The sequence below is a fragment of the Mobula birostris genome, chromosome 5 (assembly GCF_030028105.1).
Source record: "Mobula birostris isolate sMobBir1 chromosome 5, sMobBir1.hap1, whole genome shotgun sequence".
Taxonomy (NCBI): Eukaryota; Metazoa; Chordata; class Chondrichthyes; order Myliobatiformes; family Myliobatidae; genus Mobula; species Mobula birostris.
In genome coordinates this window covers 181,229,852-181,301,940 of record NC_092374.1, presented here as the reverse complement: position 1 = coordinate 181,301,940, position 72,089 = coordinate 181,229,852, and the positions used below count along the sequence as shown (strand labels likewise).

General features: G+C 43.5%; 1 protein-coding gene across 2 annotated transcripts; it reads right to left on the bottom strand.

Moving 5' to 3' along the window:
- Nucleotides 1-19,516: 19,516 nt before the first annotated feature.
- On the bottom strand, nt 19,517-70,728 carry LOC140198099 (uncharacterized). Of its 2 annotated transcripts, XM_072258999.1 has the most exons (11): nt 70,452-70,728; nt 55,091-55,396; nt 48,811-49,068; nt 38,783-38,899; nt 35,220-35,300; nt 33,288-33,410; nt 33,117-33,200; nt 31,379-31,477; nt 27,753-27,790; nt 26,148-26,215; nt 19,517-20,318 (listed from the first exon to the last, which is right to left on the bottom strand). In XM_072258999.1, exons 1-11 carry the CDS (start codon nt 70,507-70,509, stop codon nt 20,279-20,281), a joined length of 1,272 nt encoding a protein of 423 aa, XP_072115100.1. In that variant the 5' UTR covers nt 70,510-70,728; the 3' UTR covers nt 19,517-20,278. The 2 variants fall into 2 exon arrangements, with proteins under 2 accessions (XP_072115100.1, XP_072115101.1); XM_072259000.1 differs by lacking the exon at nt 26,148-26,215.
- Between the last annotated feature and the right edge of the window lie 1,361 nt (nt 70,729-72,089).

Here is a 72,089-nt window from a genome sequence, read left to right as displayed (position 1 = left end):
CTCACTGATGCCCACAAATTATATACAATGTCCCAGAAATCAATTTGTTTTGAGAGCGCGAGAGACAGAGAGCGAGAGCGACTGCACGAGAGAGAGTGAGAGAGACCGCGAGAGAGCCCACAAGAAAGAGAGCGAGAGAGACCATGAGAAAGAGAGCAAGAGAGACCATGAGAGAGAGAGCGAGAGAGACCACAAGAGAGAGAGAGAGAGAGAGACCATGAGGGAGAGAATGAGAGTGCGCGCCATGGTTAAATGTTCCAAAAAAAGAAAATATAAAACGTACGTCACCCCAGACTACACTAAAGTGTATCCCTGCCTAATAGGGGTCAAAATAATGACAGTGTTGCTCGCTGCGCTGTTTGCAACAGTGACTTTTCTATTGCCCATTGTGGTTTAAGACTGTAAAAGACGTGTTGAGGTAAGTTTAACAGGTGTCATTTGTGTATTAGCATAGCTAACGTTATTTAAACTAGCTGACTAGCTGCTAAGGAACTACTCTATTGCAGATATCCCACCTCTCCCGGAAGTTCCGGGAGTCTCCCGCAAATCGATGGTGCTACCTCCCTGAAATGAGTTTTTGCAGGGTGGGATGTCTGTATTATGATCAATTTCCCCTAAGTGTTCTTTGAACTTAAAGCTCTTTAATGAATTCTGGTTCATTGCACAACACCCAATCCAGAATAGCTGATCCTCTAGCAGGCTCAGCCACAAGTTACATACTTCATGGATATCTCTTGACTGTCATGTGAGGATGATGTAAAGGTCTTGCGGAGGTCACATGATGTAACTTTCCTGCCGATGTGAGGTCATGTGATAACCTGTTCTCACCAGTTATATAAGGGTAGACCCCTGGTGACGCAGTTAGTTTTCAGTTAGATTGTCAGTCAGATACTCCGCTACGCTGCGTATTAGTCTCATGACGCAGTATAGTTTTAAAACGGAGTTTTACTTTCTATTGCAAGGTACAGAGGTGTTGGGCCGGCAGTTTCACCAATAGCTGCCAGATTTGTTGATGTATCTTTTCAGTAGTATTGGAGAGTGAAGACGGGAACCTGAAGGAGTCGTTCAGCGGTTTTGGTGCGCATCGGCCATTATTGAATTCGTTCAAGTAAGAGTGATCGGCATGAGATAACCTCTGCTAAAAGCAGCAGAAAAGGTTGTGCAGTATCTAGTCTACAGAGAAAAAAGGTCAGTTCCTTTTAAGCCGTTTTTTTTCCGTCCGACAAGGCAGGTTCTGGCTGTGATCAGCAGTAACTACACGTCTTCGAGGAATTCTTTACTTCAGGAAAGTCTCTCCTCATTGACTGCATAAATCTCTTGGACTTTCAAATTTACCATTCTAAGAACTGTGTTCTAATTTACCACTTTAATACTGTGTTCGCATTTACCACTTTAAGAACTAGTACTGAGTTTGGCAGTTTGTTAAATGACCACATAGCAGTTTACTTCCGGTTAAGGTTTTCGTTTGTTTATCTTTTTACTAATATTGAGCAGAGTTTCATAAATGTTTATTTGTTTATAAAACCTGACTCAATTCTATATTCATTGTTGCCGGTCACGTGACACACGAGCTGCTCTAAAAGGCATGCTAGAAATTCGCCCTCTTGGATCCAGCAGCAACCTGATTTTCACAATCTACCTGCATATTGATTGTGAAAGTTACAGAACAATCAGTCTTATGAGTCACATAATAAAGATTTTGTTGAGAGTTGTTCTCAGTCGAATTAAAAACAAGTTAAGTCCAGAAATTTCTCAACTACAATATGGGTTTATTGAGGATAGAGGAACTAGGAATGCAATTTTCATACTACAAATGCTTTCAGAAAGGGCAATTGAATATCAAGATGATGTCTTTTTATGTTTTATTGATTTCACTAAAGCATTGGACAAAGTGCAACATGAAAAATTATTTCAAATTCTCGCTGAACTAAACACTGACGGAAGGGACCAACAACTGCTTCAAAATTTATATTGGAACCAAACAGCGGCAGTAAAACTTGATGCTAATATAAGCAGTTGGACTAAAATTCAAAGAGGAGTCAGACAGGGATGTGTTGCCTCACCGGAATTATTTAATATCTATAGTGAAATGATTCTCAGAGAAATAGAAGGCCTAGATGGGATAAAAATTGGAGGTGTTAACATCAACAATATACGATATGCAGACAATACCACCCCAATAACAAGTGCGGCAGAAGACCTACAAATCCTCCTAGACAAAGTAGTACAAACAAGTGCAGATATTGGTCTAACCATCAACTGTAAAAACAACAAATGTATGGTAATATCAAAACATCAGGATACTCCCAACTGCCAATTGTACATCGGTAACCAAGAGATTGAACAAAAGACCAGCTTTAATTACCTCGGTAGCTTTATATCACAAGACGCTAGAAGTAAAGTAGAAATAAAAAGAAGAATTGCCATTGCCAAAACCAACTTCCAAAAAATGAAACCCATTTTTACCAACAGACACATTTCTATGACAACAAGGCTTAGGCTACTAAAATGTTACTTCTGGTCAATCTTGCTGTATGCTTTCGAAACATGGACTATAACACCAGAACTCCAAAGAAACTTAGAAGCAACAGAAATGTGGTTTCTTAGAAGAATGCGGAAAATATCATGTAGAGATAGGGTAACTAATGAGACAGTACTCCAACGCGTCCATACAAAAAGATGTTTAATGAGAACATTAAATGAGAGGAAACTTAAATCCCTGGGCCATGTCATCAAAAAGGGAGAAATAGAATGCCTTACATTACAAGGCCATATGCCTGGAAAAATGCGGAAGAGGAAGGCAAAGAAGAAAATATATGTACGCTGTGAAAGAACTAACAGATCTAAGTGTGCGAGGTATCATTCACACCGCATGGGATCGTTCGATGTGGAGAGCAATGATCGCCCAAGCGTGTAATGCACAAGGCACATGAAGAAGAAGATACAACTCCCATCAGGGACTTTTTACCCTAGCAGTTCCTTAGCTCTATCCACAATGAATCAACACCTTCTGATCCTCTGTCACCTCTGTCTAATGATTTGATTTCATTTTTTTTTAAACCAACAGATCAAAGCCACCCCCTCTGCCTTCCTGCTTGTCCTTTGAAAGCAATGTGTATCCTTGCTCCCAGCTATAATCTTGAAGCCATGATTCAGTGATGCTTTCAACATCATACCTGCCAATTTGTAACAGTGCAGCAAGTCCATCTACCTTATTCCGTATACTGTATGCATTCAAATACAACACCTTCAGTCCTGTATTCAACCATTTCGATTCTGTCCACCTTTTTTGTGGCAACTCATCCGGTTTACTGCAATTTTGCTCGGTCAGCAGCCTCTCCTCACTACACATTGCCTCTGTCTGTAAACATAGAAACATAGAAACATAGAAAATAGGTGCAGGAGTAGGCCATTCAGCCCTTCGAGCCTGCACTGCCATTTATTATGATCATGGCTGATCATCCAACTCAGAACCCTGCACCAGCCTTCCCTCCATACCCCCTGATCCCCGTAGCCACAAGGGCCATATCTAACTCCCTCTTAAATATAGCCAATGAACTGACCTCAACTGTTTCCTGTGGCAGAGAATTCCACAGATTCACCACTCTCTATGTGAAGAAGTTTTTCCTAATCTCAGTCCTAAAAGGCTTCCCCCTTATCCTCAAACTGTGACCCCTCATTCTGGACTTCCCCAGCATCGGGAACAATCTTCCTGCATCTAGCCTATCCAATCCCTTTAGGATTTTATACATTTCAATCAGATCCCCCCTCAATCTTCTAAATTCCAACGAGTACAAGCCTAGTTCATCCAGTCTTTCTTCATATGAAAGTCCTGCCATCCCAGGAATCAATCTGGTGAACCTTCTTTGTACTCCCTCTATGGCAAGGATGTCTTTCCTCAGATTAGGGGACCAAAACTGCACACAATACTCCAGGTGTGGTCTCACCAAGACCTTGTACAACTGCAGTAGTACCTCCCTGTTCCTGTACTCGAATCCTCTCGCTATAAATGCCAGCATACCATTGGCCTTTTTCACTGCCTGCTGTACCTGCATGCCCACTTTCAATGACTGGTGTATAATGACAGCCAGGTCTCGTTGCACCTCCCCTTTTCCTAATCGGCCACCATTCAGATAATAATCTGTTTTCCTATTTTTGCAACCAAAGTGGATAACTTCACATTTATCCACATTAAATTGCATCTGTCATGAATTTGCCCACTCACCCAACCTATCCAAGTCACCCTGCATCCTTTTAGCATCCTCCTTCCTCACAGCTAACACTGCCGCCCAGCTTCGTGTCATCCGCAAACGTGGAGATGCTGCATTTAATTCTCTCATTCAAGTCATTAATATATATTGTAAACAACTGGGGTTCCAGCACTGAGCCTTGCAGTACCCCACTAGTCACTGCCTGCCATTCTGAAAAGGTCCCGTTTATTCCCACTCTTTGCTTCCTGTCTGCTAACCAATTCTCTATCCACATCAATACCTTACCCCCAATACCGTGTGCTTTAAGTTTGCACACTAATCTCCTGTGTGGGACCTTGTCAAAAGCCTTTTGAAAATCCAAATATACCACATCCACTGCCTCACTTCAGCACCATTATCTGCCTTTCCTACAATACCGCTTGCATTAAAATATATGTAGCTCAGGACACTAGACATACCCTTCGCAACCTTGTGATTCCTAACTTTGTTTCAGGTCCTACCAACATCTGCCTCCACAACCTCTCCACTAACTGTTCTGGCACTCTGGTTCCCATCTCCCTGCAATGCTAGTTTAAACCCAACCATGCAGCAAACCTTCCCGCTAGGAAAATAGCCCCTCTCCAGTTCAGGTGCAAACCGACCCTGAAAGAGAGCCGAATGATCCAAAAATCTTATACCCTCCCTCCTACACTAACCCCTTAGCCACGTATTAAACTGTATAATCTTCCAGATTTGGCCTCATGAGCACGTGGCACGGGTAGCAATCCTGAGATCACAACCCTAGAGTTCTGCCCTTTAACTTAGCACCTAATTCCCTGAACTCCCTGTGTAGAACCTTGTCACTCATCCTACCCATGTCATTTGATACCTACATGGACCAAGACTGTTCACCCTCCCACCTAATGTGGTGGTGTTTTGTGCCCAGATTGGATCAGTCAATGTGCATGCCAACGAACTCTGTGCTCTTCACACTTTCCATGGCAGAGCCATTGATATCTAATGGAGAGTGGTCAACCTGCGCCTTCTTGAAATCCACAATCGTCTCTTCGTCTTGTCCATATTAAGACTCAGGTGTTGTTCTCACACCATTTGAAAAGCCTTTCTACTCCTATCTACTGCGAACTCATCATTGTTGCTGACGAGGCCAACCACTGTTATGTCATCAACAATCTTGATGATGTGCTTCGAGCTGGATATGGCAGTGCAGTCATGAGTCACATGATATTATAGTATTTTTTCTAGTAAATTCGGTCCGTTTAAAGCATGTATGTAAAAGCAGAACCAGGTGATCTTAAAGTGAATACAGGAACTGGAGCCCTAGAGTGTGAAAGGGGGCATTGAAATGGGCTCAGGTCAATGGATGGGGAGCATGGGAACTGGAGCCCATGAATGGGTGACAGCACAGGAATTGGAACCCCTCTGAATGGAAAGGGAGTTCTGACACTGGAGCCCTGGTGGGTGGATGGGAAAATCAGTAACCTTCACCTGGTGAGCTAATAGCCAAACCATTGGGATTTCTGAATTAGATAGGGATCATTGGAACTTTACTGCAATCAGGATGTTTTGCGTGTACTCAAAGACATAATCATTCTATCGACTTTCTAATGGCAAATAATGCATCGGTCAAAGGACCATTCACCTGTTATACATTAATACTTTTATGACTCTCACTACTTAAGCACTTGCATAATATACTGCCTATTTAGTATATATCTATATATATATATAATCTTTATTTATCTCCAATGTCTCTTCTTCTGTACTTGCTCAACCTTTCAGTATGTTTGCCGAGTGCTTCTACTAGCACCCATGATTCTGAGCATATCCGGTGAAGGGTTGTACAAACAGGATGCGTCTACTCTGTACTGTTTCTCAGTCTCCTGATTTACGATCTTGCAAAAGAAGATCACTTGTCACTCGTAACCATAGAAGCTTGTTGAAACCGCAGTTGAATTCATTTCCTTTCTTCTGACAGACTTTTATCTCTCTTGCTTGAAATAGGGTTGGTTTCCTTGCTATCACACTTGGAGGCTGTTTGCCTGTGGCCACAATTACTGTTGAGGCATTCGGGCAGAAGCAGCTCGTCAGCCATGGTTGGCAGCTCATCTAGGAGAAGGAAAATTCTGATCTCAAGCCTCTGCTGCCTTGCAGCTATACCCACTCACGGGGAATGCTTTGGGAGTAAACCCTGAGGGAAAAATCCAGAGCTGGAGTTCCTAAGGTGATCCCATGTTGAGTCCAACGCTGACTGGCAACTTCTACAATACTGTTGATACCAAACTGTATCGGTCTCTGCCATTCCTTGGGTTCATCAGATACATGGAGAGAGAGAGTTGCTACATTGGCAGCAGCTTGCTCTCCATATCACATTGCCCAGGCTTGCATATCTAGATAGCTAGACTGCAACATCTGTGGTCGATCTTGACCAACAGAGGCCTCACTCATTCCCTGTTGAAGCAAGATCCATTGATGTGCATGTCTCCTCACACTGGGCCTTCTACCGTGGGGATATGGGAGGAAACCAGAGTTCCTGAGGGGAAACCTATGCAGTTCCAGGGAGATTTACAATCAGAACTCAGGAAACACCAAAAGGTCAGGACTGAACCTGGGTTTCTGGAACTATGAGGTAGCAGTACTTATGTCAATCAGTGACCTTGTGGCTCTTTTTGAGCTGTGACCAAACCCTGAAGCAGACACTCTAGATTTCTCCTCCCTCGTGCCTTCAACACAAAACTCCACCTGAATAACTCATGAGCCAGTGAGATCAAAGACTGATTTCTACTTCAATTCTATTAGTTCACACAGGCTGCTCGTCCATAAATTTATTGTTCCCATTTATATATTATTTTCAATCTTTAAACTTAATTTGTATCAAACACATAATTTGAATTACAACCTCATTAACAGAAACTATGCAACAATTGGATGTGAGTAGTGCTGTCTCCTTTTCATTATATTGCCACTCTTACCAAGTTCTCACACTTAAAATAGAAAGAGTATTGTGAGCACTCGGATTGATTTCTTCCTGATCAATAGTGTCATAAAATACAGTAAGTTTATATGTAGATGGCTATGGGTTGTGGGGCGCACACACACACAAATGCTAGTGGCCAAACAGCTTTCACAATGTAAAGGCAGATATTATTTCTAAACATCCTAGACATAATGAAGTGATAGGGTTTACGATTTGTGGATTTACCTTTAATCCCAATCCATGAGGCAAGTGCAACAAAGGTAGCAGCAAGAAATAGAACTCTGCAAATCACCAAGCTCAAAGATGTTGTGGAGATACAAAACGAAAACAGTTCAAATCCACTGTCACGCAAGGAGGCCTACTTGTTTCCTGTCTACTCTTGCTTTTAAAACATCTATGAAAGGTTTTGGGAATTTCTTTGATCTATTGCTCAAAGGCCATTTAATGCCCATCCCCCCGCCTTTTCACTCATAATTTTTTTTCTTAATAGCTCTCGTAGTTCTTCTATAAACCTCAAAACTCATAATAACAATTTGATCACAATGTTTTTCTGTCTTTCATCCACTCATCAAGACTGCTTCCTGATATCAGATGTTGTTTCCCCCTCAGCAGCTGCTTCCAGTTGACCTTTACCAGGTTCTGTCTCATACTACTGAAATCAGCCCTCTACTGATTTAACTCTAATTCATCCTTCCCCATTTCCATGACTAAAGTTTATTCATTTGGGATCACTATTCACAAAAGGTTCCTTTATGGAAACTTAACTGAAGTAAGGTCAAGGACAATCCTGCCCCTGGTAGGAATTTCTCCAGACTACTTTTAAAACTCTTTCTGGACACATTTAATGAATTCAACCCCATCTAGGTCCCTTACACCAAAACAATCTCAGTCAAATTTGAGAAAATTGTTACCAGGAACAAATGTTCATCATACAGATGATGGTTACAATAAAGCTATTTTTGCTATATTAATCTACTATGTCTAAAATGTATATTGTTCTCCTAGTCCGAGAGCAATGATAATGGTAATCAGTCTCGGATGCAACATCCAATAACGTCCATTCGACAATGGAACAAGTTCCATTACCTCGAATTAGAACAGTATACGTGGATGCACACAGACATGGCACACTGCTCTGGTCAAAGGTATTTTCTCTGTTCTGTCCTCTGCAGATATGTCTGGATGAACATTCAGAATAGAAACACAGACACACATTTTCAATGAAGGTCAAGGATGCCAGGTAGTTCAATGAACTGAGTCCAAAGACCGTATTAGCAGCAGGTCCAAGGAAATCCACCACTTCACCAGGTCTTTAAAGTATTATTCATTCTTAAACACCACTGAGAAGGTATTCTTGAATGTCTTTTTTCTTTCACTATTTCCACCACCCTTCCTTCAAGCCTCCCTTGTTTCAGTAACACACCCAAAGAGCTGGAGGAACTCAGCAGGTCAGACTGAGACCCTTCTTCAGGACTGGAGAGGAAGGTGGAAGAAGCCAGAATAAGGTGGGTGGTCAGGGGAAGGAGTACAAGCTGGCAGGTGATAGGTGAAACTAGGTGAGGGGAAAGGTAGATGGGTGAGTGAGGTCGATGAAGTAAGAAACTGAGAGGTGATAGGAGAAAGAAGTAGAAGAAGAGGAATCAGATAGGAGAGGACAATGGACTATGGAAGGAGATAGGGCAGGAGAGGGAGGTGTCAGACACGAGAGAAGGGGTGAAAGGGGAAAAGAGGGAGAGGGGGAAAATTACCTGAAGTTAGAGAATGGATGTTCGTGCCATCAGGTTGGACGGTCATTACATCTTCCAGCCATCACCCCCAGCTTTTTACTTCCTCCCTCACCACCCCCCTCCACACACCCACCTTCTTTCTCACCTGGTTTCACCCATCACCTGCCAGTTTGTACTCCTTCCCCTCCCCCACTTTCTTGTTCTGCTTTCTTCCCCCTTTCTTTCCAGTACTGATGAAGGGTGGGCGATCAGGGTTTCTAAAGCAGAGCTTCGCAGCAGTTTCTCTGAGTTGGACAGCGACCAATCAGCAAGAGGAATTCATTAGCCAGGGTGATATAAGTAAAACAAGTGCAAACTCAGCGGCCATTCAGAGAGTGCCAGTTTCAGGGCGGCTTTGGCTCCTCGGGCTCGGGCAAGGTAAAGTTTCCGGTAAGTTTTTCTCCTTCTGTTCTTACTTGTTCATTCTTCATCTATTCAGACATAGTAGTGTAGTGAGAATGGCTCTGGGGGCAGTGTTTTGTACTGTGTGTGTGTGTGATGTGCGAAGTCTGGAATCCTCAAGTCTCCCAGATAACCACACCTGCACCAGGTGCACTGAGCTGCAGCTCCTCAGAAAATGTATTAAGAGGAACTGGAGCTGCGGCTCGATGACCTTCGACTCACAAGGGAGAATGAGGAAGTGTTGGATAGGAGCTACAGGGAGGTAGTCACTCCTAGACTGCAGGAGATATGTAACTGAGTGGCAGATGGAATATAGCGTTGGGAAATGTATGATAATGCATTATGGCAAAAGGAACAATAGTTCAGACTAGTATCTAAATGGGGAGAAGGTTCAAACATCAGAGATACAGAGGGACTTAGAGGTCCTCATGTAAGACTCCCAAGAAGGTTAATTTACAAGTTGAACCTGTGGTAAAGGCAGCAAATACAATGTTGGCATCTATTTCAAGGGGAATAGAATGAATATACAAGGAGATAATGCTGAGGTTTTTTAAGACACTAATCAGGCCGCACTTGGAGTATTGTCAACAGTTTCGGGCACCATATCTCAGAAATGATGTGTTGTCACTGGGGAGAGTCCAGAGGAGATTCACGACGATGATTTCAGTATTGAAGATGTTAACATATGAGGAGCGTTTGGCAGCTTTGGGACTGTACTCACTGGAATTTGGAAAAATGCGGGAGGATCTCACTGAAATCTACCGAATGTTCAAAGGGCTAGAGGGAGTGGATGTGGAGAGGGTGTTTCCTATGGTCAGGGTACTCAGAAATAGAAGACATTGCCTCAAAATTGAGAACAGAAGTAAGGAGGATTTTTTTTTTAGCCAGAGAGTAGCAAATCTGTGGAATGCTCTGCCACAGACTCCAATGGAGGTCAAGTCCGTGTGTATATTTAAACTGGAAGTACAAGCAGCTTCTTTCATGCAATATACAGCTAGTCATAGGTATCATGTACCTTTGATGTCCATAAACTTTATTTTTAGTTCATGTTTGGGATAAGGCTAATGATAAGACATGAAGTTGTACGTCCTAAAATGTGCAAAGCGAGTGGGAGAGAGAGAGAGTGTGCCATTGCAGAGTGCTCCAAAAAAAAAATAAAACTTACGTCACCCCAGACTACACTAAAGTGTACCCCTGCCTAACAGGGGTCAAAAATAATGACAGTGTTGCTCGCTGCACTGTTTGCAACAGTGACTTTTCTATTGCCCATGTTGGGTTAAGACTGTAAAAGACATGTTGAGGTGAGTTTAACAGGTGTCATTCGTTCATTAGCATAGCTAACATTATTTAAACTAGCTGGCCAGCTGCTAAGGAGCTACTCTATTGCAGACATCCCACCTCTCCCGGAAGTCTCCCGCAAATTGGTGGTGCTACCTCCCTGAAATGAGTTTTTGCAGGGTGGGATGTCTGGGATGTGCATCAGGTTATTTGATGCCTCTGGCGGTTTCCTTGTTCTCTGCTATGTTTTATTTCCAATCCACACCTCAACCCCCTCCCCCACCCCCGTCGATTTCCGCTTTGGGGGCCTAATTCCCACAGGCAACATTAAATCAGACATTTGCATTCTGACATGGCAGACCATGGCTTCCTCTACTCCCACCATGAGGCCACACTCAGGTTGGAGGAGAAACACCTTATCTTCCATCTGGGTAGTCTCCAACCTGATGGCATGAACATTGATTTCTCAAAATTCTGTTAATTGTCCCCCCTCCCCTTCACCATTTCCCATTCCCATTTCCCTCTCTCATCTTATCTCCTTACCTGCCCATCACCTCCCTCTGATGCCCCTTTCCCCTTCCCTTCCTTCCATGGCCTTTTGTCTTCTCCTATCGGATTCCCCCTTTTCTAGCCCTTCATCTCCTTGCCCATCCTCTGGGCTTCCTCCCCGCGCCCCCCCCCCAACCCTTTCTTTCTCCCTCGGCCTCCCGTCCCATGATCCTCTCCCTTCTGCAGCTTCGTAACCCTTTTGCCAATCAAATTTCCAGATCTTAGCTCCATCCCTCCCCCTCCTGTTTTCTCCTATCACTTCAGATCTCTCCCTCCCCCTCCCACTTTCAAATCTCTTACTACCTTTTCTTTCAGTTAATCCTGACGAAGGGTCTCGGCCTGAAACGTCGACTGTACCTCCTCCAATAGATGCTGCCTGGCTGGCTGCATTCACCAGTATTTTTTGTGTGTGTTGCTTAAATTTCCAGCATCTGCAGATTTCCTCGTGCTTGCGTTTTTAAACATAATCAGACTGAGTTAGGAGTGAACAAACCTTAGGTCCACAATCAAGATTTGAAAGCAGAGCTTCGCGCCAGTTTTCTCTTAATTGGACAATTCACGCCAGGCTGCATAAGAGTTACCTTTTAAACAAGACGATGAAGATTTCAAAGAAAGAGTTCGCTGCAGTTTATTTGAGTTGTCGAACGATCAATCAACAAGAGACAGTGTGTAAGAAGAGCTACCTTGCAGTCAGGTTCGCATTCTAGATTTAAAAGCAGAGCTTCGCGCCAGCTTTCTCTGGGTTGGACAATCCACAAAAGGGCTGCGTAAAAAGAGCTATATTTTAAGCGGAAGAAAAAGTATTTCAGGATGTATATTGTACACATTTCTCTGACATTAAATGGACCTTTGAATCGAGATTTTAAAGGCAGAGTTGAGGAGTGTCCAATCGTTCCAATGTGCAGAAGTCTTCTGTGTCTTGCCTCAACAACTACCATCCCGTTGCACTCACATCCGTCATCATGAAGTGTTTAGACAGGCTCGTCATGAGGCGCATAAAGACCCTGCTGCCCCCCTCACTGGACCCCCTGCAGTTCGCGTATCGTCCCAACTGCTCAACAGACGACACCATCGCCACTACCCTCCACCTGGCCCTCACCCACCTGGACAAAAAAGACACGTATGTTCGAATGCTGTTCATAGACTTCAGTTCAGCTTTCATGACAATCATTCCTCAGAAACTGATTGGAAAGCTGAAACTGCTGGGCCTGAACACCTCCCTCTGCAACTGGATCCTAGACTCACTGACTGGGAGAGCTCAGTCAGTCCGGATCGGGAGCAGTTTCTCTAACAGTATCACGCTGAGCACGGGAGCCCCCCCAGGGCTGTGTGCTCAGTCCACTGCTGTTCACTCTGCTGACCCACGACTGTGAAGCAACACACAGCTCGAATTACATCATTAAGTTCGCCGATGACACAACCGTGCTGGGTCTCATCTGCAAGAACGATGAGTCAGCATACAGAGAGGAGGTGCAGTGGCTAACGGACTGGTGCAGAGCCAACAACCTGTCTCTGAATGTGAAAAAAACAAAAGAGATGGTTGTTGACTTCAGGAGAGTACGGAGCGACCACGCTCCACTGCACATCGATGGCACCTCTGTAGAGATTGTTAAGGACTCCAAATTTCTTGGTGTTCACCTGGTGGAGAATCTCACCTGGTCCCTCAACACCAGCTCCATAGCCAAGAAAGCCCAGCAGTATCTCTACCTTCTGCGAAGGCTGAGAAAAGTCCATCTCCCACCCCACCCCCCCCGCCCCCCATCCTCACCACACTCTACAGAGATTGTATTGAGAGTATCCTGAGCAGCTGCATCACTGCCTGGTTCAGGAATTGCACCATCTCGGATCTCAAGACCCTGCAGTGGATAGTGAGGTTAGCTGAAGGGATCATCGCAGTCTCTCTTCTCGCCATTACAAACATTTACACCACACGCTGCATCCACAAAGCCAACAGCATTGTGAAGGACCCACGCACCCCTCACACAAACTCGTCTCCCTCCTGCCATCTGGCAAAGGGTACTGAAGCATTCGGGTTTTCACGACCAGACTGTGCAACAGTTTCTTCCCCCAAGCCACCAGACTCCTCAATTCCCAGAGTCTAGTCTGACACGTACACACACACACACACACACCCACTCACTCTCTCAACTGAACACTACTCCGCTCCCTTTGCAATTTTTGCTCATTTGTTTCTCAATTCTTGTTTACATTTACATTATTTATTATTATATTGTAATTTGTCCTTTACTGTGCCTATTGTCTTGTTTATTAATTATTGTACCATCTTGCACTGTTTTGTGCACTTTATGTAGTCCCGTGTAGGTCTGTAGTGTAGTTTTGTGTTGTTTCACATAGCATAGTGTCATTTTGTGTTGTTTCATGTAGCACCATGGTCCTGCAGGAACGTTGTCTTGTTTTTACTGTGTACTGTACCAGCAGTTATGGTTGAAATGACAATAAAAGTGACTTGACTTGATCAACAAGAGGGATTCAAAGGGCCCATAGGAATAATTCAAGTGCAAGCGAAGCAGCCATTCTATTGACTGTACCAGTGTATAGTGCGGCTTTTGCTCATCAGGTTTCGGTGAGATCAGATTTGGGTGAGGTATATTGTCCTATAGGTTACTCTCCCTCTGTCCTTCTTTGTTCATTACTCATCTCTTCAGGCAGAGTAGATTCGTCCTCCATAACTTGGATCAACATGTTGACGTCGTGTGGAGGTTTGCGTGCCTCAAAGACTCCTTCAGATGAAGCCATCTCGGGGCCACCCATGATGCAACGGCTGTGGACAAGATGCCGTATGAAGATTGATCGAACTGCGGCTCCCGAACAGATAGGCTCGCTTCTGCCCCTCCTGATCATCATCTTGACAAAGACCAATTACAAGTGCGAAGAGAAAAACACAAGCCATACAAAACAACAGGTAGATTAGTGAGAGGCAGTGTTTTGTACTCCATATGGGATGTTAGAAGTCTGGGAGACATCCAGTCTCTGAGATAAACACATCTGTGCCAGATGCACTGAGTTGCAGCTCCAGAGAGAACATATTAAGGAACTGGAGCTGCAGCTTGATGATCTTTGACTCACATGGGAGAATGAGGAGGTGATTGACAGGAGCTCCAGGGAGGTAGTCATGCTGAGGTTGCAGGAGACAGGTAACTGGGTGACTGTCAGGAGAAGGAGGGGAAATGCACAGCCAGTGCCGAGTACACCTGTGACCATTCCCCTCAACAATAAGTACACAACTTTAGATACTATGAAGGGGGACAAACTACCAGGGGAGTGGTGACACAGACAAAAGATCTCTGGCACTAAGTCTGGTGCTGTGACTCAGAAGGGTGGAGAGGTGAAGATAGATTCCTTAATCAGAGGAACAGAGATTAGGTTCTATGGTCGCAATAGAGACATCGGGTGGGATGTTGCCTCACTGGTGCCAGAGTCACAAATGTCTCAGATCAAGTCCATGGCATTCTCATGGGTGAGAGTGGGCAGCCTGAAGTCTTGGTGCAGATTGGCACTAATGACATAGGTAAACAAGGTGAGCAGGTCCTGAAGAGAGATTTTAGGGAGCTAGGTAGAAAGCTGAGAAACAGAACACCCAAAGTAGTAATCTCTGGTTTGCTGCCTGTGCCACACGCCAGTGAGGGTAAGAATAGAATGATTTGGCAGGTGAATTTGGCTGAGGAACTGGTACAGGGAACAGAGGTTCAGATTTATGGATTATTGGGAAGATATGACCTGTACAGAAGAGACTGCTTACAGCTGAACCGAAGGGGGACCAATGTCCTTGTGGGCAGGTTGGCTAGAGTTGTTCCGGTAGGGTTAAGCTAATTTGGAAGAGGGATGGGAACCAGAGTGATTGTGCTGAAGGTGAGGTTGGTGATTTACAGAGGCAATGTGGGTAGTGAGACTCTGAGCAAGAAGTTGATGATAGGGCAAAATTGCAGTCAACAGGATGAGTTGCAACGTAAAAGGTGGACACAATCGAATAGGGTGAATACAGGACTGAAGGTATTATACTTGAATGCGCACAGTATATGGCATAACATAGGTGAACATAGCACAGTTACAGATTGGCATGTATGATGTTGTAGGCATCACTGAATCATGGCTGAAAGAAGGTTATACTGTAGCTGGGAGCTTAATATCCAAGGATACACATTGTATTGAAAGGAGAGGCAGGAAGTCAAAGGGGGTAATGTTGCTCTGTTGGTAAAAATGAAATCAAATCATTAGAAAGAAGTGACATAGGGTCAAAGGTATTGAATCATTGTGGACAGAGCTAAGGAACTGTAAGGGTAAAAGACCCTGAAGTTATATATAGACCCCAAACAGGTAATAGGGATGTGGCCTACACATTACAATGCGAGATAGAAAATGCATATCAAAAGGGGCATTTTACAATAGTTATGGGGGATTTCAATATAGAAGTAGATTGCAAAAATCAGGATGGTGCTAGATTCCAACAGGGGGTATTTCTAAAATGCCTATGAAATTGCTTTTTAGAAAAGCTCACGGTTGAGCCCACTAGGGGATCAGCTATTCTGGATTGGGTGTTGTGCAATGAAATTAAATTGAGAAGAGAGCTTAAGGTACAAGAACCTTTAGGAGAAAGTGATCATTATACAATTGAATTTCCCCCAGAAATTTGAGAAGGAGAGGCTAAAGTCAGATGTATCAGTATTACAGTGGAGTAAAGGGCATTACAGAGGCACGAGAGAAGAATTGGCCAGAATTGATTGGAAAAGAACACTAGCAGGGATGACAGTAGAGCAACAATTGCTGGAATATATGAAAGCAGTTTGGAAGGCACAGGATATATTCATTCCAAAGAGGAAGACGCATTCCATAGGCAAGATAACACAACTGTGGCTAACAAGAGAAATAAAAGCCAATATTAAAGCCAAAGAGAGGCTATCTAATAGAGGAAAGGTTAGTGGTGGGAAGTTAGAGGATTGGGAAGCTTTCAAATACCAAGCGAAGACAATTTAAAAAGTCATCAAGGTAAAGATGGAATACAAAAGTAAGATGGCCAGTAATATTAAAAAGGGCTATCAAAAGTTTCTTCAAATACATAAATTGTCAGAGTGAGTATTATACCACTGGAAAACGATGCTGGAGAGATAGTAATGGGGAACAAGGAAGTGGCAGATGAAATTAATAAGTATTTTGCATCAGTCTTCACTGTGGAAGACATTAGCAGTATGGTGGAACTTCTACCATACTGCTAATGTGAGTAATTACCATTACTATGGAGAAAGTTCTTGGGAAAACCTTGAAAAGGTCTGAAGGTAGATAAGTCATCTGGACCAGAGGGTGTGGTCACCAGGGTTTTGAAAGAGGTGGCTGAAGAGATCATGGCAGCATTAGTAGTGATCTTTCAAGAATCACTAGATTCTGGAATGGTTCTGGAATGGTTCTGGAAGACTGGAAAATTGTAAATGTCATTCCACCCTTCAAGAAGGGAGAGAGGCTAAAGAAAAGAAATTATAGGCCAGTTACTCTGAGCTCAGTGGTTGGGAAGATGTTGGAGTCAATTATTAAGGATGTGATTTCAGGGAATTTGGAGGCACATGATAAAATAGGCTGTAGTCAGCAGAGTTTCTGCAAGAGAAACTCCTGCCTGACAAATCTGTTGAAATTCTTTGAAGAAATAACAAGCAGGAAAGACAAAGGGGAGTCAATGAATGTTTTGTATTTGGATTTTCAGAAAGCATATGACAAGGTGTTACACATGAGGCTGCTGAACAAGCTATGAGCCCATTGTATTACAGGAAAGATTCTAGTATGGATAGAGCAGTCGCCAACTGGCAAGAGGCAGAGTGAGAATAAATGGAGCTTCTTGTGGATTGGCTCCCAGTGACTAGTGTTCGAGAGGGATCCAATTCTTTTTTACGTTATGTGGAATTGATAGCTTTGTTGCAGATTTTGCAGACTCTACAAAGATAGGTGGAGGGGCAGGTAGAATTGCAGAAGTAGAGAGGCTAAAGAAGGACTCAGACCAATTAGCAGAACGGGTGAAGAAGTGGCAGATGGAATACAGTGTCAGGAAGTGTATGGTCATGCACTTTGGTAGAAGGGATGAAAGTGTCAACTAGTTTTTCTAAATGGAGAGAAACTACAAAAAAAAAACTGAGATGCAAATGGATTTGGAGTGCTTCTGCAGGATTTCCTGAAGGTTAATTTGCATATTGTGTCTGTGGGGAGGAAGGCAAATGTGATGTTAGCATTCATTTCAAGAGGACTAGAATATAAAAGCAGGGGTGTAATGTTGAGACTTTATAATGCACTGTTGAGGACTCACTTGGAGTATTGTAAGCAGTTTGAGACCCTTTATTAGAAAGGATGTGTTGAAACTGGAGAGGTTTCAAAGGAGGTTCATGAAAATGATTCCTATGCCCAGTTGTTCAATTTCCCACCATTTAGGACAACTTGGCTCTGTTAGAACATTGAGCTTGCATTTCTCAAATATGCTGTATGTCTGTATGTGCTAGAGTTCAAGTTTGTTCTCATCACTTTAGTTGATAGATTCACTTCATTTATTTCTTTTACTCCTTTCCATACTCTCCTTTCTGCTGCCTCATCCGCTGGTTCATTTCTACAGCTTTCAACTGTGACAATTTTGCAGTGGTTTTTACATTTCAGTACAGCCACTACTGATGCCAATTGCATGATCTGCATTAATTCTTGTACCAGCTGGCCATTTTTGTAAGAAATGCCCACTGCCCCATAGATTTCCAAAATTGTGAACTCCAAAAGCATATTGGGAGTCTGTGTAGATGTTAATGATTTTTTTTTTCCTTTTTCCATCTTAAGGACCTCAATCAGGACATTTAATTCTGCTTGTTGCAGAGGTGTACCAGGAGCCGTACTTCCTGATACGTGCACATCATTTTCAGAAATAATAACTCATCCAGACACTTAACATCTTCAAACATCCAGCTATCTTTCAATTTGCCACAGTTCTTTTTCTTTTCTCATTTGTTTATTTAATGCAGATAGACTCTATAGAGTTTTTACTAACTGTAACTTGTCACAGTTCTCCTTTTCCTTTCTCATTTGTTCAGTTAACACACATCTATTCTTTAGACCTCACAGTCTTTGTCATGCTGACATTGTTTCTAACCCATTCTCTCTTAGTTGTCATGAGACTATGAATGTCAATTTGGTTTTCTTCTTTCCCTCAGGAATTCTCTGGAAGTTGCCCAATGCTTTTTTAATATCATCCACCTGACATATTGCATTCGAGAGTCCTGGCGAATATTACATTAGAGTCAGCATTCACGGTATATTTTGTTCTGATTTCTTCAGCAGTCTTATCCAGCTGGATCATCAGAGTGCATATGGTCAGAAAGTGTCATCAAATAACAGAAAGTAAAATCAGGAAGATTCAAAAGAGTCAAGAAAATTCAAAGTATATCTATCATCAAAGTATGTATGCATACTTTCCAAAGAAAGCCAAAAAAACAAAGAAACACTATGGAGCTCGTTCACAGAAAACATCAAACGCCAAGCACGCCATAAAAAAGAACAAGTCACACAAATGGCACAAAAAATGAGCGAATAACACACAGAATATTGAACATCAAACCACAGAGTCCTTGAAACAGTTCAGTTCAATTTAGCACAGTGTCATTCACTGACCGCAGCTGCAGAGCCAGTCTGTGCCAAATAATTTCAATCAAAATCGGGCTAAAGAGCAATAAAAAAAAAGTAACCAGGAGCACATGTAACATCATCCATAGACCCTTGTTTTAAAAAGAGAGCCATCCACAATCTACACCAACCAAACCATGCAAAAGACGCAAGACTCCTGCAGTAATGAGTGAGAGGGAGAGGGAGACTGGTCAATGCAGGCAGAAAACACTGAACACCCGTTTGCCTTCTGCTTTCATCCGTGTTGATTTCAATCTTATTCAATGCTTAAATTGGTGAGATTGGTGATTAATGGAGCCGATCATGGGATCGCATTTCGCTGTTTTGCAGCACATTCCATTCTCAAACACAGCAAATTCCCCTGGAGACAGCAAAGGCACCAGATTGCTCAATTGTCCCAAAAACAAATTGTCAAACTGTAAATTATAGGCACACAGTTTAATATTAGAAGCAAATTTAAAAGAAGGAGAAGTAGTAATAATTTAATGAAATGTATCCAGGACATCACTGATGGTCACTGGTGTCATCTTGGAGCTTCAAGTAACCAGCAAGTAAAATCAAAACAATAAAGAACTTAAACTCATGCTCTTCCTTTATGCTGTAACACAGTCTGAAATATTACAAGTGGTCATACAAACAAATAGGTAAAGAAAGCTAAAACTATAGATAGAAAAACAAAGAGACACAAGAAAACACAAATCACTACTGTATTCCAATAAAAACATTTAATACCCACTTGGGTAACTTATCATGGTATAAGTATGGAATTTTTTAATTTCAGGTCATTTACACCCCACCAATACATCTGTTTTCTCTCTTCCCCTGTTACCTTTTCCATCCATTATTTGTCATCAACTATCATGCAGAAGCCTTCTGAAATGGCAACTATTTCTCGGTCAACACTCTCAGCCCTGATGCAGGATCTTAATCTGAAATTTCGACTGCTGCATTGCCTCCACAGATTCTGCTAGTTCCTCTGAGTTTCTCGGGCAATTTACGTCTTTTGCTCCAGATTCTGGTATCTATAGACTCTGTATCGACTTCAGTCCTCAGGTCTACCAAACGGCAGTCGTCAAGTGCAAGTCTTACAATTACTGTTCCATTGATTTTCTGTTCACATCAAACTCCAGCACAACGTGGAAAGACTGCCACACCATTTCAAGATTGATTCTCTGGTCAGAAACTCTTAGTTTGGTGAGGGTGCTTCTTATATCAGACTTACCAAGTAATGTATCCTAACAGTGCTTTGAAAGTAAACAATACTGAAATCATACAGAGGGCTGTTATAATATGTTTCAAATAACAGTGCCATTCCATAGGAATGAAGGCATGTATTTGCTCTATTGATGGACAAAGTTTTTCCACTGGTACCCAGTTTCAAAATTGATACCCGTCATATCCATTTTAAAGAGTCTGAAGTGAATCGGCTGCAGCATCCAGTTCTATGTCAATAATACTGAAATCTTATAAGTCTTCATTATCCTAAGAAGAACAAAGCATATTGGTTATATGTAGAAATCAAACATTTTCTCCAATTGCCAGCAGTAGTAAACAGCACTGAACAGAGAAATGGGCAAAATAGACAGTGGGGAGTTTACAACAACCCTTATACCAGATGCATTGTGGGGAATATTCTAATAAAGACAAGCATTTTAAGAAGGGAAATCAGATATCATCTACATGCATTTTCTTAAATAATGCATTAGTTAGCAAAATTAAGGCACATGAAATTAAAGGTTCATAACTGGCTGGGGTAGAAATTCACTTAAGGGCAGGAAACATGAGCAAGGGTTGACGTGGGTGCAGACACTCACAGCCCAGAGACACGCGGCAAGTTAATTTGATGACAAACAATTGGTTTATTGATCATTACAGAATGTCTCTTGCTGCTTCCCACTTCCTCCTCTCTCAGTTACCCTTTTCCCAACCATGATTCCCCTCTCCCTGCCCACTTTCCACTCTCAACCTGCAATAGAGACCCACATCAGAATCAGGTTTATCATCACTCACACATGTCATGAAAATTGTTTTTTTTTGCTGCAGCAGCAGAAGTACAGTGCACCACATAAAATTACTGCAGTACTGTCCAAAGGCCTTCAGCAGACTAGCTATACAGTATACATGCCCAAGGATATTGCACAATACTGTATGTGAAAATGTCAGAGCATGTTCAGATAGCAATTCACAATGGGTACGAAATCCAAGTTTCGTAACTAATACCATAGACTGCAAAGGCAGAGATATTATATTGATTCTGGCTATCTGATGGACGATGACTTCAGATACTTCAAAACCACATCTTTAACGGTGGACTTCAACAGCTCCGCCTCCCTCCCTTCTTAAAGTGTGGAGTGACATTGGCAATGTTCCAGCCCTCAGAAACCATTCCAGAATCTTGAAAGATCATTAGTAATGCCACCACAATCTCTTCAGCTACCTCTTTCAGAACCCTGGGTGTAGTCCATCTGGTCCAGACGACTTATCTACCTTCAGATCTTTCATCTTCTCAAGCACTTCTGTAACAGCAATGATATTCATGTCTTCCTCATGAATTTCTGGCATACTGCTGGTGTCTTCCCCAGTGAAGACTGATGCAAAATACTTATTAAGTTTATCTGCCATTTCTTTGTCCCCCATCACTACCTCCCTAGCATCATTTTCCAGCAGTCCAACATCCACTCTCGCCCCTCTTTTACTCGTTATATATCTGATAAAAACTTTTGATATCCTCTTTTATATGATTGGCTACCTTACCTTCTTATTTCATCTGTTCTATAAGTAAGCAAGCCAGAAACCCAAGAAATTCTGCAGATGATGGATATCCAGAGCAATGCACACAAAATGCTAGATGAACTCAGCAACTCAGACACCATCCATAGAAATGAATACACTGCCGATGTTTTGGTCTTTTTGTAAGGCATTTTAGTTGCCTTCTGTTGGGTTTTAAAAACATCCCAATCTTCTTACTTCACACTAATTTTTGCTGTACTATATGCCCTGCTTTGCTTTTATGCTGTCTTTGACTTCTCTGTCAGCCACAATTGCCTCACCTTCCCTTTAGAACACGTCTCTATTTTCTGAGGAGACTGAGGTCCTTTAACATCTGCTGGACAATGCTGAGGATGTTCTACAAGTCTGCGGTGGCCAGTGCTATCATGTTTGCAGTTATGTGCTGGGGCAGCAGGCTGAGGGTAGCAGACACCAACAGAATCAACAAACTCATTTGTAAGGCCAGTGATGTTGTGGGGATGGAACTGGACTCTCTGATGGTGGTGTCTGAAAAGAGGATGCTGTCCAAGTTGCATGCCATCTTGGACAATGTCTCCCATCCACTACATAATGTATTGGTTGGGCACAGGAGTTCATTCAGCCAGAGACTCATTCCACTGAGATGCAACACAGAGTGTCATAGGAAGTCATTCCTGCCTGTGGCCATCAAACTTTACAACTCCTCCCTTGGAGGGTCAGATACCCTGGGCCAATAGGCTGGTCCTGGACTTATTTCTTGGCACAATTTACATATTACCATTTAACTATTTATGGTTTTATTACTATTTATTATTTATGGTGCAACTGTAATGAAAACCAATTTCCCCCGGGATCAATAAAGTATGACTATGACTATGACTATTCATCTTTCGGAAGTATCTATCCTACACCTTCCAATAAGTACCCACAAACTCAGGCCATTGCTGCTCTGCCATAATCCCTGCTAGTGTCTGCTTCCAAAAACTTTCGGCTAGTTTTTCTATCATTCCTTTAATTCCCTTTCCTCCATTGTAATACTGTTACATCTGACTTTAGCTTCTCCCTCTCGAACTGCAAGATGAATTCTATCATATTAAGATCACTACCTCCCAAGGGCTTCTTTACATTAAGTTCCCTAATCAACTGTGGTTCATTACACAGCATCTAATTGACAACAGCTGATCCCCCAGTGGGTTTAATCACAAGCTGCTCCAAAAAGCCATCTCATAGGCATTCCACAAACTCCCCCTCTTGGGATCCAGCACCAACCTCATTCTCCCAATCTATCTGCACATTAAAATTTCCATGACTACTGTAATATTGCCCCATTGATATACGTTTACTATCTTCCATCGTAATTTCTCTCCTACAACCTGGCTACTGTTCAGAGGCCTATATCAGACTCTCATCAATTTCTTTTTGCCCTTGCAGCTTCTTAACTTTAACCACTAGGGTTCTACATCTTCCAGTCCCGTGTCACCATTTTCTCAGGATTTGATTTCATTTTTGTTAACCAACAGATCCATCCTCTGCCTACCAGCCTGTACTTTCGGCACAATATGGATGTTAGGCTCACAACTATGATGTTCTTTCAGCCATGACCTACAATGTCTACAATGTACCTACAATGTCTAACTGCATTACAAAACTATCTACCTCATTCTGTATATAGTGTGCATTCAAATATAACACCTTCAGTCCTGCATTCATCACTCTTATCAATTTTGCCACCAATTTGCACTTCATCTCAGCTAATTGATTGCAATTTTGGCCTATTATCTGCCTGCTCTTCCTCACAGACTCACTGCACAGTGTTTCACCTTGAATACCAACTGCCCCGTCCACAGCCCAATCACCTCAGTTCCCATCCCCTGCCAAATTAGTTTAAACGCTCACTAGCAGCCTTAGCAAACCTGCCCGAAGGATTTTGGCAGGTTTCATCTGTAACCTGCCATTTTCGTACAGGTCCTAGCTTCCCCAGAGAGGATCCTAATGATCCAGACATCTGAAATCCTGCCCCCTGCACCACTTCCTCAGCTACTCAGTCATCAGTACAATCATCCTATTACTGCTCTGACAAGCAAATGCCAGGAGTACTCCAAGTATTACTACCTTGGAGGTCCTGAGTTTCAGCCTTTTCCCTCACTCCCTACACTCACTTCACTGGACCTCTTCCCCCTTTCTACCCATGTCATTGGTGCCATTTATGCATCACAATGTCCGGCTGCTCACTCTCTCTCTTGAAAATCCTCTGCAGCTGCTTTCAAACATCCTGCACTCTAGCACCTGGGAGGTAACACACCATTCTGGTGTGTCTTTCATGGCCACAGAATCTCCTGGCCACCCCTGTAACTGTCGAGTCTCCAATGACATGACTGCATCCTTCCTGGCAGAGCATCGGAGCCGGACACAGTGCCATGGGCCTGGCTGCTGCTGCAGCACCCTGGTAGGCCATCCACCCTCCACTTGGCAGCATCCAAAGGGGCATACTTGTTGCTGAGGGGAATGGACTTCTGGAAGGGTAAGACGAAGGGACACATACCAATCCATATAGAGGGATCAGAAGTGGAGAAAGAGCAGAGTTTCAAGTTTCTGGGTGTCAAACTCTCTGAGGATCTAACCTGGTCCCAACATATCAATGCAGTTAGAAAAAAGGCAAGACAGCGACTCTACTTCATTAGGAGTTTGAGGAGATTTGGTATGTCAACAAATACACTTAAAAACTTCTATAGTTGTACTGTGGAGAGCATCCTGACAGGCTGCCTCACTGTCTGGTATGGGGGGGGGGGGCGCGCTACTACACAGGGCTGAAAGTAGCTGCAGAGGGTTACAAATTAAGTAGACTCCATCTTGGGTACTAGCCTACAAAGTACCCAGGACATCTTCAAGGAGCAGTGTCACAGAAAGGCAGCGTCCATTACTAAGGACCTCCAGCACCCAGGGCACACCCTTTTCTCACTGTTACCATCAGGTAGGAGGTACAGAAGCCTGTAGGCACACACTCAGCGATTCAGGAACAGCTTCTTCCCCGCTGCAATCTGATTCCTAAATGGACATTATACCCGTGAACACTAGCTCATTTTTTAAAATATATATTATTTCTGTTTTTTTGCACGATTTTCAATCTATTGAATATATGTATACTGTAATTGATTGATTTATTATTATTTTATTTTTTCTTTTATATTATGTATTGCATTGAACTGCTGCTGCTAAGTTAACAAGTTTCACAACACATGCCGGTGATAATAAACCTGATTCTGATTCTGAACCCTGCTCTAAAAGCTTACTCCCCTTACCCCTCCAGATCTTCATGATTATAATCTAGAACTCACTGATTGTAGCTGTGGTTAAAACTATAACATTCAAAGCTTTTAGAAATCAATTGTTCAGATAAATGAGAAAAAAGTAATTTGAAAGTCAGTGGGGGGTAGGGTGCAGAAAGCAATGGAATGAAACTAATGGGATATCTGTAACAAACCTGGCATAACATGTGAGTAGATTGGGAAAATCAGGTCAGCACAGGATCTCAAGAGAGAGAATTTGTAGAATGTCTGCAAGATGGCTTTTTAGAACAGCTTGTTGTTGAGCCCACTAGGGGATCGGCTGTACTGGATTGGGTATTGTGTAATGAACCGGAGGTAATTAGAGAGATTGAGGTGAAGGAACCCTTAGGAGACAGTGATCATAACATGATTGAGTTCACTGTGAAATTAGAAAAAGAGAAGCCGAAATCTGATGTGTCAGTATTTCAGTGGAGTAAAGGAAATTACAGTGGCATGAGAGAGGAACTGGCCAAAGTTGACTGGAAAGGGACACTGGTGGGAAAGACAGCAGAGCAGCAGTGGCTAGAGTTTATGCAAGAAATGAGGAATGTGCAAGACAGGTATATTCCAAAAAAGAAGAAATTTTCACGTGGAAAAAGGATGCAACCATGGTTGACAAGAGAAGTCAAAGCCAAAGTTAAAGCAAAGGAGAGGGCATACAAGGAAGCAAGAATTAGTTGGAAGACAGAGGATTGGGAAGTTTTTAAAACCTTACAAAAGGAAACCAAAAAGGTCATTAAGAGAGAAAAGATTAACTATGAAAGGAAGCTAGCAAATAATATCAAAGAGGATACTAAAAGCTTTTTCAAGTATATAAAGAGTAAAAGACAGGTGAGAGTGGATATAGGACCGATAGAAAATGATGCTGGAGAAATTGTAATGGGAGATAAGGAGATGGCGGAGGAACTGAATGAGTATTTTGCATCAGTCTTCACTGAGGAAGACATCAGCAGTATACGGGACACTCAAGGGTGGCAGGGAAGAGAAGTGTGCGCAGTCACAATTACGACAGAGAAAGTACTCAGGAAGCTGAATAGGCTAAAAGTAGATAAATCTCCTGGACCAGGTGGAATGCACCCTCGTGTTCTGAAGGAAGTAGCTGTGGAGATTGCGGAGGCATTAACGATGATCTTTCAAAAGTTGATAGATTCTGGTATGGTTCCGGAAGAATAGAAGATTGCAAATGTCACTCCGCTATTTAAGAAGGGGGCAAGGAAGCAAAAAGGAAATTATAGACCTGTTAGCTTGACATCCGTGGTTGGGAAGTTGTTGGAGTCGACTGTCAAGGATGAGGTTACAGAGTACCTGGAGGCATATGACAAGATAGGCAGAACTCAGCATGGATTCCTTAAAGGAAAATCCTGCCTGACAAGCCTATTACAATTTTTTGAGGAAATTACCAGTAGGCTAGACAAGGGAGATGCAGTGGATGTTGTATATTTGGATTTTCAGAGGGCGTTTGACAAGGTGCCACACATGATAAGAGCCCATGTAGTTACGGGAAAGTTACATACATGGATAGAGCATTGGCTGATTGGCAGGAAACAAAGAGTGGGAATAAAGGGATCCTATTCTGGTTGGCTGCCGGTTACCAGTGGTGTTCCACAGGGGTCCGTGTTGGGGCCGCTTCTTTTTACATTGTACATCAACGATTTGGATTATGGAATAGATGGCTTTGTGGCTAAGTTTGCTGACGATACAAAGATAGGTGGAGGGGCCAGTAGTGCTGAGGAAATGGAGAGTCTGCAGAGAGACTTGGATAGATTGGAAGAATGGGCAGAGAAGTGGCAAATGAAGTACAATGTTGGAAAGTGTATGGTTATGCACTTTGGCAGAAAAAATAAACGGGCAGATTATTATTTAAATGGAAAAGAATTCAAAGTTCTGAGATGCAACGGGACTTAGGAGTCCTCATACAGGATACCCTTAAAGTTAACCTCCAGGTTGAGTCAGTAGTGAAGAAGGCGAATGCAATGTTGACATTCATTTCTAGAGGAATAGAGTATAGGAGCAGGGATGTGATGTTGAGGCTGTATAAGGCGCTGGTGAGACCTCACTTGGAGTACTGTGGGCAATTTTGGTCTCCTTATTTAAGAAAGGATGTGCTGATGTTGGACAGAGTACAGAGAAGATTCACTAGAATGATTCCGGGAATGAGAGGGTTAACATATGAGGAACTTTTGTCCGCTCTTGGACTGTATTCCTTGGAGTTTAGAAGAATGAGAGGAGACCTCATAGAAACATTTCGAATGTTAAAAGGCATGGACAGAGTGGATGTAACAAAGTTGTTTCCCATGATGGGGGAGTCTAGTACAAGAGGACATGACTTAAGGATTGAAGGGCGCCCTTTCAGAACAGAAATGCGAAGAAATTTTTTTAGTCAGAGGGTGGTGAATCTATGGAATTTGTTGCCACGGGCAGCAGTGGAGGCCAAGTCATTGGGTGTATTTAAGGCAGAGATTGATAGGTATCTGAGTAGCCAGGGCATCAAAGGTTATGGTGAGAAGGCGGGGGAGTGGGACTAAATCGGAGAATGTATCAGCTCATGATAAAATGGCAGAGCAGACTCGATGGGCCGAATGGCCGACTACTGCTCCTTTGTCTTATGGTCTTATAAATCTGATGGGCCAATTGGCCTCCTTTTGCATTGTAACAATTCTATGGAACAACAGATTTTAAATTACTTTAAATTATCAAACATTTGGTACATGTTTAATGATATTGAGCCCCCAAATCCACTCTCTGCCCGAAGCCAGATTTACATCTCATTTTTATAAATACATATTAAATTAGCCTTATAACAGAGTTCCAGACAATTGCAGACATTTAGATAATAACATACCTGCTGTCTTACTTCAAGGCTTGCATGTTTGTTCCTGTCTATAAACAAATAAAATAAACCTTTATAAATTCCAGATAGTTAACAAAGAACATTGTTTCTTTCAATGTGGAAACTATACAAAGGGTGCAGAGGAGATTCACAAGGATGTTGCCTGGATTGGGAAGCATGCCTTATGAAAGTAGGTTGAGTGAACTCGGCCTTTTCTCCTTGGAGCGACAGAGGATGAGAGGTGACCTGATAGAGGTGTATAAGTTGATGAGAGGCATTGATTGTGTGGATACTCAGAGGCTATTTCCTAGGGCTGAAATGGCTAACACGAGAAGGCACAATTTTAAGGTGCTTGGAAGTAGGTACGGAGGAGATGTCAGGGATAAGTTTTTTTTTTAAGTGCAGAGAGTGGTGAGTGCGTGGACTGGGCTGCCAGTGTCGGCGGTGGAGGCAGATATGTTAGGGTCTTTTAAGAGACTCCTGCATAGATACATGGAGCTTAGAAAAATAGAGGGCTATGTGTAAACCAAGGTAATTTCTAAAGTAAGTACATGTTTGGCACAGCATTATGGGCCGAAGGGCCTGTATTGTGTTGTAGGTTTTCTATGTTTTTCATCACCATTTTTCTATGGAAAAGTCAGATTTGACTCAATCTCTCTTATATTTTGGTCCAGGTTAATGTGGTTTCCCTATAGTTGTAATTGAACACACCGTTGGGATTTTAAGGGCAACAGACATTAGAAGAAGCTAAATCATTAAAGGAAAAATCATTTTGCTCATTTTGTGGGGCTGATTTCATTGGGTGTACTGTGAAAGAATCTTTAAGTGGTCTGTGACTTTAAGACCTTAAGACCACAATGAGCAGAAATACGCCATTCAGCCCAACAAGTCTGCTCCACCATTCCATCATGGTAATCCCGGATCCCACTCAACGCCATACACCTGCCATCTCACCCTATCTTTTGATGCCCTGACCAATCTGGAAACTATCAACCTCCGCTTTAAATGTAGCCACAGACGTGGCCTCCACTGTGGTCTTGGCAGAGCATTCCACACTCTCTGGCTAAAATAAAATTGCTCCTTCCCTCTGCTCTAAAAGATCACCCCTCAATTTTGAGGCTATTGCCTCTAGATCTGGATAACCCCATCATAGGAAACATCCTCTCCACATCCACCTTATTTAGTCCTTTCAACATTCAGTAGGTTTCAGTGAGAACCCCCTGCATTTTTCTGAATTCCAGTAAGTACACGCCCAAAGCTGCCAAATGTTCCTTATACGTTAATCCATTCATTCCTGGAATCATCGTTGTGAACCTCCTCTAGACTCTCTCCAGTGAAAACATATCCTTTCTGAGATATGGGGCCCAAATACTGTTGACAGTACTCCAAGTGCGACCTGAGTAGTGTCCTATAAATCCTCAGCATCATCTCCTTACTTTCCACATACTCTATTCCCCTTAAAATAAAGGGCAACATTGCATATGCCTCCTTTACCACAGACTCAACCTGTATATTAACCTGCTGGGAGTCTTGCATGAGGACTCCTAATTCCCTCTGAACCTCTGATGTTTAAACTTTCTACCCATTTAGATAATAGTCACACTATTGTTCCTTTTACCAAAATGCATTATCATACATTTCACAACACTGTATTCCATCTGCCACTTCTTTGCCTATTCTTCCAATTTGTCTAAGTCCTGCTGCAATCGCATTGCTTCCTCAGCACTACCTACCCCTCTACCTATCAGTGCATCATCTGCAAGCTTTGCCACAAAGCCATCAATTCCATTATCTAAATCATTCACTAAGGATGTTAAAAGTATTTGTCCCAGTACTGACCCCTGAGGAATACTACTAGTCACTGGCAGCTGACCAGAAAATGCCCCCTTTATTCCCTCTCACTGCCTCTTGCCTGTCAGCCATTCCTCTATTCATGCCAGTATTTTTCCTGTAACACCACAGGATTTAATCTTGTTAAATAAATAATTTTATTTGGATATAAACTTCTGGACTCAACAAAGCACAGAACATGGATATACATAGTGCTAAAATGTTTGTGAACCCTGTAGAAATATCTCTATTTCTGCATAAATATGACCTAAATGTGATCAGATCTTCACTAGAACTAGGTAAAGAGAAGCTAATTAAATTAATAGCACAAAAACATTATATTTGTTCACTTATTTATTGAGAGAAATTATCCAATATTACATGTATTTCTTGGAAGATGTATGTGAGCCTCTGGGATAATGCCTTCTACAAAAGCTCTTTGGGGTCCGGAGTTCCAGTCAATGAGATGAGACTGGAGGAGTGGATTGCAGAGATGCCATACCCTATAGAACAGACGTAGAACGTCAGGTTATTGACAAAGCCTAACCCTTCTCAAGAAACATCCGTTCATGTGCACCATGCCTCGATCAAAACAACTTTCAGAGGACCTTACCAGTAGAATTGTAGAGATACATCAAACTGGAAAAGGCTACAAAAGCATTTCTAAAGACCTGAGTGTTCATCAGTCCACAGTAAGAGAAATTGTCTACAAATGGAGGAAAATTATTATTGTTGCTACTTCCCCTGGGAGAGGGCATCCAGTGAAGATCACACCAAGAGCAGAATGTGCAATGCTGGAGGAGGTGAAAAAGAACCGAAGGGTAACAGATAACACCTGCAGAAAACACTATAACTTGCTAAGTCTCTGTTCATGTGTCCAATACAAGAAAAACACTGAACAAGAATGGTGTTCATGGAAGGACACCATGAAGGAAACTACTGCTCTCCAAAAAACATTGCTGCACTTCTCAAGTTTGCAAAAGACTACCTGGATATTCTACAATGCTTCTGGGACAATGTTGTGAGGACAGGTGAGACAAAACTGGAACCTTTTGGCAGAAATGCACATTGCTATGTTTGGAGGAAAAAGGGCACTGCAGACCAACAGCAAAACCTCATCCCAACTGTGAAGCGTGGTGGAAGGAGCATCATGGATTGGGGCTGCTTTACTGCCTCCGGATCTGGACAGCTTGCAATTGTTGAGGGAACAATGAATTCAAAACTGTATCAAGACATTTTACAGGAGAATGTCAGAGTAGCAGTCCGTCACCTGAAGCTTAATAGAAGTTGGATAATGCAAGAAGACAATCATCCAAAAGACAAGAGTAAATCAACAACAGAATTGTTTCAAAAGAAGATTTGCTTTTTGAAATGGCCGAGTCAAAGTCCTGACCTTAATCCCATAGAAATGTTGTGAAAGGACCTGAAGCAAACAGTTCATGCAAGGAAGCCAGCAACATCCCAGAGTTGAAGCAGTTTTGTAAGGAGGAATGACCTAAAATTCCTCCAAGCCGAGGTGCAGAACTGATCAACGGTTACCGGAAACATTTGGTTGAGGTTATTGATGTACATGAGTAATTGAAAGCAAAGGTTCATATACTTTTTCCAACAAGTACATGTAATATTGGATCATTTTTCCTCAATAATTAAATGAACAAGTATAATGTTTTTTGTGTTATTTAATTAACTGGGTTATCTTTACCTAGTTTTACGACTTGCGTGATGGTCTGTTCACATTTTAGGTCAACAATTCTGAATTCTTCAGGAAGTGAAGATAATTATAGTATTTAATATGATTTGATACTTACAGCGATATGTTGCAAAGAGCACAGACATTATAATAACACAGCTGACCAGTAATGCAATCGGTATGCTCCATGTTAGGATGGTGGTGTGACAACTTTGATCTGAAAATGTGTGAGAAGGAAACACTGAGTAAGTTGAATGTCTCCCAATACAACACTTATTTAGCACTTTCACCATGGTAAAACAACCCAAAGAATTTTTAATCAGCATTAGCACACAAACTAGATACCATACCACAGAAAGAAACGCTATGACATACATAGGGAGACTTAAGGACTGGACAATTATGTGCACTCTTCTATCTAGAGTTTGTGCCAAACTGAGAAGGCTCAATCAAAAAGTAGTCAAGTAATGGACATAACCAATGGTCTGTATCCATAATCATGGTCTGTAACCAATGTCCCAGAGTATGTCACCATGCCTGGCTATATCTTTGCTCAAGATGACTCACCAAGAAAGCACAGCATGGTATGGAAGCAAAAGCCAGGGACTATTATTGATTATCCTCTTTACTGATTCTGAACTCCATAAATATCCTAAGCAAAGTCAAGTGCACTCAAAGGGGCCTCCTGTTTGCCACCAACTACCGTCCCTCAGCAAAATTAATTAGAACTCTCCACATTGAACACCTTTTAGAGGTGGCGTTGAGTAGAACAAGGAGACAGGATCTACTCTGGTCGGGGTCTTCAATGTCCAATTGTATAGCATCAGGACTGACCTCGCTGAAGGAGTTCTTAAGCAGACAGCTTGTACCAGGGTTGTGGCAAGAGAAAGGGAACCAAGCTGATGAAAAGCCTCTTCAGCCTCATCCACATAAATTAAGTTAGTAAATTGGTTTGCTATTTTCAAATTTACCGAGGTAGAGTGAAAAGATAATTTTGGTTGCCATCCATACTGATCATAGTATCAGTGCATTGAAAAGAAATGAAAATAAGAACAGAATGCAGAATATAGTGACCCAGTTACAGAGAAAGCGCAATGCAAGGAGACAAGGTACAAGACCAGGACAAGGTCGATTGTGAGGTCAAAAGGCCATTCAGTAGGATTATAACAGAGGGATACTAACTACCCTCGTTTTCAGGCTATAATATTTCCTGCCCGATGGAATGGTGGGGTGGCGGGGGGTGGGGGGGGGGTGGAATAAGAAAGAATGTCTGAAATCAGGAAGGTCTTTGATTATGTTGGCTGCTTTATCAAGGGAGCATGAAGTTTAGAGAGTCTATGAATTGAAGGCTGATTTTTGTGATATATGAAGCTGTTCCCAGCTCTCCCTGCAGTTTCTTATGGTCATGGGCAAAGCAATTTCCATACCAGACCGTGATACATCTTGATAGGATGTTTTGTACCGTGAATCTATAAAAATTGTGGAAGTGCCATATTTCTTTATCCTCCTAAGGAAGCAGAGCCATGGTGCACCTTCTTGGCCACGGCATCTACATGGTTAGACCAAGACAGGCTATTAGCGAGGTTCACTCCTAAGAACCTGAAGCTCTCAATCCTCTCGACATCAGCACTTTTGATGTAAACAGGAGCGTGTGCACCCCCTGAAGTCAACAACCAGCTCGATTGTTTAGCCAACATTGAAGTAAGGCTTGTATATCCACAGAAAATAACATGTACTGATTGCAGATTAATCTGGGTTTAACAGTGATGATGGGAGCGGCCAATTTGCACAGCACTTGTGACTTCAAAAACATGCTGAGTACACAGAAATGCCAACGTTTGCAACATTAGACTTACTGTTTTCCTGAATTTCTTCCTTTAGGACAGTGATTGAAATGGGGATTATAATGAAACCACTCAAGGCAATGAAATGTTGAGATCCTGTCAAAAGAAAATGATATAATTAGTTGCAAGTATAGTTTTACTGTTAAAGCAAGAAATTTTGTGCAATAATGAACTGTTCTTTACCTTTTTTCCCTTGGAATTTCCCATTAAAGGAGCAGCCAAATTTCAGAATGACAATTGGTGTAATTATGGCCAAAAGCAGGGCAGAGACAGTGCATAATGCAACAACTGGTATAAAGACAGCACCTGGAGGGAAGATTCAACAATACTGGTTAGTAATTCATAACACATTTAAATTTGTTTCTAATTCATATTTTGGGGGTCTGGGTAGACCTTGAGAGCACAGCTGGTGAAAATTCAAAGGATACAAAAGATTCAAAGTTCAAAGGATATAAGCAGTATACAACTTTGAGATTCGTCTTTTCCACAGACAGCCACCAAACAAAGAAAACCATGGTACCCATTCAAAGAAAAACATAAACCTCACCCCCCAAATGCAGAAAACAAATCACATAAATGGCAACAAGTACATCATACACCCCCCCTTCACGTGCAAATGGGAACAAGAAGGAATGATCAAAAGAACAGAAATATAAAATGCAAAATCAAAAGAGTCCATATTCAGTTCAGCTTAGTATTCATAACCTACAGGCTGCAAAGTTGCACAAAATAGTAACAGATAAAAGAGCAATTCGGAAATACATTCCAATCTATAAACCACAGACCCAGAACTTCGGTACCATCCTCTGTCAGCATCGAGGGAGAGCGAGGTCATTCAAGTGCAGGGAATTTTCCCTTGGGAGCAGTGAGCAAGGGGGCGGGGGGAGAGACTGTCACATGCAAACAACTTCCTCCGGCAGCAGCGAGCAAGAGGCTGGTATCAGGTGCTGAACACTCGCTCACATTCCACACTCGCCTCGCTGTTTCAATCCTCTTCAATGCATTCATTTTGAGATTGGTGAAAAATGGTGTTGATCTTGGGCTCGTGCCCATTTCTAAGCTTCTTCGGCGCGAGGCTTCCCATTCCATTCTTGTAGGCAGCAAAGCACCAGAAAATGCCACCATAGCGACACAAGACTCAGCAACCATGAACAGCAACATTTGCAAATCAGAATTGTTACGACTTGGAAGGGAATCAACTGGTGATTGTGATTTCATACACCCGCTGCCCTTTCCTTGGCAATTTGAGGTATGGATTTGGAAAGAAATGTCCTTCTAAGCTATCAATGTGAATACAGTGTGGGACAACCAAAAGAATTTTTGATGATAAGTTGAAGCATTATGAATAACATTTGGACTTGTACATTGGTTTGATCTTCTTGACAAAGATAGCTTTACCCTGATCTAGATACCCTTATTTTTGTCTGAGCCTAAGCCTTCTTACATGAGCAAATGAACTGCATACATTCTCCACAAGGATTTGGAGATGAACCCAGTAATTATTACTCTATTGCATTTTTCAGTTTCCTACTAATCATTCTATTCCTTACCAAATAGTTCTGTGTCCTTGAATGAAAATTGCAGAATAAGTTTTCAAATTTTGGATATTTCATTTCAATACATAGTTTCCATTGCATCAATTATGAATCGGTTCTTGATTAGCCAGGGCATCAAAGGGTATGTGGAAAAGTCAAGGGAGTTGGGATGACTGGAAGAATTGGGTCAGCCATGATTGAATGTCGCAGCAGACTCAATGGGGTGAATGGCCGACTCCTGTTCCTATATCTTATGGTCTTATGGTCCAATTTAATGTACTGAAGATTGTGTTATTCTTGCACTAACTGGAATTGATTCCCCTGAGGAGTGACCTTATACAGGTTATAAAGTCATGAGAACACATTGTCTTTTCCAGGTTAAGGAAATCTTGGTTGATGGTTTCAGAGATTCAAAGAGCATGTGAGGTGCCAGTTTTTCCACTGAGAGGGTGCTGGACATATGCAATAAGCTGCCAGAGGAAGTGGTAGAGGTAGGTACAATAACAACTCACAAAGGACATTTGGAGAGGGTCACTGAGCTTGAGAGGGATATGGACCAAACACATCTTTGTGCTCATACCTTTAATCGCAATCCAGGAGATGAGGGCAATGAAGCTACCAACAACAGACAAAATGTTGCAGTTAACGAGGCTCTGAAACACTACAGAGAAATGAACAATAACATTAGAATAGCTTAACTCCACTTCAACCTACTTGACAGCTATTTATAAATATGAATAAATTGTACACAACTATCATCTCAGGTAATATTGAAGGGACCTGGGTGGGTAAGATTGACAGTGACACTGGTGCTCATAGATTATTATGAAATACAAAGCTAACACTCGGTTTTACTCTCCCAAATTCACCTTTTTTGTCTCCTATTCTTCACTTTCAATAAAACACTAGGTGCACCTGGATTATTCATTGATTAAAACCATTAGTTTCTCTGCATCTTCCTTCATTTCCTTTTTCTTGTTGAACCAACCTCACCAAACATCTTCCACTGCCTAGTATGAAAACTTCTCTAAACACATGCTGATAATATCCAACTCCCAATCACAACACCATTTTAGAGTTCTGTTGGTGTATAATCCTAAAAGCGCCCCCTTCTCAAATACAGTTCCTACCATTTACAAATCAGACATCACCATTCTGTATCAAAACTCATTCATAAGTATTAACAGCCCATCCCCAAGCTCCACTACCTCTCCAAAGACATGTGACACGAGTAAACAGTTAATGTTTTGAGCCGAGACCCTTCAGCAGGACGGTGGACTGTTTACTCTTTTCCATAGATGCTGCCTGGCCTGCTGAGTTCCTCCACCATTTTCTGTGTGTTGCTTGGATTTCCAGCATCTGCAGAATTTCTGTTATAGGTGTTAGGTGAAACCAGGAGAGGGAGAGAGGTGAAGTAAAGAGCTGGGAAGTTGACTGGTGAAAGAGATAAAGGGCTGGAGAAGGGGAAATCTGATAGGAGAGGACAGAAAGGCATGGAAGAGAGGGAAGGGAGAGCAGCACCAAGGGGAGGTGATGGGCAGGTAAGGAGATAATGTGAGAGAGGGAAACGGGAGAAATGGGAATGGGGAATACTGAAGGGTGGGGCGGGGGGGCTTTACCAGAAGTTCGAGAAATTGATGTTCATGCCATCAGGTTGGAGGCTACCCGGAAGGAATATAAGGTGCTGCTCCTCCAACCTGAGTGTGGCCTAATCATGACAGTAGAGGAGGCCATGGACTGACATGTCAGAATGGGAACAGGCTGTAGAATTAAAATGTGTGGCCCCTGGGGACCCCGCTTTTTCCAGCAGATGGAGCAGACTCCCGATCTATGTTGTGCCTCACCAATATACAGGAAGCTATACTGGGAGCACTGGACACAGTAAATGACCCCCAACAGACTCACAGGTGAAGTGTTGCCTCACTTGGAAGGACTGTTTGGTGCCCTAAATGATAGTGGGGGAGGAGGTTTAGGGGGAAGATGTAGCACTTGTTCCGATTGCAAGGATAAGTGTCAGGAGGGAAATCGTTGGGGAGGAATGAATGGACAAGGGAGTCGCATAGGGAACAATCCCTGTGGTAATAGAAAGTAGGTGGAAGGGAAAGATGTGCTTGGAGGTGGGATCCCACTGAAAATGGCAGAAGTTATGGAGAGTTATGTGCTGGACACAGAAACTGGTGGGGAGGTAGGTAAGGAGAAGAAAACCATATCCCTGGAGGGGTGGCAGGAGATGGGGTGAGGGCAGACGTGTGCGAAATGGAAGAGATGCAGGTAAGAGCAGCATTGATGGTGGAGGAAAGGAAGCCCCTTTCTTTGAAGGAGGAGGACATCTCCGTAATTCTGGAATGAACTGTATATCTACATGCGTATTCTGCATTGTTGTATTTTTACTGATATTCCATATGGGTTTGTTGACGTATGTGCAGGAACTGAGTATCGTGTCGTGGGGGTGGGGTGGGAGGAGAGGTGGTGGGTGTCAGGACACTTATTACGTGATTGTTATTTTGTCTGTGCTTACTGTGTGTGGCTATAGTTAATGTGTCTTTGCACCTTGACTCCTAGTAACGCTGCCTCATTTGGCTGTATTCATTAGTATTCATATATAGTTAAATGACAATTAAACTTCAATTGAGTTCAAGTAAACTGAATTGAATTGAATTAAAAGCCTCATCCTGAGAGCAGATGCAGTGAGGATGGAGGAATTGAGAGAAAGGGGATGGCATTTCTACAACTAACAGGGTGGGAAGTATATTCCAGATAGCTATGAGAATTCACCCCTCCCCACTGATCTCCCTGCTGGCACTTACCTTGCAAGCTGAACAAGTGCTATACTTACCCCTATACCTCCTCCCTAACTACCATTCAGAGCCCCCAACAGTCCTTTCAGGTGAGGTGACACTTCATCTGTGTGTCTGTTGGGGTCATCAACTGTATTCAGTTCTCCCGGTGTTGCCTCCTGTAAATTGGTGAGACCCAACGTAGATTGGGAGCCTACTTCACAGAGCACCTATGCTCCATCCACCAGAAAAAGTGGGATCTCCCAGTGGCTAATCATTTTAATTCTACTTCCCATTCTGACATGTCAGTCCATGGTCTTCGCTACGGCTGTGATGAGGCCACACTCAGGTTGGAGGAGCAAAACCTTATGTTCCATCTGGGTAGCCTCCAACCTGATGGCATGAACATCAATTTCTCAAACTGCCGGTAATGCCACCGCTCCCCCTGCCCCCCACCATTCCTATTCCCTCTCTGATGCATCTCCTTACCCGCCCAGCAGCTCCCCCTGGTGCTCCTCTTCCTTCCCTTTCTTCCATGGCCTTCTATCCTTTCCTATCAGATTCGCCAATCCTAACTCTTTGCTTCACCCCTCCTCCCACTCCTGGTTTCACCTATCACTTGTGTTTCTTCCTCCACACCCCTCACCTTCTTACTCTAACTTCTCATCTTTTCTCCTCCAGTCCTGATGAAGAGACTCGGCCCAATCATTGACTGTACTCTGTCCCATAGATGCTGCCTGGCCTGCTGAGTTCCTTCAGCATTTCGTGTGTGTTGCTTGGATTTCCAGCATCTGCAGATTTTCTCTTGTTTCTGAGGTAAAATATTTTGAATGTATTTGCCTTAATGTATTGTCTTATTGCATTGGGTACAGAAAAGACTAAGAGACCCACAACATCTCACCTATAGTATTGATGAGACCCACAACATCTCACCTATAGTATTGATGGTTTGCACTCCAGAAAGGCTACGAACACCATGCTGTACACATATGCATTTCTGCCAATGAAAATGATCCATCATGTTTCACAGATGCCTAGTTTTAAAGCTGCCAAATCTGTTCTACTGCAAGTCAATCCTATTCAGCATGTTTGCAGAGAAACACAACATTGTGGAAGGTGCAAAGACTTGCCTTCACAAGGCCTGTCTGGCTCTCACTTCCACTAATACTATTGTCGGCAGAAGCATCCAGTACAGGCAGATTAGGAAGGACAAAGCCAAGTCAGTTTTTCCCTCCCATGCCTCAGACCCATTCTGACAGCGATATCATTCTGGCTAGCTGGTTGATTTATTGAGGTGATACCCAGCAAAACTCAGTGATGGATATTGAAGGCTCCCAACCTATTCAACATTGGACACATACAGTACCTTGGTTCGATTTCTTCTTCAACCATAACCGAGGCAAGAATCCATTATAAGATACCAAAGATGATACCAGTGCTGTGATTGACGCAATAATAATTATAGAGTCTTCACCAGAAATACCTGTTATTGAAATATTCACATAATAGAACAGAGTCAGAGAGTTATAAACAACAAAAACAGGTGCTTTGACTCAACTTGTCCATGTCAACCAAAGTATCTTTCTGAGATGGTCCCAGTTACCTGGGATTCCCAACCTGGGGTCAACAGAAATTCTATTGGCAAATTCTATTAGTCCATGGTGTAAAAAGATCCTGAACCCCTGCTCATAATCTTTTCTACACACATACCTCTCTGAATGTATTTTACATTTTGTAATAGCCTCTACTGCTTTATCTGACACCTTGATCCATATACCCACCCCCTCAAGTGTGAAACACCTTTCTCTCAGCTCCCCCAAGTCTTTCCCTTCTCACTGTAGTTTTAGACTCTCCCTACTTGGGAAAAGATTGCAACAATCCATCTTTCCTATGTTCCTCCTGATTGCTTTTAAAATTCTATTAAGGTCACCCACCTGATAGCCTCCTTTTTGCCAGTGAAAAGAGTCCAAGCCTATCTAATCACACAATTTAAAAAGGCATTTGAGAAAATGACCATTAGTACTCCCATATTTCAATACAGGCCATTTGGTAGACTCATCTGTCAGGAAATTGAAATTAAATTAGGGTTGATGTTGCTTCAAATCCATAATGATTGAAGGTTCTTGTCTACTGCATTACTGCAACTGAGTTATCATACCTCCAAGAATGCATGGTGAATGTGGTCTATTCAGCGATGCCTGCATTAATTTAGTTGGTTATTCAACTCATCACAGATCTTGATTAATTTATGTGTAGTTATAAAACAAAACCTTGATCTATCCAGTGTATTTTTAGAGAATGTGATGATTTATATGATTTCACTGTTGCAATTTGTAAGAGGAAGATTTAATCTGCTGAAACAGAAAATCTGATTTGTTAATAATGGTTGAGAAATAAATATTCTGGAGCACAAGAGTGAACTTAATCAGAATCAGGTTTAATATCACCAGCCTACATCGTGAAATTTGTTGACTTTACGACGGCAGTACAATGCAATACATTATAATGGGATAAAACACTGAATTGCAGTATGTACATATACATGCCTTCAGGCTTCTGTACCTCTCTCCTGATGGAAGCAATGGAAACAAGGAACGGCCTGAGTGATAGGGTTACTTAACGATGGAAGCCGTCTTTTTTGATGCATCGCTCCTTGAAGATGTCCTGGATACGACAGAGGTTAGTGCACATGGTGGAACTGGCTAACTTTACAACTCTCTGCAGCTTGCTTTGATCCTCTCCTTCTCTATTGAAAGAAGCACCACAACCAAAACAGGGCCATGGCCCAGAAAATACTTCTGGGATCTTGTGCTTACCTGCAGTACTTGCAGACTGTTATTCCCTACAGGGCGAAACCTAAAATCATGCCTTTTGTGGTTGGCTGCCAGTGACTAGTGGTTTTCCACAGAGGTCAGTGTTGGGACTACTTCTTTTTACACTGTGCATCAATGATTTAGATGATGGAATAGATGGCTTTGTAGCCAAGTCTGTAGATGATACAAAGATTGGTACAGGGGCAGGTAGTGTTGAGGAAACTGGTAGGCTGCAGAAGGACTGAGACAGATTAGGAGAATGGGCAAGTAAGTGACAAATAAAATGCAATGTTGGAAAATGCATGGTTGTGCATTTTAGTAGAAGAAATAAATGAGCAGACTATTTTCTAACTGGCAAGAAAATCGAAAATCTGAGATGCAAAGGGACTTCGGAGTCCCTATACAGAAACCCTAGAAGTTAACTTGCAGGTAGAGTCAGTGGTGAGGAAAGCAAATGCAATGTTAGTATCCATTTCAAGTGGTCTAGAGTGCAGAAACACGGTGTGATGCTGAGGCTTTGTGAAGCACTGGTGAGGACTTGCCTTGGATATTGTGAACTGTTTTGGGTTCCTCATCTAAGAAAAGATGAGGGAAGAGATGTACTGGCACTGGGGGGAGTGGTTCAGAGGAGGCTCGCACGGATGATTCTGTGAATGAAAAGATTATCGTACAAGGAACGTTTATTGGCTCGGTTTGTACTCACTGGAATTTAGAAGGATGAGGCAGGATCCCATTTAAACATTTCAAATGTTGAAAGGCTTAGACAGAGTAGATGTGGAAAGGATGTTTCCCATGAAGAGGAAGTCTAGGACAAGAGGGCACAACCTCAGGATAGAGAGGCACCCATTTAAAACAGAGAAGGGGAGAAAATTCTTTAGCCAGAAGGCGATGAATTTGTGGAATTTAATACCACATGTAGCTGTGGAGGCCTGGTCGTTGGGTGTACTTAAGGCAGAGTTTGATAGGTTCTTAATTAGACAGGTCATCAGATGTTATGGAGGGAAGGCTGGGGAATGGGGCTGACGAGGGGAAAATAGGATCAGCCATGATTGAATTGGGGAGCAGACTCAATGGAACAAATGGCCTAATTCTGCTCCTATGTTTTATGGTCTTATGAATGTCTCTGATGCTTCACTCCAGATGTGGTAAACACCTTTCATGAACACTTTGAAAGAGAGAATAAAACTACACCTGTGTGAATCGCTACAGCAAACATGAGGAAACCTGCAGATGCTGGAATTTCAAGCAACACACAAAAGTTGCTGGTGAACACAGCAGGCTAGGCAGCATGTATAGGAAGAGGTACAGTCGACGTTTCAAGCCGAGACCCTTCGTCAGGACTAACTGAAAGAAGAGCTAGTAAGAGATTTGAAAGTGGGAGGGGGACGGGGAGATCCAAAATGATAGGAGAAGACAGGAGGGGGAGGGATGGAGCCAAGAGCTGAACAGTTGATTGGCAAAAGGGATATGAGAGGATCATGGGACAGGAGGCCTAGGGAGAAAGAAAGGGGGAGAGGGGAAGCCCAGAGGATGGGCAATAACAGATGGGGTACGAGGGGGAGGTGCGGCATTAACGGAAGTTAAAGAAGTCAATGTTCATGCCATCAGGTTGGAGGCTACCCAGACGAAATATAAGGTGTTGTTCTTCCAACCTGAGCTCACCCTGAGCTCTGATGTACCTGGTAGGCCACTGAAAACCTGTGCCAACCAGCTGATGGGAATATTGAAGAACATCTTCAATCTCTCACTGCTGCTGTTGGAGATTCCCAGCTGCTTCAAAAGGGTGACCATTACACTGGTGCCCAAAAGGAGCTGGGTGAGCTGTCTCAACAACCATTGCCCAGTAGCACTCATGTCTACTGTGATGAAGTACTTTGAGAGGTTGGTCATGATGAGAATCAACTCCTGCCTAAGCAAGGAGCTGTACCACTGCAGTTTGCCTATCACCAATATCCATCTACAGTGGATGCAATCTCACTGGCTCTCCACTTAGCCATGCATCACCTGACAACAGTAATACCTGTGTTAGGCTGCTGTTTATTGATTACAACTCTACGTTTAACACCATCATGCCCTCAGTACCAATCAACAAGCTCCAAACTTGGGCCTCTTAACCCCCCTTTGAAACTGGATCCTTGACTTGCTCAACGGGGGATGACAGTCAGAATAGATTGGAAACAATGGTCTAGTCTCTCTACACCCATAACTGTGTGGTGAGGCCTAGTTCAAACGCCATCTACAAATTTGCCGATGACATAACTAACGTTGGCAGAATGTCAGATGGTGACGAGGAGCAAGACAGATCAGCTAGTTAAGTGATGTCGCCACAAGAACCCAGCGTTCAATGTCAGTAATTCCAAAGAACTGATTGGGGACTTCAGGGACAGGAAGTCGAGGGTACACTCATCAGTCCTCATCAAGGGATCAACAGTGGGAAGGGTGAGCAGTTTCAAGTTCCTGGGTGCAACATTTCTGAAGATCTATACTGGGCCCAGCACATTGACACAATTACAAAGAGGGCACAACAGAGGCTACATTTCATTAGGAGTTTGAAGACACTTAGTATGTCATAGAAACATAGAAAATAGGTGCAGGAGTAGGCCATTCGGCCCTTCGAGCCTGCACTGCCATTCAGTATGATCATGGCTGATCATCCAATTCAGAACCCTGTACCTGCCTTCTCTCCATACCCCCGATCCCTTTAGCCACAAGGGCCATATCTAACTCCCTCTTAAATATAGCCAATGATCTGGCCTCAACTGTTTCCTGTGGCAGAGAATTCCACAGATTCACCACTCTCTGTGTAAAGAAGTTTTTCCTAATCTCAGTCCTAAAAGGCTTCCCCTTTATCCTCAAACTGTGACTCCTCATTCTGCACTTCCCCAACATCAGGAACAATCTTCCTGCATCTAGCCTGTCCAATCCCTTTAGAATTTTATATGTTTCAATAAGATCCCCCGTCAATCTTCTAAATTCCAGTGAGTATAAGCCTAGTCGATGGATTCTTTCATCATATGAAAGTCCTGCCATTCCAGGAATCAATTTTGGTGAACCTTCTTTGTACTCCCTCTATGGCAAGAATGTCTTTCCTCAGATTAGGGGACCAAAACTGCACACAATACTCCAGGGTGTGGTCTCATCAAGGCCTTGTACAACTGCAGTAGTACCTCCCTGCTCCTGTACTCAAATCCTCTTGCTATGAATGCCAGCGTACCATTTGCCTTTTTCACTGTCTGCCATACCTGCATGGCCACTTTCAATGACTGGTGTATAATGACACCCAGGTCTCGTTGCACCTCCCCTTTTCCTAATCGTCCATCATTCACATAATAATCTGTTCTCCTGTTTTTGCCACCAAAGTGGATAACCCCACATTTATCCACATTAAATTGCATCTACCAAGTATTTGCCCACTCACCTAACCTATCCAAGTCACCCTGCGTCCTCTTTGCATCCTCCTCACAGCTAACACTGCTGTCCAGCTTCGTGGCATCCGCAAACTTGGAGATGCTGCATTTAATTCCCTCATCCAAGTCATTAATATATATTGTAAACAACTGGGGTCCCAGCACTGAGCCTTGCGGTACCCCACTAGTTACTGCCTGCCATTCTGAAAAGGTCCCGTTTATTCCCACGTTTTGCTTCCTGTCCGCTAAACAATTCTCTATCCACATCAATACCTTACCCCCAATACCGTGTGCTGCATGTTTGCACACTGATCTACGACCTTGTCAAAAGCCTTTTGAAAATCCAAATATACCACATCCACCTGTTCTCCCCTATCCACTCTACTAGTTACATCCTCAAAAAATTCTATGAGATTCATCAGACATGATTTTCCTTTCACAAATCCATGCTGACTTTGTCCGATGATTTCACCGCTTTCCAAACGTGCTGTTATCACATCTTTGATAACTGACTCTAGCAGTTTCCCCACCAAAGACGCTCACAGATTTCTACATATGTACTGTGGGGAGCACTCCAACTAATTGCATCACCGTCTGGCATGGAGGGGTCACTGCACAGGATCATAGACAACTGCAGAAAGTTACACACGAGCCAGCTCCATCATTGGAACTTGCATCCCCAGCATCGTGGATATCTTCAGATGGCAAATCTCAAAATGTGGTATCCAGCAATAAGAACCCCCATCACCCAGGACACGTTTTCTTCTCATTGCGACCATCAAGGAGGTCGTACATGAGCCTGAAGTCATATATAATGTTTTAGTAACAGCTTTTTGACAACAACCATAGAATTTTTGAATGGACAATGAAACCAGGTACACTAAATCGTTATTTTTGTCTATTTTGCTCTCTTTTGCACTTATTTAATATCGTTACTGGTTGTATTTTTAATTATGTATTCCAATAACCTACTGCTGCCCAAAGCAAATTTCATGACATGTGCCAGTGATATTAAACCTGGATCTGATTCTGATTAAGATATTAGAATGAGATCTGAACACACAATCTGGAATTCAGAGGTGAGAATACTGCCACATCAGGCAGAGCTGACACCAATGGAAAAGTTCACTGTGGGCAATAACGGAGGGAAAGACATTACATTGATTCTTAGGGAACTATCAAATAGAACTGTCAGTGCCTCACCTGCTGAGAGCCTATATTAGGGACTGTGAGCAAATTGTCAGCTGATGGAAAATTGCTGAGGGCATGTTTTCATTGGGTGATACTTCAGTGCAACCTCATGAAGTTAACCCAGTACTTAATCTACTTACAAGGGATACTGATACCATAAAGAGTTAAATGAAAGAGGTAAAAATGTTCTCCAAAAGAGATAAAGAGGCCTCTTGTGATTTTAAAGATGACATCCAAAACAACTACTGACATCATTTATCAACGAAAGGAGAAATCTTCTTAATGGTTTTAATTGAAGCATTGCTTGGAACATAGCAGATTGGAATCACCTTCTCCTGATCCAGTGAGTGTGCATAAGCACAGGAAGATGTAATGTAGGTATCAAAAGCTGAAAATATCAGGTAATTGTTCCAGCTCAGCAGGTGTCTAAATATTTTTGGTAAGAAGGAGGAAATAGTCAGGATTGGGAACAAATCAATGAAATTAGTCATATGTGGTACCAGAGTGTGTGCTGACTGAACAACAGCATGTTTTATACCACATGTTATTTTTGTACAAGTGTGTTAATGAAAGATAACTTATCTCTGTTCCCCACTGTAGGCTCAAGTTTTATTTTCTCTGCACAATCTCTACAGAAGGGTTTGCCCGAGTAGTCTCTCATCATATATAACACTGGGCAGCAGATGCTGGCAGATTACTTGATCTGACACACAGAGCTAATCAGCAATAGTCAGGATGTGATCGTTGTCCCACATACCACTAGTTAAAAGAAAGTAAAAATCAGTCAGTCTCCCCATTTGCAATCCCTGTAAAGTAAATTCCACACTCAGACTGATTATACATTCCTGCCAGGTGCAGTGCTGTCATATCCAAGAAGCCTGATATCCTACACTTACGGTCAAACCTGCCCGGTTTGTAAAGGCCAAATTTATACTTGTGCGTCAAATCGATGCCATATGTATGGCATAGCTGTGTACCCTACACTATAGCCTGACGTGCACCTCCCCAAAAATGTAACTACACATCGCAGTGAAACAGGCCGCAACAACTGTGATTTGTCTGCTTGGTAGCATCGCATTTCCTCCCACGCTGCACTAGCTTCCCATTGGGCGACTGAAGGGCAGGGAAGGAACTCTGGCTGCAATGCTTTCCATGAGGCTTTACAGACCTCGGAAATTATGGAGGACCCTGTGCTTGACGCCAGTTTGTAGCTAGCTGCTACAGCCTGTTGACTTCCACCTGAAGTTAAAAGTCGAATGGTGATTGCCGGTCTCTGAGTATACTGTGTGTACGCTGATGAAAAATAAATGGTTGGAGACGATGAACCAAATCATCAAATCTACCTGCCGTCATCCGAAAATATTCCAAATGCATTTCCTTGTTCATGTCTCTCAGTGGCCGGACAAGCGCAGAAAATTCACCCTCCTTCAGTTTCACTCACCATTGTTTGAAGTTTGAGTTTCTTCGTGTTGCGTTTCAACACAAAGAAACTCAACACAGTGGCATAGAAACCCCACCGCCAACTAGCATTTTGACGGTGAATTGCAGAGCAATGCAAACACACCAACGCACAAGTATAAATGCTCACAACGGCGTAGCCCACTTGCGTAGGCTACAGCGTAAGCTAGTACACACAAGTGTAAATCAGCGTTAAGTTGCTTGAGCCATGACCAAGAACTGAAGACCAAGAAAAATCTACTTCAGTATACTTATGTGAAAAAGGATACTAAACAAATCAATATGATAGTTGGTAACTGTGGGTGGCAAGAGAAAGGTTTGGATCTGAAATTCAGAAACTGCAATACACCCTATCCTCATTATATGCGAGGGATACGTTCCTTGAAGTTGACGCATAATGTGAAATTGCATAATGTGAATAATTATTTAAATAGAGAAAATAAGGATGCGTTCCAGAGGGCTTCCTAAATATATTTTATCTGTAATTTATTCACATTTTTATACCAATACAACACAAAAACAGTACTACAAGACAACATTTATATTATATTTAATCAATTTATGGTAATATTCAATGTAATAAATCATAGAAAGTTAACATCCTCTGGTGTACAGTACTCACCAACAGCAGCAGGTGTGATCGGTCTGGGAGATGAGTGGTTGTTGTGGGTCGGGTAGCTTTACATGGATAAGGTGGATGGCTGTGGTCGTCAGGATAATATCAAGCACAGCAAGGGGTGAAGGAGTGAAGGAAGACTCACAGAACTCTTAGAACTGCCGGCAGCGGAAGATTACAGCGATTTACATAAAGTGGTGAGGGTTGTTTGTTTGGCAGCATTTTGTTTTAAATTTGCTTGTAGGGAAGAAGGGTTGACAGCAGGGAATGACTGAAATGCTGACTCCGTTCTATACTTGGATCCATGTCCATCGCCATTTGTGCCAAGCGTTCCGACTTCCACCATTCCTTCACCGTTGGTAATCTCACGGGATTTTCAAAATCATCTGTTGCTTGCAGCATCTGAGAGACAGTTCACCGTAAAAAAATACTTATGCCTTGAATGTGGATCACACTGGTCGAGTGGTTGAATCAGCAATGTTGTGTTAGGCGGCAGGAAACGCACTGTTATGTTAGGATGAATGCTGTCCAAATGTTTAGGATGGGCTGGCGCATTGTCAAGCAACAAAAGAACTTTAAAGGCAAGATTCTATTCCCAGCAGTAGCATCCCAGAGCTGTGTTACCTTCAGCTGATGCCGCGCTGTTTATAATTTCCAACTTTTTTTCAAGTGTTAAAGCGATTCTCTGCCGCTTGGCTGATGGCCCAAGACATGACATTGGATGCTTAGGAGGCATAGTTAAATATTTCAAGCACAAAATCACTGCACTGTAGGTAAAACCAGCAAAAGTTTAAGATCGCACATCCACACTTTGCCAAGACCAATGCGAGAGTGGGGGGAGAGAGATTGTGAGGCGCGCGCGCTGGACTCGTATTGGCGGGAAAGTGGTGCTTCTCATCCAAACAGTGAGACTGTGAGGTGTGCGCACGTGACTTGTATTGGCAGGAAGGCAGTGCTCCTTGCATAACTGTGAGTTTAGGATGAATATAACGAGACGTTGGTAGAAATAGGTTCCTCACATAACTGTGAATCCTCATAGACCGAAGACTCATATAACGAGGACAGGTGTATTATAAAACCAAGACGCAACAGATTCTACAGATGCTGGAAATCTAGAGCAAGATACACAAAACATGATGGAATCAATTTCTCTAACTTCCTGTAACCACACACTGTTTCCCATCAACCTCCACCTCCACCACTGCCCTTTGTTTTCCCTTATTCCAATGGCCTCTCACTTCAGCTCTTCGCCAACACCGACCTCATGACTGTCCATCACCTCTCTCTGGTTCCCCACCTCCTTCCCTTTGTTTCATGGTTGACTATCCTGTCAGATTCCTCCTTCTTCAGCCCTTTACTGCTACCACCTCTCACCTCATAGCTTCTCACATCATTCCCTTTCATCCCTCTTCTCATATTTCCTGCCAGCTCGTTGTCCTTCCCCTCCCCCCAACCTTATATTCTGGATTCTGCCTCCTTCCTTTCCTGTCCTGATGAAGGATCTCTACATGAAACGTCAGCTGTTCATTTCCTCCAATAGATATAGTCTGACCCATTGAGTTGTCCAGCATTTTGTGTGTGTGTTGTTCATGTTGTTAAACTAATTAGATTTCCCCAAAGAATTCAAAAAGGCATCGTCTCACCCAATCCCCGTCACAGAACAGTTCAGAATCCACCAACTTCTCCTGATTACCCTTCCCCTCATCTTTTTCTGAGTGATTGGCAATCCTTTCACGCAGCCAGGAGTCACCCATCCTCACTCAGTCAAACACTTTGTAAATTGTAGCAAAATATCTATTAATTCCACTATTGGCAATCTTTGCTACTGTTTGATTAACACAGCCTGCATTCCAAAGTCCACAAAGATCATGACATATACCTTTAAGAAATCTCTATAAATGAAGCTTACCTGGGGGATTTATGGTGTAATTTGCCTGGACAGAGCTGACAGGATTGGTAGCAACACAGGTATACTTTCCACATTCATTTGTCAAGTCCGTCAAGATGATGAGGCTTCTGTTTTCATCAATTAACCAGTGACGCTGTGAGATTTTCCCTCCATTTTTCAGCCATTCATATTTATGAGGATTTCCATCAACCTCACAGGTGAGTTGCATGGTGTTGCCAGGGTTGCTATAGCTCCTTATGAAAGTTTTCAACAGCTTATCTAGAGGGAAAAATGTTGAATAATCAGCAGTAATATTTCATTCTTTTTTTCAAATTAGCCCTCATTGGTCGAGTTATGAACAAATAAATGCATTTTACTGAATGATTGTAGATCAACAGAATAAACCAAAAAACATCAGATGATAGGACAGTTTGAAATTGGAGCCAATGCTTTATGTGTGAAATTTGAACACTTTTCCACACAAAGGATATTTGAAATTTTCTTCCACAAAAGGCAAATGATACCAGTCCAAATGTTGTTTAAGTTTGTGAATGGATCTGAATGTGTCACTGAGGAGCTGGTGCAGGAAGCAAGGATTTACATTCTTGGACCACTGGGGTATGTTTCGGGGTAAGGATGAATTGTAGAAAAGGGACGGGTTGCACCTTAATAAGCGGGGCACCAGCATTCTGGCAGCCAGGTTTGCCTCTGCAACATGGGTGTGTTTAAACTAAGTAGTGGGGGGGGGGCGGGTGGACGAACTGGAAACATAAGGATGGAGATAAAGGGAAAGTGAGAATAAGGAAAGTTAAGAAAGACAACAGAATCAACAGAGCAGAAAGCTGAAGAAGGAATCATACAGTATGGCCAAGTGAAATAGGAATTGATATGGGAGGTGAGGGGAGTAATGAATTAAAAGTATTGTATATGAATGCACGGAGTATAAGAAATAAAGTGGATGGGCTTGAGGCAGAGTTGGAAATTGGTAAGTGTGATGTTGTGGGAATAACAGAGACATGGCTTCAAGTGGACAGGGCCTGGGAAATGAATATTCAACGGTATATGTGCTATCGAAAGGACAGACTGATGGGCAGAGGGGGTGGGGAGGCACTGTTGGTGAGGAATGATATTCAGTCCCTTGCGAGGGGGGACATAGAATCAGGAGATGTAGAGTCAGTATGGATAGAACTGAGAAATTCTAAGGATAGAAAGATCCTAATGGGAGTTATCTACAGGCCCCCAAACAGTAGTCTGGATGTAGGGTGTAAGTTGAATCAAGAGTGAAAATTGGCATGTTGAAAAGGTAATGCTACAGTTGTTATGGGGGACTTCAACATGCAGGTAGACTGGAGGAATCAGGTTAGTACGGATCCCAAGAAAGGGAGTTTGTGGAGTCCCTCCGAGATGGATTCTTAGAACAGCTTGTACTGGAGCCTACCAGAGAGAACGCAATTCTAGATTTAGTGTTGTGCAATGAACCGGATTTGATCAGGGACCTCGAGGTAAAGGAGCCATTAGGAAGTAGTGACCATAATATGATAAGTTTTAACCTACAATTTGAGAGGGAGAAGGGGAACTCGGAAGTGTCAGTACTACAGTTGAACAAAGGGAACTATGGTGCTATGAGGGAGGAGCTGGCCAAAGTTCAATGGAACAATACCCTAGCAGGGATGACAGTGGAACAGCAATGGCAAATGTTTCTGGGAATAATGCAGAAGGTGCAGGATCAGCTCGTTCCAAAGAGGAAGAAAGATCCTAAGGGGAGTAAGGGGAGGCCGTGCCTGACAAGGGAAGGAATGGACAGTATAAAAATAAAAGAGAAGAAGTATAACATAGCAAAGATGAGTGGGAAGCCGGAGGATTGGGAAACTTTTAAAGAGGAACAGAAGGTAACTAAAAAGGCAATATGCGGGAAAAAAATGAGGTATGAAGGTAAACTAGCCAAGAATATAAAGGAGGATAGTAAAAGCTTCTTTAGGTATGCGAAAAGGAAAAAAATAGTTAAGACCAAAATTAGGCCCTTGAAGACAGAAACAGGTAAATTTATTACGGGGAACAAGATAATAGCAGATGAGTTGAACAGGTACCTTGGATCGGTCTTCACTAGGGAAGACACAAACAATCTCCCAGATGTAATAGTGGTCAAAGGACCTAGGGTAATGGATGAATTGAAGGAAATTTATATTAGGCAGCAAGTGGCGTTGGATAGGCTGTTGGGTCTGAAGGCTGATATGTCCGCGGGACCTGATGGTCTGCATCCCAGGGTACTTAAGGAGGTGGTTTTAGAAATTGTGGACGCATTGGTACTCATTTTCCAATGTTCTATAGATCAGGATCAGTTCCTGTGGATTGGAGGGTGGCTAATATTGTCCCTCTCTTCAAGAAGGGAGGAAGAGAAAAAACAGGGAATTATAGACCGGTTAGCCTGACGTCGGTGATGGGAAAGAAGCTGGAGTCAATTATAAAAGATGAAATTACAACACATCTGGATAGTAGTAACAGGATTGGTCGGAGTCAGCATGGATTTACGAAGGGGAAATCATGCTTGACTAATCTTCTGGAATTTTTTGAGGATGCAACTACGAAAATGGACAAGGGAGAGCCAATGGATGTGGTGTACCTGGACTTTTAGAAAGCCTTTGATAAAGTCCCACATAGAAGATTAGTGGGCAAAATTAGGGCACATGGTATTGGGAGCAGAGTACTGACATGGATTGAAAATTGGCTGGCTGACAGAAAACAAAGAGTAGCGATTAACGGGTCCTTTTCAGAATGGCAGGCGGTGACCAGTGGGGTACCGCGGGGTTCAGTGCTGGGACTGCAGCTGTTTACAATATATATTAATGATTTAGATGAGGGATTTAAAAGTAATATTAGCAAATTTGCCGACGACACAAAGCTGGGTGGCAGTGTGAAATGTGAGGAGGATGTTATGAGAATGCAGGGTGACTTGGACAGTCTGGGTGATTGGGCAGATGCATGGCAGATGCAGTTTAATGTGGATAAATGTGAGGTTATCCACTTTGGTGGTAAGAACGGGAAGGCAGATTATTATCTAAATGGAATCAAGTTAGGAAAAGGGGAAACACAATGAGATCTAGGTGTTCTTGTACATCAGTCACTGAAAACAAGCATGTAAATACAGCAGGCAGTGAAGAAAGCTAATGGCATGCTGGCCTTCATAACAAGGGGAATTGAGTATAAGAGCAAAGAGGTCCTTCTGCAGCTGTACAGGGCCCTGGTGAGACCACACCTGGAGTACTGTGAACAACAGGAATTCTGCAGATGCTGGAAATTCAAGCAACACACATCAAAGTTGCTGGTGAACGCAACAGGCCAGGCAGCATCTGTAGGAAGAGGTCCAGTCGACGTTTCAGGCCGAGACCCTTCGTCAGGACTAACTTCCTTCAGTTAGTCCTGACGAAGGGTCTCAGCCTGAAACGTCGACTGCACCTCTTCCTACAGATGCTGCCTGGCCTGCTGCGTTCACCAGCAACTTTGATGTGTGTTGCTGGAGTACTGTGTGCAGTTTTGGTCTCCAAATTTGAGGAAAGACATTCTTGCTATTGAGGGAGTGCAGTGTAGGTTCACAAGGTTAATTCCCGAGATGGCGTGACTGTCATATGTCGAAAGATTGGACCGACTGGGCTTGTATACTCTGGTATTTAGAAGGCTGAGAGGGGATCTTATTGAAACATATAAGATCATTAAGGGATTGGACACGCTGCAGGCAGGAAGCATGTTCCTGTTGATGGGTGAGTCCAGAATCAGAGGCCACAGTTTAAGAATTAGGGGTAGGCCATTTAGAATGGAGTTGAGGAAAAACTTTTTCACCCAGAGAGTGGTGGATATATGGAATGCTCTTCCCCAGAAGGCTGTGGAGGCCAAGTCTCTGGATGCTTTCAAAAAGGAGATGGATAGAGCTCTTAAAGATAGCGGAATCAAAGGTTATGGGGATAGGGCAGGAACTGGATACTGATAGTAGATTATCAGCGATGATCACAGAGAATGGCAGTGCCGGCTCAAAGGGCCAAATGGCCTACTCCTGCACCTATTGTCTATTGTCCATTGAATTTACTTCTCGAATTTGCTGCTGACAACTGCACAACATTACCAGAAGAGGGCACTCCAGCAGGCAGAGAGACGAGACACCAGTAATTGTATTAATAAGCGCCTTTCATGAAATGACAGTCAAGGCTATTTTTCTGTGTGAGATCCTCAGTCCATGGGCTCCTTACTCCATAGAAATAATGACTGAGGAAATAAGAGACTGTTATCATGACAATCTTGGGTTTGGCTCTCAATGGCTTTGTGACTGAACACAACAGTCCAATGATAGACCTCACTTAACGGGTACACCTGAAAACCTGAGAAGCCTGCATGCGGGGAGATACTATCAGGTTCCAATGAAGGACAGGAGATTTCTACATACTAGTGACAAATCTTTGGTGAAGAAATTAATTCCTCATCTCCAAAAGGATTTTCTGCCTTAAATACCCTGTCAGTCCTAAAAGGTTAGAGAGAAATGGTAAAGAAAATTTAATAGGAGGGATCAGATGTTTGGCCATCGAACCTGTTTTGCCGTTCAATACAATTGTGGCTGAATTGCTATTTTAAACAGTGTTGTCCCTGGTGTTTTTTGAGTGTCTAGAAATCTGTTATTGCTTTCTGGAATCTATTCCAAGACAGCCTGCAGAGTGAAATTTCACAGGGAACCAGCATGGGCTGCGTCCCAGGGGTGTAAGAACTCACAACTTTTAATTTCTTACCCCATATCGCAAAACTATAGCATCTGATTCCAGACTCCCAACAATATCCCTGCGCCCAGTGTTTCTTGCTCTCAGAACTTTATATTTCAAGTTCAACTTCAAGTTTTGTGTCTTCTGACTGTACATATATACAACCAAACAAAACGACATTCCTCCAGACCACAGTGCACCCATAATACATAATGTATATCACACACACATAAAACATTACCATAAATAATAAACTATCATTCAAAAATACACACAGATAAACAGTACAGTAAAGCAGTTCGCTGTACTTGTGGCGAGACCTTGGTGGCAGCCACGTATTTGTTACATTTAGAGTTAGGGTTAATCTCACAGCCTGAGGGAAGAACCTGTTACCCTATCTGGCCATCCTAGCCCTGATACACCTCTAACCTCTAACTCCTTGCTGATGATAGTGGGTCAAAGAGATTGTGTGATGGGTGGTAGGGGTTCTCAACAATACTTCAGGCTGCCCAGTGTACAACGCTGCCAGTAAAAGTCACAAATAGGGGAGTGGGAGTCTCCAATTATCCTCTCAGTGGTTTTTTCCTATCCTCAGTAGGGTATCGCAGTCTGATGCCTTGCAGCTTCCGTACCATAAAATGATGCAGCCAGAACACTGGATGGTACTCCTGTACAACGTTCTTAGGATGGGGACAGAGAGCCTTGCACACCTCAGAAAGTATAGATGCTGTTGTGTCTTCTTGACAGTTACTCATTGGGGTTTACTCGTCTGCACTAAATGGAAGCTGTGGCCTGTGAATAATATTGTGATGAGGCCACGCTTAGGTTAGAGGAACAATGCCTTATATTCCTTTTAGGTAGCCTCCAATCTGATGGCAGAACATTCATTTCTCAGACTTCTGGTAATGCCCCCCAATTCTTCTCCCCCTTCTCCATGTTCCATCCCTTTTCCCTTCTCTCGCTCATCTCCTTGACAGCCCATTGCCTCCCTTTGGTGCTCCTTCCCCCTTTTCCTGTCTTCCATGGCCTTCTGTCTCTTTCACCAATCATCTTCCCAGCTCTTTACTTCATCCCTCCATCTCCAGGTTTTACCCGTCACCTGGTGTTTCTCTCTCCCCTTGCCAACTTTTCAAATCTACTCCTCAGCCTTTTTTTCCCTCCAGTCCTGACAAAGTGTTTTGGCCCGAAACAGTGACTGCTTTTTTTTCCATAGATGCTGCCTGGCCTGCTGAGTTCCTCCAGCATTTTGTGTGTGTTGCTTGTATTTACAACAACTGCAGATTTTCTTTTGTCTGGGTTTATCTCACCGGGACAGAAATATATGGTAGATCACAATTTCATAGCAACTCCTCAGAGGGAGAGTAAATATATATGCAAATACAACAGAGGCTGGCTGAACAGCTACATTTATTTTGCTAATGTTATATCTTCTGGGTGAAGAAACTAATTAATTTACAATGGTATCGATAATAACAAATCCTGTGTGTACAGCCCTTGAGCAAATGAGTAAATAATTCAACAGCCTCAGCATTTTCAAGGTACACAAGCAAGTGAATACTTACAGAACAGAAGCAATTCTATTGTAGTTGTTCTTCTCTCATCTACAACAAAATTATAAACACCTTGATCCTCAGGTTTTATCCTGTCTACCAGCAGACAGCCAGTAGAAGCATTAAACTGTAAACGGGATCTGAATTGTTCATATGGTTTCTCCACAGGTTCATCTGGAACGTAATCCAAAATAGTAACAAGGCTTTTGTTGCTGCCAGTGAAGGTCCATAAAATTTCACTCCTGCTGAGATCACCTTCATGTTCAGGATCCAGAAAAACCGATGAACCAATGGTCCCATTTACTACTTTCCATTTCTCTAATTTGGATTAAAAAAAGAAAAACATTCTTTGAACTCTAGGGGTAGAATTCTGATTATTCAGCAGCATAACTGAGGTACGATCACAAATCACAATATATTATATCAACAGATATTTATAGAATGCCATCCTAGAGTTTTGGAACTTGACAACGTGGAACCAGAATTTCCATCAATCATGTCAACCAAGTTAATGAGTTCATCCACGTCGCAGAACAGTAGAGCCAGGAACAGGCCCTTCGGCCCACGATGACAAATGAAACAAATCCCATCTGCCTGCATGTTCGATTCCCTTCATTTTCATGCACCTTTTTAAATTCCTCTTAAACACAGCAACCATCACCTGGCCTCTCCAAGCTCCCTGAAAAGGTCAGAGGGAAGATCATTGTACTTGAAAACAGCCTTTCTTTATATTTTGTAAAGCTCCAAATTGCAGCCAATTAGGTTACTCGGGTGTTACATTACTGAATGCTAATTTGACTCTAAATGCAACCATCTAAGATTTTCAGAACAAATATTTTTTTTTATATATTAAGTGCAATCGTGAACAATAGCCAGATCAGAAATGCTGATCAAGTCAACTAGTTCCCAAAGAGAACTCTGATAGACCAATCAGATGGTTCACAGCTGCTCAGCGATAGAACACAAAAAAAAATCATATGTACAATTAAGAAACATTAAAAAATAGTAGAAATACTGGAGTCATGATGATCATGATGAAGTCTGCTGGAGAGAGACATTTATACATATGTTGTCCTCCATAATTCAAAGAGATTGAAGGATAATGTTGCAGGGTGACAAAACATGGCAGGAACACTTGGAACTAAAACCTAATCCCGACCGGGAGAAAACAACACCTGTTCTTTCCTCACTGTTCTCCAGCAGTTTAAGGACTAAGTCCAGCTGGAACATAACTCACAAGTGCTCTTGAAGTCAGGTATTAACCCTACCTACCAACAACCAAGCATTGCCATCCTGGTCCCCTTCATGATAGCTTATGAAGAAGCATGTGACTTCCCTTCCAGAGATGATAGGTGTTTGTGCACTCGACTATTGAAGGCTTGGACCCATCATCGCAGATGTTTCCAACCACAGCATCTGGAAGGCTGTTCCAAATTCTGATAGCACAGTGAAGGAAGCTTCTATCCAGTGTGTGGGTTCTCGCATCAGGCATAGAAACAGCATGAGCAGGCATAGGTAAACTTGATCGTGTGGTGCACCGTCTCTCATAAGATGAAGGCAGCATGGTGCGAAGGTCTGCAGGGCTGTGGCTGGTGTGCATTTTGTTTAGCACAGTAGCTGCAGCAACCTGTCGCCTGTAGTGTAAGCTACTGATGAATAGCTTCTCATGAGTTGTGGCTCCATCTACACCTATAATCCTGAGAGCCTTTCTTTGAATGGAATCAAGCTGGCTGAGGACACTCTGTGAGGCATTCATCCATGATAAGCAGGAATACTCCATGATACTTCGTACCTGGGCTTTGCAAACTGTGGCTCTGCCCTCTTTGTCTAGTTTGGATGCTTCTGTCTGCAGAGCTCCAAGCCCTTGTTTGAAATAGTGGAAAGGTGTTTATCCCACACCAACTTGCTGTCAATATTAACACCAAGGATTACTAGCTCCTTTAAATCCAGCTTTCAGTTCCCAAAATACAGATCGGGGTTAGATGGATTTCTCCTCCTAGACATCACCATCGCCTTGCCCCATCGTAGGCTCAAAGGTGATATTCCAGTCATCTGTCCAGGCTTTCATCCTGTCAAGATCCCTACTCAGGCCTGCTGCCTGTTTAATATTGAAAGCTTTTTTCTACATTTTAACCTAAGTAATAAAACAATTCCTACATTCCTAAAGCTGGAATCTGAGATGTTTCACTCCCATTCACTCTCATCACAGAGCACAGCATCCACTTTTTTGAGAATCGGCTAAACCAATATCTGTGTGTTAACGGTGATCAACCCGATGTAATGAAACAAGTACCATCGTTGATTCTTATCCACCTCTATTAGTAGCAAATTATGAGAGAGAACCTTCCATCTGCACTCACAGAGAGTCAGCCACGGAAGGCTCTCTGTAATGATCACAGAGGTACAGAGTTTTTTATACTATCTTTGTCAGGAAAGCCTAGCAACAGTGATAGTCCGAGATAAAGACCACTTAATCACCTAAAACAGAGGTAAATGTACTTGACAAAGAATACTTAATCACAACAGGCAGAGAACAGGTAAACAGAGAACAGAGTATAATTAATTCTCACATCCTGCATGTCCTTCTCTGGACACTTAGCATTCACATGTTATCAGGACAGTTTGATCCTTTACTATCCCAGTACAAAAGAACAGTCAGATCAATGGATATTCCAGATACTCAAATAGAGCAGAATTTAATAAATCAGAAAAGAGACTCTATCGAAATTAGGAAAGGATTGTTAGAAATGCCCTGCCTTATCTCCTCCTTTTGTCGAAACCAAAAAGGAGTGAAATCTCAGGAGACATCCACTTGTGGGTCTGTGTGAGTTTTTAATCCTTACCTCACCCTAAAGAGCAGCTGCTCAGTCATTCTGCAGCTACTCTCAAACCAGAATACACAGGCACAGTCAGTATTCAACCTTAATCCATTATTTACAGGAATCTGAGAATCCCCCAATTCCCTTAAAACTGTGTGATTCCCTCCTTTTGTCATTCCATGATAACCTAAATTAGTGCTGAGAATGGATCAGAGAGCTTGTTCATAAAGACCTTTCAGCAGGTGTTAAAGCAACTCAGCAATACGCAGCACGTTATGATCATTACTATCAGTATTATTGCTCCGTATAGCAAAGAAGATGTCCAAGATCCTCCTAGTAACCAGCCTAACCACCCATCCCCTTCAGTGGGTCCTTGTCTGACACTGTCTGGTTGCTCCTGGAGATACATTATAGGACTCATCCCTAATATGGGTAAGACACTTGTCTCCCACAATCACACTTACTCCTCCCTGTTGTGCTGACTGGTAATCCACTGCATATTGAGTCTGCTGTGCAAAGAGTTGTAGTTCCGCCATCTCCTGTTTCATAGCCTCCAATCCTTTCATAGTGCTGTTTCCAGTGCCGTCAGCACACAAATGAGGTAGTTACGGTTCTTTGCGGCTATGGTTCCTGCCGAACCCCGTAGAGAGAGAGTACTGAGAAACCCATGGCCCAAAGAGCAGCTCAGAGTAGCAGGATCTTTCCAATCTGCACGAAATTCCTTACTCACAGACCAGGCTGTCAGTCGCTGTCAGATGTGGGCCTCCTGGGGGCAGGGAGCAGAAGGGAGACCGATTGTCCCGATAGTGAGGAGTGGAGGTAGGTTGGTGGTAGCCGTAGAACAGGTGCTGCTGAACAAGAATACGTATCCTTTTTTGGCTCGATAGCAAGTGTTATTACCAGTTAACACTTTGTCATACCATAAATGGTCCTTGGGGTACAGGGAAGAGTATTCAAAAGTCCCTGATCCAGCTGACACGAGTCCCATTACAATATCTACATACATACTGAATTCCCTTTGAAAGGGGTACGCATTGTTCTTGGGTACATTCGCAAGAGATTTTCCCTTAGTTATCTTATATCAGTGGTCCAAACAATGCTTGTTCAAACAAGGTATTTCTCGGGGTACCTGGGCTGTGACGCACCCCCATCCTTTCCCCATGAAACAGAAAGGGTAGTCCCTTGTGCTCTTGCAGCGTGGGCTAGTTACCCACTCTCCCCGTCCCTTACCCCATGCCACTCGCGGGTCCCCAGGCACCCAGGGTTATGTCTATCACTGGCATGATTATCTACAGTCGTATCATTTAGGGTCTCACTACATTGTCCCCATGTCCCTCTCCGAAACTTTCCCTGTCTCCCTCTACATTCTGCCCATGATCTATCCTTCACTATTAGGTCATGCTCCTTCCAGAATAGCCCTGATGGGTTAGCTACAAACAGTGCTTCTACACGTTGTGCCAAAGGATAGCATGCAGTACAGTTACCATGCAATCACTTATGTGTTTGATAAAACAGGTTATCTTCCAAAGCATTGAATTCAACATAAAGCAAAGAGATAAGTTCATAAATGATTAATCTTGGGCTGGGAGCCATCTCTTGCAGTCGCTGAGGTGTATCCAACATTCTTGGCCTTGGACCTTAACAGTTGTGGCCATTTGCAACAGCACCTGAAGGGGACCTTTCCACCTAGGTCCAAGTTTAGGTCATTCCCAGTCACGAATTAGCACTAGTTTTCCAATCCTTAGGTCTGGCCAGTCCGCCTCTTACTCCCTGGGTTCCTTAAAGTTGTTCTGCACCTGAGAAATAAGAAACTTTAGAGAGGATGTAAACTGGCGAAAATATTTCCGCAATTCCTCGCCCATGATGTGGAGATCAACCTGAGTTGGGGGTGTTAAATTGGCATCCCAGGGTGGTCTTCTTGGTCGACCATAGACGATCTCCACCGTGGATACCCCCATGGCAGATTGTGGGGTAATTCTCATGTGATATAGGGCCAAGGGAAGCATCTTTAACCAATTCAGCCCGTTTCTGAGGTCAATTTCATTTGCTTGCTTTTCAGCATGCTGTTTGCCCTTTCCACAATACCTGCTGCTTTGGGGTGATAGGAACAATGGAACTGCTGTTCAACGTGCAAGGCCTCACACAGCTCCTTGTTAACCTTTCCCACAAAGTGTGGGCCATTGTCTGAGCTGATCTGCCGAGGTACCCCGAACCTCGGTATGATCTCTGTCATTAGCAATTTTACCACAGTTGAGGCTTTATTATTGGTAGTTGGGAAGGCTTCTATCCACCTACTAAAATCATCTACTACAACAAGGCAATATTTACAACAGTGCACTCACGGTAACTCAATAAAATAAAGCTGAATGCATTCACATGGCCCACCTGGTAAGGGAGTTTTCCCTGTGGGGCATCTTATCCCCTTACCCACATTAGTCTTCTGGCAGATCAAACAGGATTGTATTTTTGCTTTGGCAGCTTCTTCCAATCTTGGGTGCCACCATGTGCGGAGTGAAATGTTACTCATTCCCTCCTTGCCAAGGTGGGTGTCTGCATGCAGGCAATCAAGCAACATCAGCAGTAATGTATTAGGAATATAGACTTGGCCAACTGCGGTATGCCAGAGGCCTGTGGACACTGAATGCGCACATCCGTGTGTTTTCCAGAGTTCTTTCTCAGAATCAGGGGCGTCCCCCTGTAGATTTTAGATTGTGGCCATGTCTGGAGTGCCCGGCGCTTGGGCTGACTTAGTTGTTGCGATGGCTAATTTCTCTGCAGTTAAAACTATAATAATTGCCTCTTGCACAGCCTGCTTGGCTGCTAAGTCCGCCCGAATATTTATACTTTATTCTTTATTGTCGCCAAACAATTGGTACTAGAACATACAATCATCACAGCGATATTTGATTCTGCGCTTCACACTCCCTGGATTACAAATATTAAATATTAAAGATAATAAAAATAGTTAAAATTAGAAAATATTAAAATTTTAAATTATAAATCGTAAATAAAAAAGAGAAAAATGGGAAGTAAGGTAGTGCAAAAAACCAAGAGGCAGGTCCGGATATTTGGAGGGTACGGCCCAGAGCCGGGTCAGGATCCATTCAGCAGTCTTATCGCAGTTGGAAGGAAGCTGTTCCCAACTCTGGCCATACGAGTCTTCAAGCTCCCGAACCTTCTCCCGGAGGGAAGAGGGACAAAAAGTCTGTTGGCTAAGTGGGTCGTGTCCTTGATTATCCTGGCAGCACTGCTCCGACAGCGTGCGGTGTAAACTGAGTCCAAGGACGGAAGATTGGTTTGTGTGATGTGCTGCGCCGTGTTCACGACCTTCTGCAGCTTCTTCCGGTCTTGGACAGGAAAACTTCCATACCAGGTTGTGATGCACCCTAGAAGAATGCTTTCTAGTCATAGTCATGGTTATAGTCATACTTTATTGATCCCAGGGGAAACTGGTTTTCGTTACAGTTGCACCATAAATAATAAATAGTAATAGAATAGTAATAGAAAATAGTAATAAATAGTTAAATAGTAATATGTAAATTATGCCAGTAAATTATGAAATAAGTCCAGGACCAGCCTATTGTCTCAGAGTGTCTGACCCTCCAAGGGAGGAGTCATAAAGTTTGATGGCCACAGGCAGGAATGACTTCCTATGACGCTCTGTGTTGCATCTCAGTGGAATGAGTCTCTGGCTGAATGTACTCCTGTGCCCAACCAGTACATGATGTAGTGGATGGGAGACATTGTCCAAGATGGCATGCAACTTGGACAGCATCTTCTTTTCAGACACCACGGTCAGAGAGTCCAGTTACATCCCCACAACATCACTGGCCTTACAAATGAGTTTGTTGATTCTGCTGGTGTCTGCTACCCTCAGCCTGCTGCCCCAGCACACAACAGCAAACATGATTGCACTGGCCACCACAGACTCGTAGAACATCCTCAGCATCGTCCGGCAGATGTTAAAGGACCTCAGTCTCCTCAGGAAATAGAGACGGCTCTGACCCTTCTTGTAGAGAGCCTCAGTGTTCTTTGACCAGTCCAGTTTATCGTCAATTCGTATCCCCAGGTATTTGTAATCCTCCACCATATCCACACTGACCCCCTGGATGGAAACAGGGGTCACCGGTACCTTAGCTCTCCTCAGGTCTACCACCAGCTCCTTAGTCTTTTTCACATTAAGCTGCAAATAATTCTGCTCACACCATGTGACAAAGTTTCCTACCGTCGCCCTGTACTCAGCCTCATCTCCCTTGCTGATGCATCCAACAATGGCAGAGTCATCCGAAAACTTCTGAAGATGACAAAACTCTGTGCAGTGGTTGAAGTCTGTGGTGTAAATGGTGAAGAGAAAGGGAGACAAGACAGTCCCCTGTGGAGCTCCAGTGCTGCTGATCACTCTGTTGGACACACAGTGTTGCAAGCACACGTACTGTGGTCTGCCAGTCAGGTAATCAAGAATCCATGATACCAGGGAAGCATCCAGCTGCATCGCTGTCAGCTTCTCCCCCAGCAGAGCAGGGCAGATGGTGTTGAACGCACTGGAGAAGTCAAAAAACATGAACCTCACAGTGCTCGCTGGCTTGTCCAGGTGGGCGTAGACACGGTTCAGCAGGTAGACGATGGCATCCTCAACTCCTAGTCGGGGCTGGTAGGCGAACTGGAGGGGATCTAAGTGTGGCCTGACGATAGGCCGGAGCAGCTCTGGAACAAGTCACTCCAGGGTCTTCATGATGTGGGAGGTCAATGTCACCAGTCTGTAGTCAATGAGGCCGCTGGGGCACGGCGTCTTCGGCACAGGGTCTTCTACGGTGCATCTATTAAAATTAGTGAGGGTTTTAGGGGACAGGCCAAATTTCTTTAGTTTTCTCAGGAAGTAAAGGTGCTGGTGGGCCTTCTTGGCATTGAACTCTGCTTGGTTGGATTAAGTCAGGTCATTTGTGATATTGACCCCGAGGAACTTAGAGCTTTTGACCTGTTCCACTTGCACGCCACCGATGTAAATTGGGTCGTGCGGTCCACTACTCCTTCTGAAGTCAACAACCAATTCCTTCGTCTTGCTGACGTTGAGGGATAGGTTATTGTCTTCGCACCATGCCACCAGGTTCTTAATTTCCTCTCTGTACTCAAACTCATCATTACCCGAGATACGGCCTACAATTGTTGTGTCATCAACAAACTTATATATTGAGTTTGATGGAAACTTAGCTACACAATCGTGGGTGTACAGTGAGTCACTGCAGAATCATCGTGCAGGTGAGCTGAGCATTTATAACTGCCAATTTTTCGGGGAGGAGGATAGCCTTGGAGAAGGTTCTTTACATAGGTAGCATTCTGAATCGGTCCACCAGAGCAGATCAGGAACCCTCTTTGAGCCCACAATTGTCCAAAGTCATGGGCTACCCCAAAAGCATAGCGGGAATCCATGTAAACGTTGGTGTTTTTACCCTTGGACAGAATGCAGGCTTGAGTGAGTGCTAATAGCTCTACCTTCTGGACGGAGACAGGGGGCTGAAGGAAGCCCCTCTCTAAGGTCTGAGCGTCGGCGTATCCATGGAGGCGTTCCCCAATCTCAGAGACTGTCAAGCTGCCGTCAACGTAAAGGGTGAGTTGTGGCTCAGGTATGGGCGTATCTGAGAGGTCAGGTCAGGGCAAGGTGAGAAAATGTTTCCGCAGCAGGCAGTCATGGGGAGGCTCTCCTAACTCGGCTGTGGGTGCTTCTAGGAAGGTTGCTGGGTTGACAGTGTTACAATAGGCGAAGGTAAGGAGTGGGTTATTAAGGAGTGCTATTTCATATCGGCTTAGTCTTGCCTGGGTAAGGTGCTGTGTCTGGTGAGAGGTAAGTAGAGCTGTAATGGTGTGGGATGAATAAACAGTCATCGGCTGTTGGAGAGTGACGCTTGACGCTGCCGTAAGTAGGGAGTAAATGGCTGGGAGCATCTGTGAGCAAGGGGGCAGTCCCTGGGCTACGGGACCTAGTTTAGTAGAGTAATAAGCGACAGGTCTGTGCCTGTCGCCGTGGGTCTGGGTAAGAACTGCGGTGGTTTTACTCTGGTTGGCTTAGAATCCCTGTCGTGGTTCCAGAAATGGGTGATTGCCCTTTTCATTGCTTGCTTATTCTTACCGGGCCAATTCGTATCATTAATTCTGATTGCCTTAGAGACGTCCTCAGGCAGGCACAGCAAAATCAGTGTGTTAAACTGGGGGGAGGCATTACCGGCATTATAGGCGGTATCCCTGGCGTAGAGGGAGCAGAATCATTCCCAAAAGAAACTACCGTTCCCCTCCCCACCCCCTGCCTTTGGACAGCACTCGTGGACCTTAGTAATGTCTACTGGGCATTGTAGAGCCCTCCGGAGGGCATTCTTTATGGCATTTACCTGGTTTGCAGGTTCGACTGCTTGGGAAAAGGCTTGCCAGTTGGCATGATTTCCCAGATGTTCTCTCCAGCTTTCCTGTTCGCCAGTGGTAAGAGACATACAACACAAACTATAGAGGTCCTGTGGGGTTGCTTGGAACATCTGGATCATGCTGATCACATAATCAATAAAACCTTCAGGGTCATTCTTTCTCTTTGGGGCCTGACTCATGATCATACACATTTCTTGGGGCTTCCAAGAGGCATAAACAAATATGGTAGGGTTATTAGCAACCTGGGCTGGATCGGGATTGGGAACTGTTCGGTTTGGGAGCTGTCGCCTGGTGGCCCCATGTGCTGCGTCCTCCCATCCCTCAATAGCCCTACCTAGCATGGATGGGGGTTCGGAGCCCTCGAGGCCATCATCACTGGTACCAAAATCTGAATCAGTATTGGTATCTGATTGGGGGTCTACCAAGTGTCCATCTCCCACCAAAAAATTCCGCTGTCTGTTGGTCCTCTTTGCAGGCCTCTTATGCCTCTGCTTGAGCTGGCTGATCTTTCAAGAGGCTATGGGATCGTGGGATTGGCTCGGGGAGGCACTTTGTGTAGGTCGGTTGTTGATTGTACTTGCATTATACGGTGGTGGTGGTGGAGGGGTAGATGGGGGCTGTGGGTTGATCTCTCCAGTCCTCCTCCTGCTTGATCTTGTTATCATCAAATAGCATGGGCAGTCCAGACAGGTCAAGAGGTACCTCAGTTTTACCTTTGCCAGCTTTAAAGTATAGGCATCCGTTAGTCTTGCGAGACCATGGATCTGTGCCTGGAAAGTCTTCACTCTCCAGGGCGCAGGCCTGGGCAAGGTTGTATTGAAGACCGGCAGTTGCCCATGCTGCAAGTCTCCCCTCTCCACGACACTGATGTTGTCTAAGGGAAGGGCATTAGGACCCATACAGCTTGGCACCAGTGTCGTCGCAGAGCAATGTGTGATTAAGTGCCTTGCTCAAGGACACAACACGTTGTCTCGGCTGGGGCTCGAACTCATGACCTTCTGGTTGCTAGTCCAATGCCTTAATCACTTGGCCGCGTGCCAGCTTTAACTTTCCTTTTATCCTTCTCTTTCTCATTAGTTTTGTCCTTACTACCTTGCCTATAATTCTTATGCTCTTGATTATCATAATCCTCGCATTGACCCTTCAATGTCTCCCAAGACTTCAGATTCCCTTCAGCATCACATACACTAATCCCCCTCCGACGTGCGTTGTACTCCCAGCTAGTTTGTTTAGATCTATTGGTTAATTCTTCGGCCGTTTTTCTCCAATTAGACATTAAGCCTTTCCATTTCTACCCGGTGTTGCATTTCCAAATCGCCTCTGGCTTTAAGGCCTTTATCAACATCCCATGTTCCACCCAAAGGCCAAATATGGTTACCCAATTTCTTATTCTAGCATGCTGATAATCTACGATAGTCATTTTCTTTTTCTGGGTCATCTTTACATAATTTAAGTAATGGTGTGTTATTTCCCGATTTATCTAGGGTCTGACCCATTGTTCCATACAATTTTACATTTTCATCTCTACCAACGGAGGACCCTAACCTCCTTTTTAGTTCCTGGAGGACCTCCAAATTCCAGGGGGACTTGAACCTCACTTAAAATGCTCTCAAACACTAATTAGCTACTCTTTTTCTCTCATGCACTTCAGGTTCCTGACCTTCGCATGGGGGATTTCCCCTCTTAACAACCAGTCTAAGGCAGGGTGTAGATACTCAAGATATGGCCTCAAACTGGGACCTGAACCCAACTCTTTTTGTTTAGCAGAGGACTCGAACCCCACTGTTTCCCTTTTACTTAGCAGAGGACTTGAACCTCACTTTTACCGTTTTACTCAGCAGAGGACTCGAACCCCACCCTTACTCTTTTACTTAGCAGAGGACTCGAACCCCACTCGTACCGTGGCACTTGGGTGGTCCTTAATTAGGTTCTTTAGAAGTCCGTTAGAGAGTCGCCCATCAGATGAATGGTTTTTCTATGCGACTGGCTGGTGGGAGAGATCAAGGTGAATCTTACCTTGTGGGCCCATCCGTCTCAGGTCGCAGCTGCACAAATTATCGCTGACACCGTCTCACTGGGATCACTCGTTTGGACTCCTGGCTGGCTCGCCAAATTGTCAACGGTGATCAACCCAATGTAATGAAACAAGCACCACAATTGATTCTCTTCCACCTTTATTAGTAGCAAGCTACCAGAGAGAACCTTCCATCTGCACTCACAGAGAGTCAGTCTCTCTGTCTAAGCACAGAGATAGTTTTTTATATAGTATCTTTGTCACGAAAACCTAGCAACAGTGATAGTCCTAGACAAAGGCCCTTAATCACCTAAAACAGAGGTAAATGTACTTGACAAAGAATACTTAATCACATCAGGCAGAGAACAGGTAAACAGAGAACAGAGTATAATTAATTCTCACATCCTGCATGTCCTTTTCTGGACACTCAACATTTACATGTTAGCAGGAGAGATTGACCCTTTAATATCTCAATACAAAAGAACAGTCAGATCAATGGATATTCCAGATAATCAAATAGAGCAGAACTTAATAATTCAGAAAAGAGACTCTATCGAATTTAGGAAAGGATTGTAAGAAATGCCCTGCCTTATCTCCTCCTTTTGTCACAACCAAATAGGTGTGAAAAGTCAGGAGGCATGCACTTGTGGATGTGAGCTTTTAATCTTTACCTCACCCTAAAGAGCAGCTGCTCAGACATTCTGCAGCTTTTCTCAAACCAGAATACACAGGCACAGTCAGTATTCAACCTTAACCCATTATTTACAGGAATCTGAGAATCCCCCAATTCCCTTAAAACTTTATCATATGTACCATATCATCTGGGGAGATGCTGGGCCAGGGCTGGTAATTCACAGAATCCTTCAGCAGCTAATAGATATGGAAGAACCATTGGTAACTTATGCAGCCCCAATAATCCTGTGATTTCAGTCCCTGAGGCCGACGTGTGTGTGTATCCTTCAGGAAGGTGAACCCATGAAATACATCCAACCCAGATGGGGTACCTGGCCAAATACTAAATATCTGTGCTGACCAACTGGCTGGAGTGTGCACTCAGATCTTCAACCTCTCGTGTTGGCAGTCCATCTTCTTCAAGCAGGTTTCACTTATACCGGAGTCTGAGAAGAACGGGGACCTGCCTGGATGACCAGCATCCAATAGCACTTACATCCACAGTGATGAAGTGTTTTAAGAGGTTGGTGATGAAACACAACAGCTCCTCCCTGAGAGGTGACTTGTAGCCACTCCAACTTCCCTGCTGGCACTACAGGTTCACAAAAAATGTCATCTCATTGACTCTTCACTCAACCCTGGAACAAATGGACAGCATAGTTGCCTACATCAGGTTGTTCTTAAGGAACTATGGAGATGGTGCGTACTGGAAGAATAGAAATATTGGAGATTGTAAGCAGGGGAAGGAAACATTTGAGGGCAAGGTGTTAAGTAAGCAAAAAGTAATGGCAGAGAGCTCCGTCATGGTTTGAGTTTGCCAGTTGTACAGAGGATAGGATCGGAGGATTTCTCAAAGCCTTATTTAAAAAGTATAACATCAGCTAAACTAATGGGAACTCTGAGGTGTTTAACATAAGGAGCATTTCAGATAGCTTTGAGAGCATTATATCCACATTGGGAATACATAGCTAACTCCTAATGTAAACTCAAAATAATCTGCAGATGCTGGGGTCAAAGCAACACTCACAACAAGCTGGAGGAACTCAGCAGTTCGGGCAGCAACCGTAGAAAAGATTGGTCGATGTTTCGGGCCGGAACCCTTTGTCCTGACCGATCTTTTCCACGTATGCTGCCCGAACTGCTGAGTTCCTCCAGCTTGTTGTGAGTGTTCCTAATGTAAACTTCCAGGGCCCTCTCTGCATCAAATAGCTCTAAACCCACCAGTGTAGATGGTGTGTGCATCATATGGCTTCAAAGTATGAAATACCAACAGATCTGATAACATGCATTGGAATATATTGTGGTGAGCATTCAGTCCATGATAACAGACGAGAAGAACTCATTTAACTCAACAGCCATTTTATTGTAACAACTACAAAAAAACAGATAGGGAACTATGATTCAGAGAGAAAACACACTCACACCCAGTCACATGGGGGGGGATGATTATTACACACCCCAATTACAGTCAGCGTGACCCACAAACATACAGCTGAATAACTGCATAACCCAAGCTGAATTGTAGCAGTAAATGAACTTGAACATTCCACCATAATCACATGAACCTATTTGAAAACAAGAATAATAAATACCGCTGGCCATTAGGAATGCTGGAGCAGGCTGATGAACCCCAGAGTGCCACACTGTTCCTATCCGAAGGGTCAGTATTCCCCAGCAACTCCAGAGTCCGTAATAAAGTCCGGCTGGTGGTCGACGCCGCCGCCTGGGGCGCGGTGGACTCCGAAGTCGGCTAGCCACACCTCGTGCTCTACTGTCTTTTCCCCCACTGCAACGCGCAGCGAACACTTCTCTCTCATCGCCACATAGTCGCCAGAGACTATAGCCAGCTGGACCGTCGTCATTGTCCACCTAGACAAGGACGGCTGGTCCGTGTTAGGGAGGACACTTGGATGTTTGGTGGTGATGGTTGACCCTGTATCAACCAACGCAAGGCATCTGATGCCCTCCACCACACAATCCTCGCATAAGGCTTTCTCTTCACCCAAATGGACCACCTGGACAGGCGATAACGGAGGGAATTCTGCTGGAGGTCTCAGGTGGCGCTGCCCACTCAACGTTTCCCGATGGCTGCGCTGGGCTGTAGCGTGGTGCAGCGAGACAGTCACCACACCGGTAGCAGAGATCGCTCTCTGCCACGTGTCGGGTTCAGCGCAGCGCAGGGCGGACCTGTCTCACGGGCTCCTCCATATCAGTTTCCTCCTCTGACTCGGTGACACAAGCATAGAAACATAGAAAGTAGGTGCAGGAGTAGGCCATTCGGCCCTTCGAGCCTGCACCACCATTCAGTATGATCATGGCTGATCATCCAACTCAGAACCCTGTACCTTCTCTCCATACCCCCAATCCCTTTAGCCACAAGGGCCATATCTAACTCCCTCTTAAATATAGCTAATGAACTGGCCTCAATTGTTTCCTGTGGCAGAGAATTCCACAGATTCACCACCCTCTGTGTGAAGAAGATTTTCCTGATCTTGGTCCTAAAAGGCTTCTCCTTTATCCTCAAACTGTGACCCCTCGTTCTGGACTTCCCCAACATCGGGAACAATCTTCCAGCATCTAGCCTGTCCAATCCCTTTAGGATTTTATACGTTTCAATAAGATCCCCCCCCCCAATCTTCTAAATTCCAGAGTATAAGCCTAGCCGATCTAGTCTTTCATCATATGAAAGTCCTGCCATCCCAGGAATCAATCCAGTGAACCTTCTTAGTACGGGCTAGCGGCATGCGGGGCGACGTTGGAACAGCTTGGTAGGCTAAAATTGCTTCTGCCCTCTCCGCCTCTGCCAGTGCCTCGACCCGCAATGATGGTGCTGTCAGGTGAACATGCTGTCGAAGGGGCTCCTGCGTCACCTCCTTTACCAAAGCGTGTAGGGTAAGCTCTTCCGGCACCGCGGGGGGAACTGGAGGTAGCCATGCCGAGCACAGTGGCGGAGATCTGCTACAATCGCCCCAATGCTTTCTCCCGCACGGCGCTGTGTACAGCCCAGTTGTTCGTTCACTGCTTACTCTAATAGACCCTCGCCGTAACGCCGCTCCAGTGCTGCCACAAGGTCCCCGTTTTATTGCGATAAGCAAATAAAAACACAATGCAGGCGCTAAGACCGAGGAGAGAACCCACTCAGTCACATACAGAGGGGAGTTGATTATTACACATCCCGGTTACAATTCGGGTGACCTACAAGCGCATAACTTTATAACCCCGGCTAAAATGTAACTATAAATGAATTTGAACGTCCCACCATAATCCCATGAACGCATTTTAAAAATAAGAATAAATAGCACTGGCCGGTAGTAATGCTGGACCGGGTTGATGACCACGGACTCCCCCTGCCCCGCAGCAGGAACTAGTTAGAGAGCGCTTGTATTTGGACAAATTTCTCAGTAGGTACTGAGATGAGAGTATGTTTTCCACCGCTCCGTGATGGTTAGAATCTTACCTGGAGCTCCCAGCGACGCCAGCAGAACGAGCAAGAGGAAATGAGAACAGAGCCACATATCGAATTACCAAATAAAGATAGAGATCGGCAATAACGGAATATTCATCAGCTCAAACACGAGGAAATCTACAGATGCTGGAAATTCAAGCAACACACACAAAAAGTGCTGGTGAAAGCAGCAGGCCTGGCAGCATCTCTAGGAAGAGGTACAGTCAACGATTCGGGTCGAGACCCTTCGTCAGGACTAAATGAAAGAAGAGCTAGTAAGAGATTTGAAAGTGGGAGAGGAAGGGGGAGGGAGAGATCCAGAATGAATCAGTTAGCTCTTTCAGTTAGTCCTGACGACGGGTTTCTGCCTGAAATGAATCATTTCTGAACTCCACCTCAATATAGATATGAATAATCTGCATGTTGGGGGTTCGCTGCAGACAAAGATACTCCGTTTGGTCACAGAAGCCTGCATGTGCATGAATCAGCCCCGAGTTGGTGAAAATTAACATTCATTTTGTGTGCCTGGAGCGTGATTGTTTAAATGGAGGTGTTTCAGTCATAGTCATACTTTATTGATCCCGGGGGAAATTCGTTTTCGTTACAGTCGCACCATAAATAATTAAATAGTAATAATACTATAAATAGTTAAATAGTGATATGCAAATTATGCCAGGAAATAAGTCCAGGACCAGCCTATTGGCTGAGGGTTTCTGACCCTCCAAGGAAGGAGTTGTAAAGTGTGATGGCCACAGACAAGAATAACTTCCTATGACACTCTGTGTTGCATCTCAGTGGAATGAGTCTCTGGCTGAATGTACTCCTGTGCCTAACCAGTACATTATGTAGTGGATGGGAGACATTGACCAAGATGGCATGCATCTTGGACAGCATCCTCTTTTCAGACACCACTGTCGGAGAGTCCAGTTCCATCCCCACAACATCACTGGCCTTATGAATGAGTTTGTTGATTCTGCTGGTGTCTGCTACCCTCAGCCTGCTGCCCCAGCACACTACAGCAAACATGATAGCACTGGCCACCACAGACTCGTAGAACATCGTCAGCATCATCCAACAGATGTTAAAGGACCTCAGTCTCCTCAGGAAATAGAGACGGCTCTGACCCTTCTTGTAGACAGCCTCAGTGTTCTTTGACCAGTCCAGTTTATTGTCAATTTGTATCCCCAGGTATTTGTAATCCTCCACCATGTCCACACTGACCCCCTGGATGGAAACAGGGGTCACCGCTGCCTTAGTTCTCCTCAGGTCTACCACCAACTCCTTAGTCTTTTTCACATTAAGCTGCAGATAATTCTGCTCACACTATGTGACAAAGTTTCCTACCATAGCCCTGTACTCAGCCTAATCTCCCTTGCTGATGCATCCAACTATGGCAGAGTCATCAGAAAACTTCTGAAGATGACAAAACTCTGTGCAGTAGTTGAAGTCTGAGGTGTAAATGGTGAAGAGAAAGAGAGACAAGACAGTCTCCTGTGGAGCCCCAGTGCTGCTGATCACTCTGTCGGACACACAGTGTTGCAAGCACACGTACTGTGGTCTGCCAGTCAGGTAATCAAGAATCCATGACACCAGGGAAGCATCCACCAGCATCGCTGTCAGCTTCTCCCCCAGCAGAGCAGGGCGGATGGT

What these genes read in the sequence shown, in the direction of transcription:
- LOC140198099 (XM_072258999.1), bottom strand. Translation starts at nt 70,509, where the DNA reads ATGTGGCTCTGTTCTCATTTCCTCTTGCTCGTTCTGCTGGCGTCGCTG. An exon ending in TTACACCATAAATCCCCCAG is followed by an intron (nt 38,900 to 48,810) that starts GTAAGCTTCATT and finishes TTTCAATAACAG; the next exon opens with GTATTTCTGGTGAAGACTCT. An exon ending in GGAAGAAATTCAGGAAAACA is followed by an intron (nt 31,478 to 33,116) that starts GTAAGTCTAATG and finishes ACACATTTTCAG; the next exon opens with ATCAAAGTTGTCACACCACC.